General features: G+C 34.8%; 2 protein-coding genes across 3 annotated transcripts; one reads left to right on the top strand and one right to left on the bottom strand.

Moving 5' to 3' along the window:
• Positions 1–2,288: 2,288 nt before the first annotated feature.
• Positions 2,289–4,162, bottom strand: LOC108993482 (UDP-glycosyltransferase 89B2). The gene has a single exon (XM_018968416.2). It carries the CDS (start codon positions 3,895–3,897, stop codon positions 2,407–2,409), a length of 1,491 nt encoding a protein of 496 aa, XP_018823961.1. The 5' UTR covers positions 3,898–4,162; the 3' UTR covers positions 2,289–2,406.
• Positions 4,163–40,721: 36,559 nt separating this feature from the next.
• On the top strand, positions 40,722–49,503 carry LOC108993487. 2 transcript variants are annotated; one of them, XM_018968420.2, is made up of 4 exons: positions 40,722–41,164; positions 46,305–47,745; positions 48,549–48,797; positions 49,167–49,503. In XM_018968420.2, exons 1-3 carry the CDS (start codon positions 40,787–40,789, stop codon positions 48,794–48,796), a joined length of 2,067 nt encoding a protein of 688 aa, XP_018823965.2. In that variant the 5' UTR covers positions 40,722–40,786; the 3' UTR covers position 48,797; positions 49,167–49,503. The 2 variants fall into 2 exon arrangements, with proteins under 2 accessions (XP_018823965.2, XP_018823966.2); XM_018968421.2 differs by having other exon boundaries at positions 40,742–41,164; positions 49,060–49,176.
• Positions 49,504–72,089: the final 22,586 nt, after the last annotated feature.

Raw genomic sequence — 72,089 nt, 5'->3', positions numbered from 1 at the left:
TGCATGAATGTATGAATGCATGAACGCGCGAAAGCATGACTTTTGAAATAATGAAGGCACTGATGGAAGAAACGTTTTATGAAAAGAAAACCTTTTAAGAGAAAAATCTCATCTAGTGACGTTTTCAAATGAACGTACGTATGACACGTATGCATGCACGTATAGTATGTATGAATAATAAATGCATGAATGAAAATCTATATTGTTATATTTTAACCGTATAAAGTACATTTAAAATCTTTTATAAAATGTTTCACCATAAAAATGGACGTTACAGGTGGTATGTAACAGTAAACTTGAAATTTTAATTACTCCAATATAAAATACTTTAATAAAAAAATTAAGTCATTGACATTTGAGTGCTCCGGCAAAATGCCCGTGCTCTGATGTTGATGGTCGACTAGGCTGACAACCAATGCGGGTCTACTCCACACACGTAACCAGATTTTGTGTCACCGGGCCCATGAAAGCGATGACACGGCGTAAGAAAAAATTATTTCATAAAAAATAGAAGAAAATGCGATAAGTATTTTTCATTCGCAAAATCCACTATACAGTTTTATTATTATTATTTTGTATGTATTTTTTTAGAAAGAAATAATATTTACAATTTATCAAGTTGAGGCAATTTTTTTGAAAAAAATTGAATAAATCTAGCATCCATATGAAAATTTTAATTCTTTTAATAATAAATTTTACCTTTTTACAATTAAAATTTATAAAATTTATATACTTTAAAATTATATCTAATATTACTCTCTTTAAACTGTAATCTATACCTAACTCTATCGCATACTTTTTGCAACTAAAAGTGATAACGAAAGAAATTAAATAATACCCCCAGTACCTGTTACACAGGGTGGAGTCATTCCACCAAGTTATATCAAAGTTTAAAATGCAATTAGAGACGTGAAAATAATATTCTTATCTTTATTTTAATTAATGTCTTTTCATCATCTCTTTACGTTAACCACAATACAATTAATAATTACAGATGTGATGCAAAACTAAAACGTGTTAACTAATTTTTTCGAAAAAAATCTTTTGGTGACATTTCTTAAAGAATCACTTAAACTAATCTTATATCATTTCATAATTATAATTTTTTTAAATTTTTATATAAAATATAATAAATAATTCAACTTTTTCAAATTTTAAAATAATATTTTAATAATATTTTATTCAACTCATATAAAATCATCTCAATTTATCTCATCTCATTATCCAACCACACCATAGTAATTAAGTAAAAACAAAAACCGCCTAAAAATTGTTAAAGATACGATTATAAATGAGCTAGAAAATACTCTAGTCTTAAAAAGATTATATAAAGACAATCTTACAAACTGATATAATTTGTCAGATTCTAAATTTACTTTTGTTGTAAAATAGATCTAACGAATCAAATAAAATCACATCTATTTATGAGATTATTTTTGTGAATATAACTACTCAACAAGTAGCTCCAAATTGACTCCATTAAAATTTACTTAAGCTCGATTCATTTATTAAATGAGTAATTTATGAATACAAAATTATGATATATTATTAAACGGATACGATTTATATAAAATTCGATTCCATTTGTATAAAGTCGACTTACTTCAGTTTATTATTTCTTATAAGAAATGTCTATATTTATAATAAAAAAAGAACGCTACTTACTAGATTCTCAAATTGGTCTGGAAAATATCACAGCAAATCTTGGGTTTGGAAAATATCCAATGTATTCTCAAATTGGAATTCAAGAAGCCCACACAAAAAATATCAAAAAAATCATTGTAGAAGGTGACTCCCAAGTGGCTATTTCAACAATAAATAGAAACAACAATTTGGATTGGACTATAGAAGGAATTGCAAGAGACACGATTTCTATTCCAAACTTTTAAAAATTGGAAAGTAACGAAAATATATCGATCACAAAATCGATGCACGCATTTCATTCCACAATGGGTCGCTACCAACATTCAGTATGTTAGCATCCCGCTGATCAAGATCCCTCAATGCTTATTAGATTTTTACAATGAAAAGGATTCACCTGTTTGTAAAGCTTTTATTTCAGACTTTGGGCTGCATCCAATTGTATTATTTTTACTATAATGAAATTAGTTTGCGGAGAAAAAAAAAAAAAAATTGTACCACTTTTATCTCTCTTAGATTATTTTTTATTTTTTATTTTAAAAAATTGATGGTTGATAATATAACTCATTATATTGGGACGAGAACACGACAAAAGTATAACATACAAAAATTTTCTAGCGAAACTATTTTTAATATTTAAAAAGTATTAAATGAACTGTTTATAACAATAAAATTTAATTCGATAAAAGGTTGAAACTGATTCGAATAAAAATTAAATGAAAAAAAAAAAAAAAACTTGACCACCCGTTAGTCGATCAAACTTGGCTAATTTTCCTCGTTACCAGAGAATTTAAAGGTATTGCGAGGCGATACCAACGTGGCAAGTTTATTATGCATCGACTGCAACTCCACAATCGAACTCCCACCTTCTTTGATGGCCTCCATTGCAGCCCTGCCCAACTCAGCAACTCGTTCCCTTATCACCCGATTAGTAAGATTCTTACTAATCGAGTCAGCCAAAACTCGGGCCAGCTCATCCGAGTCCGGCACAACTCGTGAACCCTCACCCACCCTTGTTGCCACCTTCAACTCCTCCACCAAAAGGGTAGCATTCGAAAACTGGTCAGCACTCATTGGCCAAGCCAGCAATGGCACCCCGGCCACTATGCCCTCGAGAGTTGAGTTCCAACCACAGTGAGTCAGGAATGCACCGACAGCCCGATGACTCAGTATTGGGACTTGTGGGGCCCACCCTCGTATCACCAGACCTTTCCTGGCCACACGATCTTCAAATCCTGGTGGGACCGTGCTGTCCACGTGTCCATTTATAGGCTCCTTCACCACCCAAATAAAATGGACCCCACTCTTCTCTAATCCGAAAGCCAGCTTTTCCATGATATCGTTGGGCAACCTAGCTTGACTCCCAAAGCACACGTACACAACCTCGTGATCGTCACGGGTGTCAAGCCACGACGATATCTGTTCCACTTTCACAGAGCTGGACCCACCCCTCTGCTTGGACCCACGGATTTCTTCATCATCTTCAAATTGGTGTAAGGGTCCCACTGCCCACACCCGATCATGCCCCATCTCCCTTTTCAGATGTTCCAAATAAACTCGTTCCAACTTGTCGAACGAGTTGATAACGAGTCCCCAACTCTCCATGTCAGCAAGAAACCCATCTTTGATGAACTCAGAGTCCTGATCTCCTTTAGTTTCAACGAAACTCCGATAAACAGGAGAGAGCTGCCACCAATGGTATTTCGGTGAACCCGGGATATTGGGAAACGAGACGATCTCGTCTTGACCATCTTCTTCACGGGAATTCTGTTTCTGCCTCATCGGTAGGTACCGCCAGAGAGAGTAAATGACAGACAAGGCCATGGCACCGGACGGTGAGAAAACGAGGCGACGAATACCCAGCTCGCACGCGAGGCAGTGGGTCCAGCCCAAGAACAGGTCGGAGATGATAGCCACAGGTGGCGAAGGGTGGGACCTGAACCATCGGAGCAAGGGCTCGTGGAGCTGGGCCAACGAGAGCATCATGGCGCGGAAGGAGTTGGGGGGCAGGTCCTTGACGTTCTCTACGCCCGGCGGTATTGACGGGTGCGAAGGAAAGGGGAGGACGAGGGTGTTGATGGAAGGGTGGGCGGAGAGAAGAGGTTCAAGGAGAGGAAGGTTGCTTGGAGTGACGAGAATGGTGATGGTGACGCCTCGGATGGCGAGCTGGTGGGTAAGGTCGAGGAGAGGAATCATGTGGCCCTGTGCTGGGTATGGGAAGACTAGGAGATGAGCGTCGGTTCCCGACATTGTCATGGCGCTGTTTGTTTTTCGATTATTCCGACGTAGACACAAACATATATAGGATTGGAATATGGTTATTCAAAAGAAAAAGGATGTATTCAAAAAGTGATCAGACAGAGAATCGATGGTTGAGGAGGAACTTGCTTGAAGAGCAAATAAAGAAGAAGAAAGAAAGGTGAAGAACCTTAATTTAATGTGCGGTTCGTCAGCTGCCTCTTGGCAGACAATATAGCAAATGCATTTATGGCCTAACGTACGTATTCCTTTTTGGAGTTTGGTGAGGAATATTATGGAAATAAATATGGGGAAGATAAATATGGCTAGCTTGCGTGAATTTGTCAGCAAAATGTCAAAAGCTTTTATTGTGCATGCGGCTGAGAAAGGAAATAGATTCAATCAGCAGGTTTGTCAATGCAGTCGGTACTTGGATTAATGGTTTTGCTATTTTAAGAAGAGGAAATATTACTTAACAAATTAATATAAGGGAGAGGGAATGTATAGCCGTAGAATTCTTGCAGGTTTCGGGCATTGCATGAGGTTGAGGCCGGGGGCCAACATATATCATTCATGGATGGTTCCTGTGGAAGTGAAATACTGAATTCAAAAATGAAATTTAGAAGGATTTATGGACATTACACAGAAGAAAGACAAAGACTTTCTTTTACTTTAATCACATATTGATTGAAATATTTTATTAAAGATGTTCCCTAAAAGACAAAATTAAGATTCGTTGAAGTGATTGTCATGATCTATCTTTTCTTTTTTCACGAATAAGATACTCATATTAAAGAATCAAGATTACAAAAATAAAGCACATGAATTATATGTAGGTCGAAAACTTACTCCCATTTTACATAAAAGTTTGAAGTGATACTCAAACGTATTCGTATCAGCAACCCATTTTGCTAGCAAGTGTGCATGTCCTTGTTGATTAGCAAGTCTGGGGTCCAGCTGAAGCTATATTCCATGTGGTTACACAAATGTTCCTTGATGTCCTCTGGCTATCCTTTCAATCTCCAGTTGTTCTCTTCATCATTATATTCCACTGAGATAGCAGGAGGGGCGCCCACGTGAGCTGACCCCCTCCCTTCAGCTTGTAGTAACGTAAATACGTTACTTTACTGGCAATGGATGACTTTAATGCCATGCGTTATTGTTGCAGCAGCATGCAACGTCTGCAAATTGATTACAGTATACTGGCTGGCGTTCAACGTCTGTAAAGTGAAGGCCAGCCGTGTGCAGGCCCCCAGTTTGATTTTGGATCCATATGAATTATACAAAAGTTCTCTTTCTTTATTCTCTCTTGATAAATAATTTTGTTAAGTATTACTTTAATTTTATATTACGCAATACACTTCGTCATTAAAAGGAAACATTTGAGATTTGTTAATTTGAAAAATTTTGTGAAAAAATTTTATAAGCTGAGTTTAAAGTATTTTTTTACTGTACTTTCTTATATTGATATCAGAGTTTTTATAGTTTCTTCCAGTTTATAATATTTTATTTTCTCGCATATGTTTCATATTTATTTGGGTGTCATTTTTATACCATTTTTTTTCATCTGATCTTTAAAAAAGAAAAAGAAAAAACCTCCATTGGAGGTGCTGCGCGGATCCAGCCGGGGTGCCGCGTGCACCACCTTGGTGCCACACACACCAGGGGTGTCGTGCGCACCACAGGAGTCCGCGAGCACTACAAGGGTGCAGCAGCGACTCCGAGCTTCCTTCCTCCGACGATGGGTAGTTGCTTGAGCCACTACAAGTCATTGATGAAGAAGGGGCACTATTCATGTGAACAGTGACTGAGCTAGAGGTAGAAAATGACCTTAGGTCATCTATTTTTTCCATTGGGCCTGGGCCTCATGGCTCCATTTTTTTTTAAACAAGTGTTAGGCCGAAACGTCCAGCCCAAGTCCAGATTAAAAAAAATGGTCTGGGCCATTTACACAGCCCTTTTTTTTTTTTAAACACAAAAATAAAATGGTCTAGCAAATTTTTTTGCATGATTTAATATATGTTTAGATATATTGTTATATTACATGTGATTTTTTGTTTAATATTTTAGATTAAATGTGATTACATGTGAATATATGGTTATATTCATGCTAGTTTTTTTTTTTAATTCCATAATGTTATATTACATGTGATCTTTTATTTAATATTTGAGATTAAATGTGATTACATATATATATGAATTGAACATGTGGATATGTGATTATTTTATCATCTATGAATGTTAGGTTTGAATGTTTAGACATTAGTCTTCATTTTTTAGTGATAAAATAGGAAATTTCCACTAATTAGTCTTAACTAGAATTGTCAGTGTGAATGATAGGCTAAAAGAATTGCAGTGACCCCAGTAAGAACTGTAAATACACTGTATAGCCAAAAAACTACGGTGGCCCCAGTAAGAGTTGTAAATGCACTGATGGAACAAGAAAAATGGACCGTATTGGTCTTAAAAGAACCATTATATATTGGCTCAACATGTCGTTGTAGTCTGAGTAACTATCCTTGTAGACTGGCCTAATAAGTTGTTGTAGTCTAAGTAACTGTTCTTGTAAATTGGCCAAAAAGGTTACTGCGATTTTAGTAGGTTATGTATTTACATGTGACTAGGTCTAGATGACTACTTAAGATAGTGTGAGTATGGTTGAGATTTATAATGATTAATTCTCTCATATTTGTTTTTTTTTAAATTTGCGCGAGAATTAAATTAAAAATTTAATAATTGGATATTGTGGCGCAAAAGATGATTCTGGAACCTAGCAATTTTTCGATCTTGCGACATGTCTAAATTATTATTTTTTCTAGTTTGGATGGACGCGACAGATTTCTTAGGTGTGTGTATGTGTAATATCATTTTTTTGTGTATTCTAGTGAAATGTCATCCAAGAGTATAATTGCAGATTTAAACAAATGGGAGAACTACGACATTTGGCAATGCAAAATCCAATATGTCTTAGATGATCAAGAGTTATCTCACTCCCTTACTACGCCCGAGGAAGGAAACTCGAAACAACACAAGATAGATCAACTAGTTTATACTCAATGGGCTAAGAAAAGTCAGTGCGCGCATATAATAATGTTAAGCAACATGCACAATGATCTAATGTGTGAGTTCAAGATCTATGACACTGTCTAAAGCATGTGGGAGGCTTTGAAGTTGAAGTTTGGTGGAACTTCAGCCACTAGGGCTATGTCGATAAAGCAACATCTTAGGGCTATGTCGACCATGATTCATAAACTTAAGTCGGTAGGAAATAACCTGACTATAAACAACAATCCAGGCAGTGATAAGATCACTACCAAATTCTTGGGAGAATATGAGCCAGAACCTGATGCATAATGAGAATATCAAAGACTTTGATGATGTCTCGTGTCACTTGGAATTGGAGGTTGAGCGCCTAGAGGCTGCTAAGCCCAATCATACGGTCTATGTGGCTAATTCTGGTTCACGCAAGGCATCAAGGCCTAAGAACAATAAGTCCAAAATTGGGGTGGCTGATGGACAAATTAAGAAGGTGTTAGGAACTTCTCAACGCAGCAAGAGGGGCAAGCGCAGCAAGAACAAGTCAAAATTAGAGTGCTTCAACTATGTAAAGAATGACCACTTCGCTCGTGACTACACTAAGTCGAAGAAGGTACACTCTGACTTTTCTCGCATTGTTTTTGTAACCAGCCGTATGATGGTTGCTCACTCTTATCATGTGTGAACTATTGATTCAGGGGCGGCTGAACACATAGCGTGAGACAGAGTCGGATTTGTGGAGTATTGCCGGATTCCAGCTAAGAGCCGTGATATCAAGGTGGAGAATGGAGCTAGCGTGAAGGTACTTGGACTTAGTACCTATAAGCTAGACTTACAGGGTGGCTGCACTTTTTTCCTCCACAATGTACTATACGCTCTCGATATCCGACGAAACTTACTTTCTGTAGTTACTCTATTAAGATATAGTTTTCGGATTTTATTTGAAAACAATTATGTTTCCTTTTATTTGGGCCATATGTTTTATGGTAATATTTTTTTACAAGACGGTTATATGATATTGGATTTGGATTATTCAAATATGAATGAGTTTATTGCTTTTTTTTTCCTACATCTAATAATTTGGATTCATATACATGGCATGCTAGACAATGTTCACATGTGGGCAGATGACCTTAGCGAGATTGCTTATCAAGCCTTCTCGAGCTAACCGAGCCATTCTATCTTTGCCCTATATGGCTAAGCCTAGCATGCCATGTATATGAATCCAAATTATCAGATGCAGAAAGAAAAGCAATAGACTCATTTATATTTGAATAATCCAAATCCAATATTATAACACCGTCTTGTAGAAAAGCATTTCCATAAAAGGCTCTTGTGATGAAAAATGAATTAAAAGATTGTTGACGATGCCGAATACACCATAGCAAAATGGCTTGGCGGAAATGAGAAATCGAGCACTGCTTGAGATGGTTAGGTCAATAATGGCGCAAGCAAACCTACCAATTTCTTTTTGGGGGGATGCACTTTTGACTGCTGCCTACATTTTTAACCAAGTGCCCTCCAAATCAGTAACTTTCCACTCAGTTCTGCCGAACATCAAAATGGACTATCTGGATTTCTCTTTCTTAGGGCTTCAAGTGGGGCTTCACTTTCAAATAGGGTTCTTTCCCATTTCCGTGATTTCTTGTTTCCCTCTTCTTCTTCTTTTTTATAATATTGGTTGACGTGCCTTGCCACATGGCAAGGCCATGTTAGGGGGCAAATGTAGGGGGCTCCGTAGCAACGTCCTTTAACTTTATCTATTCCTTGTCATATCTCTTCCTTTTATTCCTAACAATGGGCTTCCAATGGGTTGAACTCTAGTTTAGTTTATATCCAACAGAACCCTGCGATTCAACAAGAAGTTAGATCTCTTGATAAATATCTTGGTTTTTCATCTTTTTTTGGTAGATCTAAATCCCATACCTTTCGAGACGTCAGGGAGAAGATCTTGGCAAAGCTCCAAGGGTGGAAGGAAAAGCTCCTGTCACAGGTAGGTCATGAAGTACTCATCAAAGCAGTTGTGCATGATATTCCAAATTATACTATGAGTTGTTTCAAACTAACTCTGGTGGGGCTAGCGACAAGAAGAAATAAAAGTTCATTGGGTAGGTTGGGATCAAGGGAGGAATGGATTTCAAGGATCTTGAGGTTTTTAACTTGGCTCTATTATCAAAACAAGGTTGGAGACTTCTTCATCATACTGATTCCTTGTTTTAAAAAGTTTTTAAAGCCAAGTATTTTTCAAAGTGTAATTTTCTGCATTTGAATTTGGGTTGTAATCCTTCTTTTGCTTGGAGAAGTATTTGTAAAGCCAAAATGTGTTACAATCATGTTGTTTATGGAGTATAGGACAAAGGGATCATATAAGGGTTTGAGAGGATAACTAGGTACCTAACTCTCATAACAGAAAGGTTCTCACCAAGTGTAATACATCATCTCCAAATGCGCAAGTTGCTGAGCTACTAGATCCTTCTTCCGGAGGGTGGAATCATGATTTGGAAAGACGTGCTTTTACTCTTATTGAGGTTGCTGATATTCTAAAAATCTCATTATTCTTATGTAGAGGTGAAGATCATTTAGTTTGGATGGTTCCTGTGAAAGTGAAATACTGAATTCAAAAATGAAATTTAGAAGGATTTATGGACATTACACAGAAGAAAGACAGAGACTTTCTTTTACTTTAATCACATATTGATTGAAATATTTTATTAAAGATGTTCCCTAAAAGACAAAATTAAGATTCGTTGAAGTGATTGTCATGATCTATCTTTTCTTTTTTCACGAATAAGATACTCATATTAAAGAATCAAGATTACAAAAATAAAGCACATGAATTATATGTAGGTCGAAAACTTACTCCCATTTTACATAAAAGTTTGAAGTGATACTCAAACGTATTCGTATCAGCAACCCATTTTGCTAGCAAGTGTGCATGTCCTTGTTGATTAGCAAGTCTGGGGTCCAGCTGAAGATCTATTACATGTGGTTACACAAATGTTCCTTGATGTCCTCTGGCTATCCTTTCAATCTCCGGTTGCTCTCTTCATCATTATATTCCACTGTGATAGCAGGAGGGCAGGAGGGGCGCCCACGTGAGCTGACCCCCTCCCTTCAGCTTGTAGTAACGTGAATACGTTACTTTACTGGCAACGGATGACTTAAATTAATGCCATGCGTTACTGATGCTGCTCTTTTGCGGCAGCATGCAACGTCTGCAAATTGATTACAGTGTAATGACTGGCCTTCAACGTCCGCAAAGTGAAGGCAAGCCGTGTGTAGCCCCCCAGTTTGATTTTGGATCCATCTGAACTATACAAAAGTTCTCATTTTCTATTCTCTCTTCATAAGATAAATTTAAGTGTTATTTTAATTTTATATTACTTAGTACACTTTGTCATTAAGAGAAAACTTTTGAGATTTGCTAATTTAAAAAATTTTGTGAAAAAATTTGATAAATTGAACTTGAGGTATTTTTTTACTATACTTTCTTACATTGGTATCAGAGTTTTTGTAACGCCCTAAACCTGGTTGGTCTAGAGAATTACTACATGTCACTTAAGAACATGTTTTCCAACACATCTAAAATAAAACTTCAAAACTTTAATAGCAAAACTCAATCTCATGTACTCGAAATAGCCACATTGAAAACTCCACGAAGTCATTATTGCAACAAAATAAACTAAAGAGTCCACAATTTCCTGGTACTCATAACAAACCAAACTAATAATTTTCATAAGTCTTACTAAAACCAAGTCCAAGATATAATTAAATCTAAAAGACATTAAAATTGAAGGCCATCAGAATTCCTTCTTCTAACATCTTCTCCTCAGCTTAATCATGCTCACCAATCTAATCCAGGTCCCCAGTTGGACTCTCTACATCATCTGAAAATATTATGAAGATAGGGGGTGAGTTATCAACAACTTAGTAAGCAGAGAACATATGCTAGCGTGCAAACATGAGGATTTACAAAGTATAACATGCAGAACAAAATATTTTCCAGAGTTATCGTGCAGAACATAACATATTTTTAAAAGTAACAGAATGATGGTTTTAAGACAAGTAAAAGCCAATAGTACTTTGGCATAACATAAACTGAGTATCATCATCAGATCAAAACAGAGCATCACACAGAGCAGAGACCATGTTTCACCCCTGTGGTAGGATTGTGCTAACCTCGGTGGCCAAACCAGGCAGAGACAGAGGTGAAATCTTTCCTTTATTCTTCTCGGAGCCCCGAGTGTGCACACAGGAAAAACCACAATAAAACCACTTTGTTTCCAAAGTGGGTGCACTCAGAGACAGAGAACTTGGTACCAACCCAAACAGAGCAGAGCAGAGCAAAGCAGAGACAGAGTCAGATACAAATACCAGTACACCATACCAAAGGTTTTCAGATGTTATATCAAAATAATACAGAGTACCAAAACAGAATCAGACAGTTTACACACACTGACAACAAAAGCCATAACATCTTTCTAAATAAATGCACAATTTTCCATATTCTCAATATCACTCCCTTTTTCAGATTTCAGAAAAACATATGATAGAATTTAGCTCATGTCTACACAATGCATGTCAAAACATATTTTTCCTTTTTCATAAAGATTTGATGAATAATGCAGATAAGCGACCGAGGTTGGTCTTTATTTTTTCCAAGTTCTCATTAACTCTCAAAATATGCAAGTTTTCATAAAGTCAACCTCAGTCTTATTAACTTGTATAAAACCTCGCATAGGAACCCCGCTTACCTGGACAACTTAGTTTTTCAGAATTTTCCTCAAAAATGCGGAGTCGAATATAAATCGTCACCTATAAAAATAATCACATAATTTCCGTAAGTTTTCAATCAAACACGGATTTCGATATTTAAGCCTAAACTTCTAAAATAACATATTTTAATATTTCAAAACTTAAAACCCTCATAATCCCAAAATATATCATCACTTCCTAAAAATCACAAATATTCACCATGACCAACGTCAAACTCAAAACACCAATATTTAAACCCGAAACAACCAACAAATTTCATAGCATAAACCAATCTCACACAAACAACTCCATCATCCAATCCAACCGACCCCCTTACTCCTCGGACTCAGTCCGGCACAACCAACAAATTCACAGTAAATATGAATTAGCACAGAAATAAATTTAAATCTCAAAAGTTCTTTGGGAAAAATACTTACAGTGCTATAATATAATTTTTGAAAGATCACGGAGGTGTTAGAAGGGCAACGCAGCAACAAAACAGTGTCAAATACACTGTGGTCGTGGGTTTCAAAAACTCACTTTTGAACGGGTGTAAACGAAGACCCGAGATTGATAGGGTAAGGCTTAGGGATGTCAGTGAAGCTAGTGGTGGTGGTGGTTGGCCGTGGGTGGCGGCATAGAGGGCGGTCGAAGGCTAAAATACCCAAAACGAAAATATTGATGGTGGGGCTTCACCAGTGACAGATCGGAGGTGAGGTTGGGTCCTTTAGGTTGCTAGGAGGTCGAGGATGATGTGGTGAAAAGATGGTGGCCGGAGGTGGCGTGATGGCAGCGCAGCGGCGCAAGGAGTGCCGCGGCTTGGTGTGGTGCGTGGGGGCTATCGCCGGCGAGTTAGGGGCTGAAATCACAGGGGGGTGATCCGAAGAAGTGAGAGGGGAGCGGTGTCGTCACTTGCCCCAGCGAGGCTGGGGAGCGACCTACGATCGAAGAGAGGGGAAGAAGATGTGTGAGGAGACAGGGGAGAAGAAGAAAAAAAAAAAAAAAGAAAAGAAAAGAAGAAAAGAAAAAGAGAGGAAAGAGAAAATGGAGGGAAAGAAATGAGATCTAATCCCCACATTTTGGGTCACAAAAAAATGATCCAACAGAAACGATTTCAAAACAACAAGTAAAATAAAATAATTCAAGCATAGTGATTAAAATGAAAATAAATAATTAAACCCAACAATAAGTTAATTAAATATGAAAAACAATTTAAATGTATTACAATAATCAATTATAAGAAAGCACTTTAAAATAATTTTCACAAAATTAAAATAATAAAAATAAATCCACTAAAAATCCAACCAATTTTAAAACAAGAGAATAAATTTTTAAATTAATAACAAATAATCTTCAATTAAAAAATACACTAAAAATACGGGGTGTTACAATTGTTATAGTTGCTTCTAGTTTATAATATTTTATTTTCTCGCATATGTTTCAGATTTATTTGGGTGTCATGTTTATACCATTTTTTTTCATCTGGATCTTTAAAAAAAAAAAAGAAAAAAAAAACCTCCATTGGGGGTGCCGCGTGCACCACGTTGGTGCCACACGCACCAGGGGTGTCATGCGCACCACAGGAGTCCGTGAGCACTACAAGGGTGCAGCGGCGACTCCGAGCTTCCTTCTTCTGACGATGGGTAGTTGCTCTAGCCGCTACAAGTCATTGATGAAGAATGGGCACTATTCACGTGAACAGTGACCGAGCTAGAGGTAGAAGATGACCTTAGGTCATCTGTTTTTTCCCCCGGGCCTGGGCCTCACGGCTCCAATTTTTTTTAAACAAGTGCTAGGCCGAAACGCCCAGCCCAAGGCCAGATTAAAAAAAATGGTATGGGCCATTTACACAGCCCATTTTTTTTTTAAATACAAAAATAAAATGGTTTGGCAAATTTTTTTGCATGATTTAATATATGCTTAGATATATTGTTATATTACATGTGATCTTTTATTTAATATTTTAGATTAAATGTGATTACATGTGAATATATGGTTATATTCATGCTAGTTTTTTTTAATTCCATAATGTTATATTACATGTGATCTTTTATTTAATATTTGAGATTAAATGTGATTACATGTATATTTAAATTGAACATGTAGATATGTGATTATTTTATCATCTATGAATGTTAGGCTTGAATGTTTAGACATTAGTCTTCATTTTTTTTAGTGATAAAATAGAAAAATCCCACTAAGTAGTCTTAACTAGAATTGTCAGTGTGAATGATAGGTTGAAAGAATTGCAATGGCCCCAGTAAGAACTGTAAATGCATTGTATAGCCAAAAGACTATGGTGGCCCAAGTAAGAACTGTAAATGCACTAATTGAACAAGAAAAATGGACCGTAATGGTCTTAAAATAACCATCTTTAAGATTGGCCCAACATCGTTGTAGTCTGAGTAGCTATCCTTGTAAACTGGCACAACAAGTTGTTGTAGTCTAAGTAACTGTTCTTGTAAATTGGCCCAAAAGGTTACTGCGATTTTAGTAGGTTATGTATTTACATGTGACTAGGTCTAAATGACTACTTAAGATAGTGTGAGTATGGTTGAGATTTATGATGATTAATTCTCCCATATTTGTTTTTTTTTTTAAATTTGCGCGGGAATTAAGTTAAAAATTTAATAATTGGATATTGTGGCGCAAGAGATGATTCTGAAACCTAACGATTTTTCGATCTTGCGACATGTCTAAATTATTGTTTTTTCTAATTTGGATGGACGCGGCAGATTTCTTAGGTGTGTGTGTAATATCTCTTCTTTGTGTATTGTAGTGAAATGTCATCCAAGAGTATAGTTGCAGATTTAAACAAAGGGGATAACTACGACATTTGGCATCGCAAGATCCAATATGTCTTAGATGAGCAAGAGTTATCTCACTCCCTGACTGAGCCTGAGGAAGGAAACTCGAAACAACAAAAGATAGATCAACTAGTCTATACTCAATGGGCTAAGAAAAGTCGGTGCGCACATATAATAATGTTAAGCAACATGCAGAATGATCTAATGTGTGAGTTCAAGATCTATGACACTGACCAAAACATGTGGAAGGCTTTGAAGTTGAAGTTTGGTGGAACTTCAGCCACTAAGGCTATGTCGATGAAGCAACATCTGAGGGCTTTGTCGACCATGATTCGCGAACTTAAGTCGGTAGGAAACAACCTGACTATGAACAACAATCCAGGCAGTGATATGATCACTACCGAATTCTTGAGAGAATATGAGCCAGAACCTGACGCATAATGAGAGTATCAAAGACTTTGATGATGTCTCGTGTCACTTGGAATTGAAGGTTGAGCGCCTAGAGGCTGCTAAGCCCAATCATACGGCCTATGTGGCTGATTCTGGTTCACGCAAGGCATCAAGTCCTAAGCGCAAGAAGTCCAAAAATGGGGTAGCTGATGGACAAATTAAGAATGTGTCAGGAATTTCTCCGCGCAGCAAGAGGGGCAAACGCAGCAAGAACAAGTCAAAATTAGAGTGTTTCAAATGCGTAAAGAATGGTCATTTCGCTCGTGACTGCATTGAACCGAAGAAGATACACTCTGACTTTTCTCACATTGTTTTTGTAACTAGCCATGTGATGGTTGCTCACTCCTATCTTGTGTGAACTGTTGATTCAGGAGCGGCTAAACACATAGAGCGAGACAGAGTCGGATTTGTGGAGTATCGCCGGATTCCAGCTAGGAGCCGTGATATTAAGGTAGGGAATGGAGCTAGTGTGGTGGTACTTGGACTTGGTACCTACAAGCTGGACTTACGGGGTGGCCGCACTTTTTTCCTCCACAATGTACTATACGCTCTCGATATCCGACGAAACTTATTTTTTGTAGTTACTCTATTAAGACATAGTTTTCGGATTTTATTTGAAAACAATTATGTTTCCTTTTATTTGGGCCATGTGTTTTATAGTAATGCTTTTTTATAAGACGGTTTTATGATATTGGATTTGGATTATTCAAATATGAATGAGTCTATTGCTTTTTTTTTCTGCATCTGATAATTTGGATTCATATACATGGCATGCTAGACAATGTTCACATGTGGGCAGATGACCTTAGCGAGATTGCCTATCAAGCCTTCTCTAGCTAACTGAGACATTCTTTGCCCTATATGGCCAAGCCTAGCATGCCATGTATATGAATCCAAATTATCAGATGCAGAAAGAAAAGCAATAGACTCATTCATATTTGAATAATCCAAATCCAATATCATAAAACCGTCTTGTAGAAAAGCATTACCATAAAAGGCTCTGTGATGAAAAATAAATCAAAAGATTGTTGACGATGCCGAGTACGCCGTAGCAAAATGGCGTGGCAGAAAGGAGAATTCGAACACTGCTTGAGATGGGTAGGTCAATGATGGCGCAAGCAAACCTACCAATTTCTTTTTGGGGGGATGCACTTTTGACTGTTGCCTACATTCTTAACTGAGTGCCCTCCAAATCAGTAACTTGCCACTCGATTCTGCCGAACGTCGAAATGGACTCTCTAGATTTCTCTTTCTTAGGGTTTCAAGTAGGGATTCACTTTCAAATAGGATTCTTTCCCATTTCCGTGATTTCTTGTTTCCCTCTTCTTCTTCTTTTTTATAATATTGGTTGACGTGCCTTGCCACATGGCAATGGCAAATGTAAGGGCACTGTAGCAATGTCCTTTCACTTTATCTATTCCTTGTCATATCTCTTCCTTTTATTCCTAACAATGGGCTTCTAGTCGGTTGAACTCTAGTTTAGTTTATATCCAATAGAACCCCACGATTCAACAAGAAGATCTTGAGTATCTTCAATATAAAATCCAACCAAGCTAGAGAAAGTCTATGAAAGTTGTAGAAAAAACAATTACGGGGACTTTCCTTCGGTTTTTCATTGTTTTGAGATGCAATGAAGACCTCTGAAGGTGGACCTTGAGGAGACTTGTAAAATTCCTTGTAAGGGCCTCTAAGGATGGGTCTTTATAAAGTTTGTTTGTGTAAGCATATGATTGATAATTGCCTATGAATGTTCATTGTTAGCAAAAAGCATCACAAATCAAGTATTTTGTATTTGGTGATCCATTTTATTTTCATCAATGCTAGTGGATTTATTTCCCTCTAAGTTGATTTCAAGTGAGCGTTGTTTCCTTGGTGTTAAAGTTAAAGTTTGTTAGCTGTAAGCTGCACTAAGTGGTCAGAGTGCTCGTCGACTATATGGGTCTATCTCAGGTAATTGCTAAGCCCATCGACTCATTCTCAAAGGCAACCCGCACAAGGAGGTTATGGAGCTTGGAGGCTCGATCTCGAAGATAACTCGCTAGCTGAAATTATGGCAAGAATGTTAGCACCAATCGCAGACACGTACGCTAACATAGCATGAGGATTGCTCAACCACTTTGTTGAGGCACAAGTATTAACCCTGATCGCATGTGCGTGCATTAACCTTGGTCGCCTGTATTGCAAGGAGTTTCACGGGGAAAAATCTCCCAAGTGTATCGCTTATTAATATTTGTGTTCCTGTTTATTCATTCCTCGGGAGTCTCATTGAGATCCTAGGATTTTAATGGGAAAAATCTCCAAAAACCAAGCTTGTTAAATAAAATTCAAAGAGTAGCTACTACTTTCGATTTTTGCTTCATAGAGACTATTTGCCGCCGAGTGATTTTTGCTAGGTAGATGTTGTTCATCTTTAGGTGATCTCTACTTGAGATTGTTCATCGTTGGCTTTGGGCAACTAGTAGTTCCAATCATGGTTTGTGAAAAAAACTTAGAAAGTGATTAGTATTACATATAAAGTCTCAAAAGAGGAAAGCAACTTGAATATAAGAGTGCCAAACTATGGGGCCAGCTATGTAGTGCATGGCAACATGTCCATGCATGGTGGCTTTGAATGTGGTTACCCTGCGTGTGCGAAAGTGATCTTGCCTGTAATGGTGATAAGGGACCCCAAGAGTCAAGTCAATAAGGGGGGGGAGGGGGGGGGGTACACGGTGGTTAACTTAACAACCCACAACAGGCAACTCACATGGCGAGAAAGCTTTATACAAAGACTCCTTGATGTGAACCATGCATGGGTCGAATTATGGCAATAGAATTGGTTGAGGAGCAAGTGGGTTTGTAGCTCACTTTACTCACAATTGTAACATCAATAGAGTGTGTGTCGAGGGGGTGTGCCTCACAACTATGGTAGGGAGCGACTTGGAGGGATGTCCCAAGCACGATGGGATGTGCATGGCGGTTAGGTGAGGTGGTTGATGTTGGTGAGAAACCCATCATGGCGAGTTCAAAATTGCTTCAGCCTGGTGACTACAGCCTTGTGTGAATGTGAGGCATGGCATGTGGCTCACCGAGTATGGCAAGCTTATCCCACCTATGCTAGAGGTGAGATATGGTGGATGGCGGGCTTTGTGCCAATCGTGTGTCATATAGTGTGTGAGCTCCAAAGCTCACCCACGGTGATGCTTTTCTCGCTTGCGCTGCAGGACGACGAGAAAACTCTCGTTGTCTTCTATTTTGAGCTCCATAAGTCAACTGATCCTAGTTCACACTGTGTGAGGTATGGCTGATGAGAAAGATTCTCGCCTAGCATGTGTCTACTTGCCCATCTTTTTGGCATGCCTGGGGATGTGTGATCGGAGAGAACAGTCCCACCATCTCTATTTGTGTACTAAGTTGAAACATGACACAGTGGTTCAGTGGGGGAGTTAACTCTCGCCCTCTATGGACTACTAGCGAGGTCCTCCCCGCCCGCTTTTGCCACTCTTGGATACGTGGGACCGGAGGGAAAACTCTTGCCATTGCTATTTGTCTACTCCAATGCGGCAAATGGGAGCTCGCCGCTGGTGAGAATATAGAGGGCATACGTGCTTCCCCTTGTAAGCCCTTGGGTGCATGGTGGTGTGTTACACCATGCATCAATACCGCGTGCATTGGTTCAGTGCATGTGATGCACGCACACTCTCTACAGATCCTCTCTCTTTATTTTTTCTTTTTCTTTTTAGTTTAGACAATCCCAGCCTAATTAAAATGTAGATTAAAGATAGAAATAATAGTGAAACTTATGTATTTGCATAGAGGTTATCTCATAAATCAAATGAACTTTTTATTTGGAGGGTGACAAATCCCGATCCCACAATTGGCATCATCTATGGGATACAATTTGTCACTCTCTGAATGAAAGGTCATCTTGCCCATCATAAGACCTCCATCATATATGTCCCCTACTTTTTCTTTTAATCTAAATTTTTATTCAATCACTGCACCTTGATCTAGTATTGGCAAGCAGGTACACCTTGCCAATCACACTCTAACTATTTAACTATTAGCTTTACGTCCCTAACAAGGCACTTGAGCATTCTCACTTGGTCACCCAAAACACATCTAGGTCCATGGCTTTGCTTAATATTGTAGGACCATATCGGTGCTTAGCAATACATCACTCCATTCACCCAGGAATTAACAACTGAAAGGTTGACGAGCATGAAGCTCGCCAATCCCTTGCTTGTGGCAACAATTGGGCGTGATGCCCTTCACCAGTGCACCCTGCCACCGTAATAGGCTCGCACCACTCATCTCACACCCATAACTCCTTTCATGAACCCACCTAGCCGCATCTTGCCACTACCAAGCTACCGTCCATGGGCACGACCAAAACCGAAGATGAACACACTCGTTTGGGGCAAGTTTAAGGCCAAAAATTGAGCTGGGCAAGTTCCAAGTCTAGGCTGAATTCACCCACCATGGATGAATTCAAGAACAAGGGCCCAAGTTTGACAGAACTCACCCACTTCCATAGACAAGCATCAGGCTTACCATGTAGGCTTGCCCACCCCAAGTAGCAGTAATTGTTGTCAAGTATCGGAGTTCGTCCACATTTCCCTAAGCTCGCCCGCCATGGGTGAGCTCACTATTCCATCTTCATGGCGAAGTGACCTACTGGCTAGAACCAACATGGTGGGCTTCATGTCTGCCATTATTAAGCACCCAGACATCAATGAGAATTAACTCGACTCTCACCTTAACCTGGGCACCTCGAGCCCTCATCGCACTCCAGCAAAAAGATAGAGGAAAAATTCCAACACCGAGGTTGAGCCACACTTGAGCACTAAGCCAACTAGTTTGATTTTTGGTGAAACCTTCTCGACAGAGTTGGGCCCCCTGCTAGGCCACCATAGAGTCAAGCACTCAGGCCCCCTCAAAATAGATGACCAAGGTGTTAGCTCATGCACATGCGATGGGCTAATACTCATGCAAGAAATTTAGATCGCCCTTGAGGGCGATCAAGGCTAACACATGTGCATACAAACAATGTTAGCACCCAGGCCACAACCAATCGAGGTTAATGCATGTGCATGTGATCGGAGCAACACTCACACAAAAAGTCGGGCTCCTCCGAATCAAGCACTCGGACGCCTCGAAAATAGGTGATCGTTAATATATGTGCATGTGACTGGGGTTAATACTTGCACTTCAGCAAAGCAGTCGAGCGACCCTCCTGCTAACTCAGCAAGAAATGTTAGCACACCTGCACGACCACGGTTAACTCTCTCCCATAGCTGCTACCAACGGGTTACCTCTGAGAATAAGCCTCCAAGCTCCATAACCAACTCGTGCAGGTTGCCTTTGGGAATGAGTCGATAGACTCGGCAACTACCTGAGATCACCCTGACCACTAAGCATAGGTTACAGGAAATAAACTCGAACTTTTTCTCCCAAACAACAACACCAACGTGAAATCACCTCATAAAGCGAAGAAATCCACTAGGATCGACAGAAACAAAAACAATCACCAAGTATGAAATACGTACTCTTTGCTAACAATGAATAATCACACGCAATTATCAGACATAAGCTTAATTATCAGACATGCTCAAGCAAATAAACTTCCCAAAGGCCCTTGCAAGAAATTTGAGTCTCCCTGAGGTCTGCCCTTTGAGATACATTGCATCGCACAACAAGAAATCATGGGCATGTCCCTAGAATTTATTTTTCTACATTTCTCGTAGACTTTTTCTATCATTGCTTACTTTTCTAAAAACTCTCAAGACCTTTCTTGTTAGACAAGTCAACCTTAAAAATCTCAAGATTTTGTTGGATATAAAATGAACTAGGATCCAGCTCATTGGAAGCCCATTTCCTGGAATAAAATGAAGAGATAAAGCCCAAAAAGGTTAACTAACATACAAAAAAGTGAAAGTGACATACAACAAGTTGGACTCAGCTACTCTGTAGAATGAAGAATACCTCTATAAAAGTAGGGGATCTTTACAAATCTAGACACTTTTCTACACACTCTTTCTCTCTCTCTTCTGATTTTTCTTCAACCTCTTTCAATCTTATTTTCTCCATTGTATTTAAAGTTACGGAAGGCCATGAGAGAATATAAAATCACCAAACATAGAAGAATTTACCATCAAATGACCCTTGGACGTAAGCTTTTAAGCTGAATAATGTAAATCTATGTGTCTCTTTATTTATTTATATTTATATTTATATGCTTTAGTTATTATTTACTTGATGGATAGGCACCATATTAACACCAAAGCTACCATAATGGACCATTCAACCTTATTGTTGAGCTCCATCCCCTCCAGAAAATGGTATCAACACAAGTGATTGCATTGGATTTTGTATTTCGCATATATTTAAGCATAAAAATTTAAATTATATAAAATAAGAATTAACATGAAGGACATACTTGTCAAAATGAATATAAAGCATAAACATGAAACAATCATTTAATAGCTCAAGAATATTCTTTCATCATGAGCATTTCTATCTTAAAAACCATTCATTTTTCCATTTATTTGTCTTTCTTACTTTTACATTAAACAATATTTCTATGGCCCCCCATACTGTACAAGTGTCCTAGTTGTTGTCTTATTCGCCCAAGGTCCATACATTCCTACCGAATATTATTTTTATATGGTTCTCAGCCTGAGGTTTGTACACCCTGTTTGAGAGCATTACTATAATCTTCACCAGGGAGATGCAAAGCCCATAGCTAGAGACTCATACGCCTCGCTCGAGGTTATTGATTATATGTCATCACATTAAGAGATACCACTAAACTTTTATTCACTACAAAGTAGTTAGGAGAGTTCAACTGAGAGTCTCCTTCTCCCAGCGTAGTGTCATGATAAAGCATCTATTAGTTCAGTTCCATAATCAATCATTCATTTCTCCAAAGTGTATATGCTCTTAATAAGTAAAATATTTCATATCTCAATATCACATTAAAAATCCCAATAGATGTATCGCCCATCCTTGTGGTGGGACGTTAGAAAATAATTTTAAAAAATGAGACTAGAATTACTGAACTTTTTTAAAACTTTTCATTTCCTTCTTAGGATACAAAAGATTCTATAATTAAAATCTAAAAGAGAGTTTTGCAGCGGTATTCATTAAATTAAAATACAAGTCTTTTTACAAAATATGATTTCATACATTTATTAAAAGCTTGCCAGGCTTCTGTCACCTCTTTATTGGATCATGTATGTCCTAATGCTTTATCCTCATTTCATTCTTGGGTGGGGCACACATAAAAACAAAATGAATCGAATATTCAGTAAGCATTACTTTATACTGTAAAAATATACGAACATAGGTTTCACTCACGCATTTCTCCTTTATATACATACTTCACATAAAACATTTTCTTTCTTTGAAAATATTACGATGTGGGGTTTTTCTTCAAAAATGTTTCTATTTCTCCATTTCCCACCTTGTACATTCCTTTAAAGAACTATAACGTTTCATACATCTAATTACTCTTATCACTTTTCATTTAGTAGGTATACACTATTACACCTTCTGTGTTGGGGTTAGCAGTCTTTTGGACTCGATTCTGCCTGTGGCCACAGATTGAGAATCCCTCAGTCAGGGGACAAACTGAGTGCACTACCAGTACTATTTACCCAATATTGCAATCTATCCAATCCATTGATACCATCATTTATTCAGTCATGGCCATTACATAGCTTCATACATTAAAACACTCATTTCCTTTCATTCTTTTTCATTCCATTCCTTTTCATTCTTTTCATTCATCAGTCCATTCCATCTCATAAAACATCATTTCATAACATAAAGCATAAACATCATCATTTCATTTCATAGAACATAAAGGGAATAAGTACTACATATAATATCAATTTGCATGCATACAACTATTCTTAGGGTGCATAAAAAAGGGCTGCCAAAAAATGTCATTACATACATACACTTTAAAATATTAATACCTTAGCATACCTTCATAAAACATCATTTTATTTCTAAAAACATATTTTCCTTTTCTTTCATTGATAAAAAGATCATTTTTCTTATAAAAGCATTTCATTTTCATTTTCATAACATTTAGAAAACTCTATAAGAATATAACATAATACTTACTTGGACTCCATGCCATTTTCATTTCATGCAGTCCATTCATGTGTGTGTTAGATGGCAACTTACATGCATACATAACCTTAATGTCATTTTTCGTTCCATTTACATAAGAACATTAAACTTAGAACTTGCATAATAAAACTACTCCTTATTCTTAGTGCATTCTCTTCCAAATGGCCTTAACCTACCATTGGTTCTTTACTTAAACTTCCTCCACTTAGACTAGTCCTTGTCCAAATAATCCCCATCAACTATTACTCGTATACTTCTTCATGACCTTCCTAATTGTACAAACTTACACCTCTTGGAATTCGTAATATCCATTTGATTTCACTTATACAAATCATCATTCAATCCTTGAAGTATAACCATTGTCATAAATCCTAAGCCTAGACTATGAACCTAAAAGCCTAACTTCATTTCCAACTAATAAAGTGAACTCCTATGCTTCACTTTAACATCCAAAATATCACTCAACAAACCTACAAATTAATCCCGCTTCACCATGAAATCCAAACTACAATATGATACCATTCTTTAAACAATACTCTTCCTCCATACATACACAATCCAACATCAACTTAAGTTCTCATTCACTTCTTCTCATACACATATATAACACAATCCAAAATAAGTGTATATATACAATCCACCAAACACACACATGTACCCTACCCATTTTATCACCTAAGATCAACATACAATCCATCTAAGTATCCACTTATTCTTACACGCTCCACGCATACATAACACATTCAAGGTACACAAATATGTCCAATACATGCACCCAATCAATTTACACATGAACCCTACCATCTTTATTATCTGAGATCAACATACAATCTATTCAAAATATTCAAAATATTCATTTGTTCTTACAAGCTTCATCCATACTCCATACATTTAATATACACAAATATGTCCATTTAGAAACCAACATCATCATCATGCTGTACAAATTCACTTCAACTCCATCATTTAATCTCAACACTTCCAAACAACCTATCTCCAACTCAACTCCATATATTCACATCAATCATCTCAATATAATTCAATTACGTAGCATAATCCAAACTCAAGCATAATTATGTAATTACAACTCATTCCATGCTCAAACATCAACATAAGTGAAGCTAAAGATTAAACATTAAATCTATCTAGATGCATACCATCCACTCCCTTGTAATCCAAACCAACACATCTAATACATGAAATCTGTCAATTTATACACCTACACCACACATTCACAAAGCTTTACAAGCTTCATACACATATCACGCATTCAATACAAGGTTATTTACTCAACCCAATACATCACTCTTTATAATTTATCATAGTCAACACATTAAATATACAAAATTTGTCCAGATAAAACCCAACATTACTATCATGCTTTTCAAACTTCAGTACAATTCCATTTAATCCCCACACTTCAAGACATGCTATTTAGTATTGTTGAAAAGTGGCTAGCTAAATTTATAAAAGTGAATTCTCTAGCTAAATTTTGGCCAAACTTTATTGAGTCCACTACTAATGCTCTTAATCTAACTTTCTTTTTTCATTCTGTTTGTCTTTGAGTTTATCTTCATCTTGAGTTTGAGTTGAGTCTATAAATTGAAATTCGATTTCTCTTTGGAGTATTCTTCCCCTTTATTTCTTATTCAATAGGTCAGATGGAAGGTCCTTCGAGAAGCTTCAATTGGGAGACTATGAGTGAGTGACTAACCTATGGGAAAGTATTTGAAGTTCTGTGCAACTTTGCTTTTGGTTTGGCTCAACTTGAGAACATAAACGAAGAACGCGTGGCAATCTTTGGGTGACACAAGAGAAGAACAGTTCATTGCATTGCAGGTCATGCTTGTCTTATGTGTCCAGTTGCATTTAGAACAGATTAGTCTATTTACAGAATATAATGAACCTTATTGTCAGGATTTTTATTTATATGAAAATTATGTTTTGTTGCTTGTATGACTTGATTTTAATTTATCTGGGCTATACTTCTTTAATAATATGATGCATTTAATGATGACCACCAAGGTGATAGCTCAGTTGGTATAAGCTGGTATTTCATTGCTTCAAGATCAAGAGTTCGAGTCACAACATAAGTTGAAACCATTTTTGGTAGTAAAGCCTGACCTTTAGGCTATGAGATGGGCTTTGCACCAGTTGGATACTTTGGAGGTGTTGTGGTGATGGGCTCGCCCTTGGGACAGTAGCTATGGATCAAACCAGACATTCCATAGCGGAGAGGAGCTCCTATGATCATACCCAAGAAGGGTTGCTATGCTGGTCACCCTGCCTCCCTTTTAATTCAGAAAAAAAAAATGCATTTAATGATGGTGGTTGTATTATATGACATTTTACTGTTTTCTTTGCTCATTTCTTTCCGGATTTTAAGAGGACATGAAACCTTGGACCTCATTGGGGATGTGGATGCGACAGTCTATGGCATGGTCGAGCATGTGAACAAGCTGGTATCTGTCTGTACAATGTGGGCCAAGCAGTAGTACACATTGCCTTGCATTTCGATTTTTATAGAATAGTACATTTTTTCCTAACAAATTTTCTAGTTAGTTTTGATTAGGATGTAGATCCTAGTTAGGTACAAGTACAAGGGGGAGATATCTAAGGGAATGTTTGGAAAAGTTTTTCATCTCATCACATCTCATTTTCTTTCCAAACATTATTCAAATACAAACACTTTCAAACTAATCATTACAACTTTTTCAAACTAATCATTACAACTTTCCCAAACTTTCAAATAAAAAATAAAAACCATTCCAACTTTTTCAAATCTCAAAACAAAAATTATATTAAGAAATTATATTATAACAATATTTTTTATTCAACTTTTTCACTCTCTTTTTCCAAAACCCAACAAATACTTAACTGAAACTATCTTACTATTATTCACAAAATTATAATCTCATCTCATTTTCCAAACATCTCCTAATTAGTTGGGCCTGTTAGAGAGGTAAAACACAAATCCCAAGCCTCATAGTTTTTGTTTTTTATTTGTGCTAATTAATTGGCTTCAATGAACGCATGATGCATGAACATTTCAAAATTTATTAGTTAGTTATGGGAGGAAGGATAGTGAGTGGTGTTATCATGCTGCGTTTGTCTCCATAAAATAATTGTTCTTTTTAATTTATAGATCAAGCCTTAAATGGCACACATCAAAGGATCAGGCGAATTTGTGTGCAATACTATTATGTAATTGGAAATGTATTTGATTGTTTTGAAATGGAAAAAAAAAAAAGGATACTCGAGGTTCTTACCATTTTAATCTCTCAGCAATATTAACGCATGAAACCTTTTTATATTTGAGTGTTCCTTCAAGAACTACATGCACCTTCAAGAGATGATAAGCAATTCAATCTTCATTTACATATTAATATTGATAACGAATGTCATATTTTTATGTAAATATGTCTATGGGCTCTTACAATCAAACACTCATATAGAACTAATGTGTTTCATATACAAAGGGGTGGAACCAGCGGCAACATACAAGAATTTGGGACTTCCTTCAGAGTGGTATATATGGAGCCCTGGAATGGGTATTTCCAACATGATCAAGGGCACATGCTCTTGTCTAGGTCAAGCAGTATGGATGATCCTATTATGTTGTCTTGATACTTCCAGTGATCAATGTGTTGCTCTGATTGTATGGTTTATAACATTAGTTATTGTGGATTACAATTGGAGATGTGGGTTGATGTTGGTGGAAACCTGGATGCTTACTGTTGTTGCGGCCGTTGCTGTCATTCTATTTCTTCAAGCTGTATATATATGCTGCTCTGATGCTTGTTGTTGTTCTTCTGTTTTCTGCTTGGATGTTTGTTGCTACTGCTGTTGCTAGCAATGTTATCATGTTGTTTCTTCAAGTTGGAGGCTCTTCACCACCACATCAACCCAACATGCAAGACCTTAAGTGATTCATTTATATGGAGTCGTGGAGTACTACTTCATTGTTATTAATAGAATATTTAGTATTTTGTAATGTATGTATAAATACCAAATAATGTTATAAGTAGTGGATTGCATTGTGTGTTGCATGCACTTTACATGATGGATATTGGATTTCTTTTCTTTTCTTTTACATGTATTTAGTTAACAAGGTAATTGGTTGTTTCTAGTTTTAGTTATTTTTTATATAAAATTTAGTTTTCCATTTTGATCTATTTTTATTGTTATGGACCATGTTCAATACTATCATTCTTTTCAACATTATTTTTTCTTAAAAAAAATTAATACATATAGGCATTTATTATAAATAAATAAAATAAAATAAAACTAGGTACAATTCGAGTTTCTGGGTTTCAAAATCCGATTTTATCTGGGTTTCGGCCTGGGTCATAATTGAAACTCGGGTCCGGTTCCGGGTATACCCGGGTACCCAATCCAGAACTCAGGTGAACAATCTTAATTGCAACCCCTAGACTTATACTATAATGTCTAATAACTATCATCTTATGTTTTGTCATTGTCTTCATTCAATTTCCCTGTTATCTATAGATTGAACCTTTAACACTTTATTTACTTATTTCATAATCTGGTTTTAAGAGTTAATTTATCTTCAAATCTCACAAATATTTGACTAATGTACATGTCACTTTACACTGACAAGGTTTACTTATAATTCAGCTTGCACAAAGTAGTGAAGTACGTGTAGATATCATATCTAACTCATAACTCCAAATGATTTCAAACTGGTTCTATTTTCTCCTTAACTAGCATATCTTTAACCATATTTGATATCATAAGAACTCTTTAGGATTTTATTAGCTTAAGCTTATAAAATCTCCACAAAAAAAAAAATTTCAAGTAAGTCCTTATTCTATCCTTGCCAATCCCTTAAAATTGTATAACCTTATTCTGCATAGAACTCCTTCAATAAAATCAACATATCATGTCGGTCGCAAACCCACTACAGTACAGAAACCCTAATTTTGATCATTTTAAACCCTATCATATTGATTCCAAAACTCATAAATTTGTCTAGAATAATCCCTTCATGTGTTAAATTCTAAATCCTAAAATTTCACACTTGGAATTAGTCCACAAGATTAAAAAAAATGACAACATCTTTTCAACTTAGCAAGCTTTTCAAACAGAGAATTGAATCCATGGGATTCTATTTTAATTTCCAGTACTTCCACTTCATTATCACTCATATTTATTATCAACATAACTTATCATCTCAATTAACTCAAAGATTAACGATGTACGCACGGATGTCCATGTTATAGACACTTTTGAGGCCAACAAACAAGATTTGGGTCTAATAGCTCAACACCTGTGGTTCGCTTCATATGTATGGAATATAGATTCCCCGATCATGGAAGAAGTGTTTTTTGAATCTATTTTACATTATGACAAATGATTAAAACTACAATTGTTGAGCCAAAAGGCGAGCATTATATCTATTTAGATTGTTGGATATGAAATGAACTAGGGTTCATCCCATTGCCAGAAATAAAAGAAAGGAATAAAGACAAGGAATGTTGACCAACAAAAGTGATATAAGGCAAGTAGGATTCAATTACTCCAAAAAAAGAAATAGACATCTATAATCTCTACAAATCAAGAGGGGTTATCGGCTCCCCCTCTCTAGATTTCTACAGGGACGACATATTTTGTAAACTCTCTCAAATCCTATTTCCCATTATATTGAGAGCTTTGAGATGCCATGAGAGATTATAAAATATCCAATGTAGTGAGTTCCGCCCCCAAACGACCGTGGGCATAGGCTTTTATACCAAAGCACGGAAGTCTTTGTGTCTCTCTCTTTATTTACATTTCATATGCTTTATTTACTATTTATTTCATGGATGAACATTTGAGCATCGTATCAATGCTCAAACCATCCTTGTGGCCCATTCAATCGTATTGTTTGGCTCCGAGCCCATCGGAAGAATGCATCAACAGTTTAGCGTCGTCTGTGGGACCTATATGTTTTACTTGCATCTACAAATGGTGGCTACAATAGCCAACTCCGAGACACGAGGAGACTTTGCAATTATAACAAAGGAACCACTGCAAATGGCACCCCGACGAACAACACTTATCCCTAGCAACAATGCTCTTTTGAGCTACAAGGATCTCCGAGCAAGAAAACTTCCCTAAGGAACAACACTCTTCCCAAACAAGAAGGTTCTCTTGAGCAACCAAGTAACTTGTCGAGCAACAACACTCTCCTGAGCAACAAAGGAACTAGTTGAGCAACAAAGCACCGCGTCAAGCAATAATTCTCTCCTAAGCAACAAGGGCTAACCTAGAGCACTAGCTAGAGGGTCAGCCTCAAGCAAAACTCGAGCACCTCAAGTCCCTTCACCTAGATAGGCCACTCTAGACACTCGCTCAACCACGCTAGATCTTCATTATCACCAAGGCAAGGCCGTCTTCAAATCTCAAATTCGTTATTTGGATTATTTATACTAAACAGTTTGATTTTTGGTGAAAACTTCTCAGAATGGTCGTGTCATCTTAGAGTCAAGGACCTCCCACCAAGCAAACAAGGGACACATACACCTTCGCCACAGTAGCATGATTGAGCACACCTCTTGACACAGTAGCGCAGTCAAGCACACCTCGCACCATGGCAAACCACATACGCTTTTGTCACAGCAATGCAGTTGAGCATGCCTCCTACCATAGTGGAGTGGTAGAGCAAGCCTCCCATCAAGCGAGAAATGTTAGTGTACACACATGCGACTAAGGCTAACACTCACACAAGAAAATCGAGTTTGCCTAGAGTTAAGCCCTCGGGCCCCCTGCAAAACTAGCGATCGAGGCAAATGCACACGCATGTGATCGGGCTTAGCACTCGCACTACCAAAAATAGAGGTAAACACTCACACAAAAACCCGAGCCACCCCAAAGAGTCAAGAACTAGGGGCCCCCACAAAAAAAGGCGACCAAGGTTAATCCATGCACATACGATTGAGGTTAACACTTGAGCCTCAGCAAAGCGATTGAGAAACCCTCCCGCTACCTCAGCAAAGCGATCAAGCAATCCTCCTACTACGTCAACTAGAGATGTTAGCACACGTGCATCCGATTAAGGTTAATACTCTCACTATAATTGCTGTCAGTGGGTTATCTCCAGGAACAAGCCTCCAAGATCCATGACCGCCTCGCATGATGCCTTCAAGAACGAGGTGACAGGCTCAGGAACTACTTGAGATGGACTTAGTGGGTCGATGAGTTCCTTGACTACTTACTGTAGGTTACAACAAATTAACCCAAACCTTAACACCAAAACAACTCCAACGTGAAATCGCCTCAAGGAGGAAAGAAACCCTCTAGTACCAATGAAAACAAGAACGATCACCAAGAAAGAAGTATGTGTTTTTCAATAACGACAAGCAGTCACACATGAGCATCAGTGTGATCAGTTATCATATATACGCTCACACAAACAAACATCCTAAAATCTCATCCTCAGGTACCCGTACAAGTATTTACATATCTCCTTGAGGTCTGCCCTCAGAGATCTTTATTGTATTACATGTAAATAGAAAATCAGGAAAAAGTTCCTAGAATTTATTTTTCTATAGTTTTCATAGACTATGTCTATCATCGTTGACTTGAAGATTCTCAAGGTCTTCTTGCTGGACAAGTTGACCTTAAGAATCGCAGGCATATCTTGAATATGAAATGAATTAGGGTCCAGCCCATTACCAAGAATAAAAGGAAGATATAAAGATATGAAAAGTTGACTGACAAAAGTGATATAAGATAAGTAGAACTCAATTACTCCAAAGAATGCAAAAGACTTCTATAAAAGGTGAAAATCTCTACAAATCAAGAGGGATTATCGGCTCTCCCTCTCGAGATTTCTACAAAGATGGCATCTTGTTCAAACTCCCTCAAATCCTATCTTCTCCATTGCATTGACAACTATGAAGGCCATGAGGGAATATAAAGTCATTCAATATAGTGGATTTCACCCCCAAACAATCTATGGAAAAAGACTTTTATGCCAGACCACGTAACTCTCTGTGTCTCTCTCTTTATTTTCATTCCACACTTTATTTACTATTTATGTCGCGCTTCATCCCTCGTGTAATAATTTAGTCAAGGTTCCATGGTGTCATGGGTGTCGGGTAAGGCGTGCCTCATCCAGATGAAAGTGCACATGTGGGTCATGGATATAAAATTGCAGCAAAAATGATAAAGGTTTAGTCGATAACTGGGCCTTCCAATACCAGAGTCTAAAACACATTTAAAATAACATTATTGTCATTCCTTATCATCTTCAATTCAAAATTACATACAATCGAAAATTGCCTAATAAGTGGCAGACCGAATATAGTGGTCGCCCCTTTCCTAAGTCTAAGTACAACTCAAAATAGTGCATGGCACCTATGACATAGACGGCCTTCGTCTTCAAGGTTCAGGTGGGTTTGGCTCCTCCTCCTCGGGCATTTCTCCTAATTCTAACTCTGCATCACAGTCTATGGTTTCAAAAGAGAAATCATAGATAGGTTAGATAGCCATGACAAGACTTCTAATGAGAGATAATACTCTTGAAGATGCAATGAGCAGTTCATGTAAATAGTGAGGGGCACATGCATACATGCCTTGGCGAGGAATCACCCTCATGGACATAGACACATGAGTTTGTAAAAAATGAAAAGGAATCACCCTTTTAGTTAAACCCATAGATATATATATATATATATGTATATAAGTATGGCAAGAAATCACCCTCTAAGGAATTACCCTTTAAACACAAAATACCTTAAAGCTTCAGATAATATTTAGGCAAATAATCACCCATCGCTCAGTAGGTTAAATCCATTGGTCATATCGATTTACTAGTACAATGGTCAACACATAAAGGCCCATCACATAAATATTCATCACACAGTTATTAATTTCATCGCCTGATGGGCAAACATAGGAGAGCTCCATCATTCGTCTTGGTGCAAGCCAACTCGCCTGTACCCCCAACGCAGGTCGACTTCTCACACAGAGACTACATGTTGCACTGGGGAACGTCTACCCGGTCAACCAACTCAAAGATGCCAACACATGATACAATGGGGGATTCTACATCTTGACTATCAAGTTTAGCCAAACAAGATATTGAACCACCCCCATCATTCACAGGGAATCCCTCTAACCGTTTGAAGCTCATGGCGACGTCTCGCCAAAATAGGCATGGGGAACTTCGTCCCGCCCCATGAAGGTTAAGGCACGGTACACAATACTCGTACAAAAATATAGATATTCACAATGAGATCATGATTCAATAAAAACATAAAACACATTCAAAGTCTCAGAAAGCAAGAAATATAAGATAAACATAATGTTTCAAAAACCTATTTAATTATGTTCGGAAAGGGGAAAGGTATTGGAACTACAAATGCTTCTTACCAACAACATTCAACCCCACATTCCCCATGCTTGTCGTAGAAGCTAAGCTACCTCACAACTTTGGTCGCGTCCCTCCCTTCCATGTTCCCTTGGTAGCTTTTGGCTACATGAGATTGTAGGTGTCTAAGATCTTTTAAGTGAGATTATGTCCCAATGTCCAAATCCCTTATATATATGGTATATATGGTGCGACTATCAGGCATCCTCCTGGCATATCTCTGATTCCAGATATGCTTGAATAGGAGTCCTTCCACCCCATCTGTCAAACTGCAGGATGACAGAAACAGGTGGTTAGGACATGGTCCGCCCTTCCCTACGGTCTGCCAACTCCTTAGCCTATCCTTGAGTGAGGATCTTCCACGTGGCTTCAAGCCATATCTCTGGGTTCAAATTATATGACTTGTCGTGCCTTCATCTTTCATTACAAACCCACTCTGGATGTGATCCTTCAGATAGAGTGTGGGCTTCTGTGCACTGCACTACCACTTGTCTAAGCCTCTTCCATGTTGTTCAGAAAAACTTTCATGTCTGATTGGTCTATCATAGACTGTACTCACCCTGGGTGAGTAGCTCTGGCCTATCAGTGCCATTGGCTTGTTCAGCTCCTCATTCTCGCCTTCATAGTAGGTGAATTTTCTAGCTCGCCTACCATGGTACGAGACTTTCATCTCCACCTCGCTCGAGGACATATCTACTAGGAAGTTCACAAGGTTCTTGCTCGCCCACATGTTGGACTAGCTGCACTTTGTGGCACCCACAGTCAATCTCCTCACTGCACCAATGGAGTGTCCCTCAATCTTTCTTTCTACTCAACTCCATTGGTGGTCTGTCATCTTGCCTTATTAGGGTACTCAAGATGTATTTCATGGATGAACATCCAAGCACCGTATCAACACCTAAGTCAACATCATAGGCCATGCAATCGTATTGTTGGGCCTGGACCCCAATGGAAAAAGACATCAACATAGATTACCATCAAAATGTAACTTGACAAAAGATCTACTTATTGCTAATAACTCGTGTATCGGATGGTTTAGATACTAAAACCCAAGTATGATTATCTTCCAAAGGTCGAAGTTCATCATGCATGATTCCAAAGCTCATATTCTGCTACTTGCTTGTATAGACAGTGCAAAGATGGATTTTAGAGTAGTAAAATAGGAAGTACAATGACTCTAAAGTGATTATCCATGCCTCTTAGGAGGAACAGAGTCAAGATCGGCTATGTTAAAAGGGGTGGTTACATTTTTAATTATTTGATCGGTATCTTTTGAGAAACAATAATTGAACAAGATGGGTGAAGCTATGATACTTTAAAAGAAGAAAATTGACAAGACAATGCTCCAATTTTCTATGCAAGTCCTTACTTTTAGCAAATGAATACTTTTTAAATCTAAGAGCTTCGAATAACAAAGAACATCGAAACCAATCTTCTAAAGGTAACTACTGCATTCTATATATACAAAGTACATCAAAGGACTAATTTGGTAAAAAGTGAAAATTACAAAAAAAAAAAAACATTAAAGTTGAAAGTTGGATAATCCTTATTTATCAAGGGCTAAAAAACCAATGTTAGCAAGTCCATCTGCAAGCTTGTTTCCTTATCTTTAAACATGACTAAGTTCAAAATGCATGTGATGATCAAAAACTAAGAACATCATTCTAGAGCCCAAAACAATTGATGCCAAGCATCGAAGGCTGTTATTGAGAAACTTCAGCACATTTTTGTGAATTTATGGGGTAGCTTCAGGGCAACAACTTATTATGGAGAAAACTGAGTTGTTTTTTAGTAAAAATATGGGGGTTGATGAGATGAATAGTATTAAAGAACTTTGGGGTGTGTAACCCATTAGATCTCCTGATAAATATCTTGGTTTTTCATCTTTTTTTGGTAGATCTAAATCTCATACCTTTCGAGACGTTAGGGAGAAGATCTTGGCAAAGCTCCAAGGGTGGAAGGAAAAGCTTCTGTCACAGGTAGGTCATGAAGTACTCATCAAAGCAGTTCTGCATGATATTCCAAATTATACTATGAGTTGTTTCAAGCTAACTCTAGTGGGGCTGGCGATGAGAAGAAAGAAGAGTTCATTGGGTATGTTGGGATCAAGGAAGGAATGGAGTTCAAGGATCTTGAGGTTTTTTAATTTGGCTCTATTATCAAAACAAGGTTGGAGACTTCTTCATCATACTGATTCCTTGTTTTAACAAGTTTTTAAAGCCAAGTATTTTTCAAAGTGTAATTTTCTGCATTTGAATTTGGGTTGTAATCCTTCTTTTGCTTGGAGATGTATTTGTAAAGCCAAAAAAGTGTTACAATCATGTTGTTTATGGAGTATAGGACAAAAGGATCAGATAAGGGTTTGAGAGGATAACTAGGTACCTAACTCTCATAACATAAAGGTTATCACCAAGTGTAATACATCATCTCAAAATGCACAAGTTGCTAAGCTACTAGATCCTTCTTCAGGAGGGTGGAATCACGATTTGGAAAGACGTGCTTTTACTCTTATTGAGGTTGCTGATATTCTAAAAATCTCATTATTCCTATGTAGAGGTGAAGATCATTTAGTTTGGGGTTGTAATAGGAATGTTTACTATAAAGTCAGCTTACCATGTTGCTTTACATATTAAGTGTGTGGTGGAAGAGGCTGCTAGTTCTGAGAGTCAAGTAAATAATCAATTCTAAAAAATTATTTGGCACCTTCAACTACCTAATAAGCTCAAGACCCTCATATGGAGAGCATGTGGTAATAGCTTACCTACCAAACAAAATCTATTTCATAGGCATATTATTAATAATGGTATATGTACTTTCTATAAGCAAGATGTGGAGGATAATTTCCATGCTTTATGTCTCTGTCCTACAGTTAGTCAAATATGGATGGATCAATTGGATTTGGGTAAGGTCTCTCTTAACCAAATGGTTAGTTTTGATTCGTAGGTATGGGAAATTATGCAGAAATCTAATCTGGTATTACTCTCTCGATTTTTTACTATTGCTTGGGGTATATGGAAAAGTAGCAATTTATGATTATTTTAGAATTTTGACATTTTTCCGAAAGATATAGTTTATGGTTGTCTTGCATATGTTAAGAGCTACCAATTTTGTTATAAATTATCAGATGGTGACAAAGAAGGCTCATTTGTTGTGTTGGCAACCCCACTTGGAAAATGGAAACTTAAATTTGATGGGTTTGTTTTTCAAACTTTGCATAAATCTAGTGTTAATGCCTTAATTTGCATAATAGACCGGAAGGGAGAAAAGAATTATCCCCGGCCCACGAGATGATTTGGGCTTCGAAATGGTGTTCTTCGCATTCATCTATATGATAAATAATAAATAAGCGAATAAAAGTAATAAAAAGAGACACATGGATTTACATGGTTCAACATAATGCCTACGTCCACGGGTTGTTTCGAGGCGAAATCCACTATTATGGGTGATTTTACAATCTCTCATGGCTCACATATCGCACAATACAATAGATAAATTTAGGAGAGAACCTTTGGAGTCGCTATGTGTGGTGAAGTTTGGCATAGGGAGCTTCTGTAGATAGAGCTTTTGGAGAATTCGTCCGTTTTGTGGAGGATCTCCTCATATATAGGGGGTCTATTTCCTTGGAGTGATTGCCTTGTGAAGCCTTTTTTTTTTAGGAGTCTGAGTCAACTTGTCCTATATCTTCTTGGTTTTATCTCTTAGCTTATTTTTGGCTTGATCTCAACACTAAATTATAGCCTGCTGATTTGACTCCTACAGATGCCCACGATTCTTAAGGGTGATTTGCTGAACAAGAAGGTCTTGAGAATCTTCAAGTCAATAATCTGCAGAATGAATTTTAAATATTGATTCCTGGTTTCCTATTTGGTCTCCAATTTTCTGTTTATTTCCTAGTTTTCTGTTTGGTCCCGATTTTCTGTTTGTTTTCTGATTTTCTATTTGTTTTGTGCTAAACAGTGAGGAGCTCAGATTGGGGAGATAAGTGGGAGGTGTACTCGATCGCAATAAGTGTGAGTGTGGAGTTATGCTTTGACGAGAGATATACTCAACCATGGTAGTGGCGAACGCGGGGCTCAACTTTGAGTTTTTTTATTTGTGTAGATGTTTGCCTAAGAGATTGTTTATTTTTTCATGATTGGTTTTTGTGTGTATTTTTGTGATCGTTTTTGTTTTTGTTGGTAGTAGGGATTTCTACCCCCTTGGTGTAAATTGTTGTTGTCTTCTCGTTTTGTTGTTTGCTTGTAGAAACCCGCGTTTAAGCGGTCATGGTACTCATCAACCCCCAGATCCATCTTAGGTGGTTATTGAGCCCGTCGACTCATTCCCGAAGGACACCCACGCAAGGTGGTTGTAGAGCTCGGTGCCTCGTTCCCAAAGGTAACCCGTTGGCGGCGGTTGTGGCTCGAGCATAAACACTCGGTGTTTGCTGGAGAAGATCTTGTGCTTGTATTGCTATCCATATGAGAGAGGTCAGGTAGTTCAGAGAGTTGCCTGCCTTTTAAGCGTTTGGGAGGTCGGGCGGTCCTTGACCTTTCCCGCCTGTTGACTGCATCGCGAGTCGTTAGACTTGATTTTGGTGGCTAAGTAAGGGAGTCATGAGGTCTTCTGACCTCCACACCCGTTGAGTGCAGTGAGTCTTTGGACTCGACACTGGTGGCTAGCTGTAGAGGTCATGAGGTCTTCTGACCTCCATGCTCGTTGAGTGCATCGCAAGTCTTTGGACTCGAGACTAGTGACTGACTGTAGAGATCATAGGGTCTTGTGGCCTTCACGCCCATCTGTTGCATCGCGAGTCTTTGGACTCGACACTGGTAGCTGACTATAGAGGTCGTGGGGTCTTTCGACCTCCACGCTCATGCATTGCACCGCGAGTCTTTGGACTTGACGCTCTTGGCTAACTGTAGAGGTCGTGGGATCTTCTGAACTCCACACTCGTTGAGTGCACCACAAGTCTTTGGACTTAATACTAGTGGAAAACTGTAGAGGTCGTGAGGTCTTCTGACCTCCACGCACATGCGTTGCACCACAAGTCTTTGGACTCGACACTTGTGGCTAATTGTAAAGGTCGTACTTTGGTGGGGATGTTGTTCACCACTAGTCTAGGGACTCAACTTTGATGTTTGAGGCTCATTGGTCACCGCGAGTCTAAGGACTCGACTTTGGTGTTTGAGGGGATACTCGACCGCATTGTTGTGGAGAGGCTGAGTTTGACTGTCCTGAGAAGTTTCAGCTAAAACCAAATAGGTTAGCATGATACAAATTACAAGTTTGAGATTTGTAGACTTGAGCCATTCTGGTAGAGTGTGGTGAAGGCCGATGACACACAGGCGATGCCTGCGGGCAGCCATGCTTTGGCATTGATGAAGGTTCGGGATGCCAGCAATACCAAACTTTCTATTCTAATGAAGACAGATTAAGATGCTTGAAAGGGGCTTTGTAAGCGGTGTAACACCGCACCGCGAGAGTGATTTCCAACAAAGTATGTTCCAGAGTAATTTTGCTACTGCTTCCCATTTTTCCCGGCTGTGTTTGTTGCTAGAGGAGTTGGTCTGGTTGCTCGCCCAAGGCCTTGTTGTTGCACGGTGGATTACTGAATTTTTGTTTGCTGCTAGAGACGTTGGTCTTGTTGCTCGCCTAGAGGAGTTGGTTTTGTTTGGCAGTAATGAAACTGCTTTCATTGCCCGCCAAGAGGCACCGCCCGTCATCTACACAGCTAATAACCGAAAAATATTATCTGCACTTATGTGAATCTGGCAAGGTGTTGCTCGCCATAGGGTGGCGAGATGCACTACAATTGCATTGGCTTCTATGGCGATGAGCTTCCTTGGCGAGCACTGGTGAAGGTGACGAAAGAGGTTTTCGAGCTGAGCTGCGGCGAGGGGCTCCCATGGAGAGCAGTTTCTTGACCTGTGGTGAGTAGGGCTGAAAAATGAATCGGTCAATTCGGTTTTGGTCCAAAATCGAGACCGACCGACCAATCAGTTTTATCACTAAAAATTGGCTAAAACCGATCGATGCAGAGGGGTGAAACCGGCGGTTTGGCTGGTTTGGGCCCTTTTTTAGGCCTTTGTTCTTGCCCAATTCAACATTTTTTTTTGGGCTTTTTTTTCTCAATTCATTATCCAAGATCTTTTTTAGCTTTTTTTTAGTTGATTTCAAATTCAAATTTACTGAATTTTTAAAACCCATTTTAAATAGTCAATTTCATTTTAATTTTAATGACATTTGTAATTTTCCACTATTACTAACTAGTAACTATGTTACTTACTACTTACTACATAATTAAAAAAAATAAAAATAACTTCACTAGATGTTTAGTATTACATAATACATATTACAAAAAAAAATAAAAAACAAATTGTCTTAAGCATAGCAAAACGAAAGTAAAAAACATAAAATAAATAAATCAAAACAAATTGCCTTAAACATAGCAACAATGCAAATATATATATATATATATATATATATATATATATATTATAGATAAATGACAACAAATTGGGAGTGATCTTCATATTTGTTGCTTCAACCTTCAATCTTCAGTAGTTGTCACATTTGATTGTGCGCCCAACTCTATATACAAACATTAATAAATATTAATAATAAGAATAAAACATCAAATGTTAGTGAATTTGGACTATAAAAATATTAAAATCAAATTACAATAAAAACAAAGAAAACATTACTCGATTCTACTATGAAACTTTCCGCATTATCCATAGCCTCCCGAATATCAATAGTTGTTGACGAATGCCTTAACCAATTTTGAATACAAATAAGTGCCTCAACGGTTCTCGGAGCCAACGAACTCTGAAAATGATCAAGCACATGACCTCCCATACTAAATGTTGATTCGGATGCAACCGTGGAAACAGACATGGCCAATAAGTGTCGCGAGTATAGGATAGTTAGATTCATTAATTTTCGACCAAGTTAACAAGTCAAACGATTGGTTAAGTGCCTCACAATCATCTGATAAATATCAATCAATTTTTGTTTTGGCAATAGTAGATCCCATGATGAAAGATGTTTTATACCACTCATAGAACTATTTGGTCTCATGTTTGCCATTACCATCATTCATGGTTCTAGATGTCGAAGGAGGTTCATGTTCTTCACCCCTACATCTGGTGTGGAGCAATTTTACGTAATCAAATGGGTGATATGATTATGGTTATGTGTAGAAAGAGGACTGATGTTATGAACCGGAAGATATTGAGTCTCTTGCTACATTATTAGGCTTACAAATGGTTCATCTTGGAGTTCCGAATTTGATTATTAAGGGTAACTCTCGAATTGTTGTGGACTCTATTCATTCTAATCCAGAGTTGTATTCTAGTCGTAGTCTGGTGATTAAGGAGATTAAATCTTTGTAATCACATTTCAATTTCTTCAAGTTTCTCCTTATTGGAAGACAATGCAATGAGGCAGCATATCTCTTGACACGTCATGCTAGAGTTGTGAATGATACTATCTAATGGTGGCAGCAACCTCCTACTTTTCTTGCAAGTAGAGTGGCTGTAGATGCTGCAAACAATTCTTGTGTTTAATTTTTCTTGTTTGTAATGTTGTTTTTGAAGACTATGTATTTAGAGTAATGGTAAGTACAAGCCTCAAATAGACAAATATCATACAAGCCATTTGTAAAAAAGTAAATCCCACTAATAAAGAATAGGTTCTTGTACACTCTTTCTAAGTTGGATCCACTTTTTTACAAGGGTTTATATGTAGCTTGTCTATTTAAAACTTGTACAACTCATTTCTCATGTATTTTATATGTGAGTGTGTGTGAGTAATGTTATACACCATACCACCATCACACTTTCATTCTACTATGTTAGATGTAACATATTTATCATCATTAGATGATAAAAAATCATCCAATAAAGGATCATCCAAAGATAATAAATGTATCATATCTTATATAGTGGGATGAAAGTAAGATGGTGGTGTGGTGTATAGAATTTTCCTATATATATATATATATATTGGAAAACTGAAGACTATGATTTTTTTTTTATATACAAGGGGTGGGGGTTTTCGAACCCAGATTTTCCTTTATTAAAACTGTGTCATATGTCATCAGGTCATCAACTCTTTGCCAATAAGACTATGTATTTGATTTGCTTATGAATGTTGTTTTGTCAAAATCAAAAAACAAAAACAAAAGATTGGGTCAGAACCTATTGTAACAAGTCCGATGATTCAACGTACGTTGGGCCACATTAGAAAAAGAACAGTTAAGCCCAATTTCTTTGGTTAAATAACGAAGGCAAGGCCTCAAACTTGCCATTCATTCATTCTCTTCCTTCTTTATCATTTTACTTTTATTTTCTATCTGAAACAAACACCAAAATTACGGATGCGATACATTATGGCGACTGACTCGGATGACTCGTCCTTCCCGTTCCCAAACAAGCGTCGCAAAACCCTATCCTCGACCTCCAAGTCGAAAATCCAAGACAACCCCAGTCACTCTCACTTCGAAGCTCAAGAACAGCTACAATGGCCTGCCAATTCCAATTCCCCTTGCATGATCTGCTTATCCGACAGTGCCAAATCGATCAGAGGCATAATCGATTGCTGCGACCATCACTTCTGCTTTCTTTGCATCATGGAGTGGGCCAAGATCGAATCCCGTTGCCCCATATGCAAGCGTAGGTTCAGCACCATTCATAGGCCGTTCAAGGACGGTGTCTTTTACCGTGAACGCGTTGTCAAGGTCCCAGTCCGCTACCAGGTGAGGGAAATTTCGGTATTTCATTATATGCTTCTGTCATGGGTTTTGAGTTTTGTGATGGGTTCTCTTTGCTTTTGTGTCTCTTGGATGCGAACGTATCAATTTTAGTGTATTTGTTGTGTTTTGTTTGTTGGGGTTTTTTACGCCTCTCTCTTTAATACGTTAGAAAATGTTTTTATTTGCACTTAATATGGATTTTTCTTAGAGCTTGAGCTGGTAAGGTATCGAATAGAGCGATTTGGAATGACTTGAGTTAAATTAATTGTGGTTTGCATACGTCTGCTATCTGTTTGTGAGTTATCTTCTGGGACAATATTCGTCTGATTATTTATTTGTATGTAATTGAATGTTTACTAATTATAGCTTATCCCAAAAGACATTCGTGGGGCGAGAGAGACCAAAGGAAGATGCTCTATCTGATTTTGGTTCCGGGTGAGCCTTAATAGAATTACAACATTAAAGAAATTAGGGCATGGTTATGGAATAAGAAACCAAATGAAGAATATTAAACTAGTGTTAAGATTGTTACCACTGTTATTTTAGCTTATGAGTTAATACTTGAAACTAATCAAGGTAGTATTTTCTTTGCTCAATTATTGGTTACTTTTTTATTAATAAGCGATAAAATTAACTATTTTGCCCATACAAATTATTCGAATTAGTCTTATTACTGTATGAACCACATCGCTGATATTTATCTCCTAAAAAGAAATGACAGTTAGCAAAAGTAAAAGAAGACATGTACATAAACTCAATGTAAAGTGCTCTAAGAGATGGGCTTTACTTTGTTCCCTTTTGGAGAGTTGTTAGTATTTATCAATTTGGCTCTGGTGAGCCTTAGTAGAACTCCAGTTTATGACCTGGCATCAGGGCATAGTTGTTAGGTTTTATATGAGGACAGATAATTAATTTTCCGCAATTCTTTGTGAATCAAAGATATTTCACTGATTTATTTAGGATTTTGGAATGTAAAGGAATGTTTGGGAAATGAGATAAGATGACATGTAACACCCCCTTCCCGTAGGCTAGGAGTGTCACGTGTTTTTCATAAAATAAACCCGGTAAGAGATCTCATTTTCAATAAATGAACTTAGACTTTATTTTGTAGAAAAATTGTCTAATAAAAATGTTTTCCAAAAACATTAAATGAACAAACTGAATAAAATCTTATGTCGTAAAATCAATTTTACTCTAGAAGGTCTGAAACTAAAACAACTGCTCTTTCAAATCCTGGTCTGTCTGCTCATATTCATCATCCTCACCTGGGTGGTTAAAAACATGAAAACAAACTAAAATGAGTTGAAGACTCAGCAAGAAATCCATCACAACGCAAACATAATAAACATAAAGTTTTCATAAAAGTTTTTATACTGAGAGTTTAAATTCATGACTGTTCATACTGATGCTTATGCTATGTATAACTGATTTAACTGAATTAACTGACTGATTTGATTGGCCAACACACTTAACCCTGTGTGCGAGATTGTGCACCTACTCCACATCCCCCTACAGCAAGAGGAACCGCTGATAGTATTTTGGCATACTATGGTGGACCACGACTGAGTTCGTGGCTTGCACATCCACCCTGAAACTGAATTGCATTGGTACCATGCATCTGAATGGTCATCTTATTAACTGATTTGATCTTATCTTATCTTGCACTTGAATTTAAGATGGCTTATGTGTCTTGTACACATGAGATGCATAATATATTACATACATAATTATAATTTCTAAATTTGAACATGATGCGGAATGACATGATCGTATGCTATGCTGGATGACATATTTGCATATGACATGAGTGGTACATAAATAATGGTTGTCAATAAAACTGGCTTGAATAATACTTGTATATAAGCTGAACTGTGATTATCCTAATTTATGATCAAATTACTTACCTCGTTACGCTTCTTCTTGAATAACACTTCTTAACTTGAGATCTATATGCAATAATAACTATCATTAAAATTTGTTTGGAAACAAATAAGTACTAATATTTTACTTAATTAAATTCACAATCTAAAAGATAGTCAAATAAATATTTTGTTTAACACCATAATCAATAAATCTTGGTATTTAAAATAACATACTATAATTTAGTAGAATACTTGGGATATTTTAAAATAAGTTATAAAACTTCAATTCTTAAACTAAGTTTCATTTCTTAACATAATTATTAAATCTTATAAGAAACTTAATAAATACTAATAATATTCTTAACATAATAATTTTATTAAATTCAACTAAATAGACAAAGGAATATTAACAAAATATTAGCAAAATATCCTTATAACATAGCCTTTGACTAATATATTTATTTAATTAAAAATTGACCTTTAAAATATTAAGCCCAATAAAATTACTAAAATTGTTGTTGAAATAAAATAAGATCAAGCCTAATTTAAAATACAAGTCCATTTCAACATAACTAAAATAGTTTATGTAAAAGTGTAATCTGGCCCATATTACCTTTTAAAACATAAAATCCATTTGAAAATAAGCCCAGCATACTTGTCTTAGGAAAAGCATTGGCCGAATGGGCTTAGGGCCTAAAGGCCCGTTATGAAACAGAGATTTAGAACCCACGGAAACCAAACAAAAGAAACAGGCCGTGCGATAATGGAGGAACTCACCGAGAGAGAGAGAAGGCCACTGCGATGGTGGTTTGGGTGGCTAGCGGCGTGACTGGGTTCCTAGGTAGGGGTGGTGCGACGCCATGAGAGAGAGAGAGAGAGAGAGAGAGAGAGAGAGAGAGAGAGAGAGAGGAGGCAGGCTGGCTGGCTGGCGAAAACAAAGGAGGCTGGCGGTGGTCGTGGGCTTACCGGAAGGGAGTGGGTGCGACAGGACAAGGATGGCCGGCAGTTTCTGGCACCGTGGGTGGTGCTCCGATGTCTTATGTGGTGGACTCCGGCAAAGCAAGTGGTTCGGTTGCTCTGTTTCGGGAGTGCAAAACAGAGGTGCGTTTCGTGCATGATTGTGGTACTGTGTTGTCCGAAGAGTGGGTTCGTCTTCCTGGAGGTTGTCGACGGTGGCGTCGGTGTGTTCTGGGCAGCGTGGAGTCGCCGCAAAAGAAAGTGGGTGATGGCGGTTTGCGGCGCGATAGGTTGTGGGGGAGTTTCAGCAGTCCCGGTTTGTGGCTTGGAGTTTTTCCTAGACGCGTGTTGCGGGTTAGAGGGGAAGAGGTTTGTGAAAGGGTGTTGTGTGCATGTGTTTTCCTTCTCTGCCGATTTGTGTTGTGTTTATTACTAGAGGGTCTCAGGTAGTTTTAGAGGTAGGGGAAAGCGAGGTATCGTGGTTCACAGGAGGGTGGATAGAGTTTGGAGTTGAGAGGCGTACATGCATGTGCATGTGCATGTAAGTGGATAAATAAGTTAGAGACGTGCATGGCTGAAATTCATAAAAGGAATTTTTGGTAGTTAGGAGTTTTATCTAGAATGTCAATAGTGTTTGGAGTTTAGGATGAGTTTGAGGCTAGGATTATAAAATCAAGAGATGGGATTCGGTGGAGATAGGGAGAAATAAACTTTAAATTCAAACCAAAACTCAATCTGATAAAATCTAGTAATAATTATTAAAATTAATAATTGTAAAATCTGATAAAATAATAATAATAATAATAATATCTATAGACTATATCTATATAAAAAAAATTTACATAAAACTTATATTATAGCCTAAATTTAGGATCGGGTTGTTACATGACAATTCTATGAATAGTAGTGAAATGGTTTGTTAATAGTACTGAAATGGTTTGAGTGAATATGTTTTATTGGGTTTTGAAAAATGAGAGAAAAAATTAAATAAAAATATTATAAACTTAAAAAGTTATTTGAATATTATTTTTATTTTGAAATTTGAAAAAATTGTATTGTTTTTTTGTATTTTATTTGGAAGTTTGGGAAAGTTGTAATGCTTACGTAATAATTAGATGAAAAAATTGAAGATTTGAAATTGATAAGTATTTTTGTGTTTGAGTGATGTTTGGAAAAGAAATTTTGAAAAGTTTTGATATAACTCATCTCACTTCCCAAACATGGCCTAAGTCTTTATTTGGGCCATTTAGGTTCTTTGGTTTTTTTATTGGCACTAGGTATCCGGGAACAGCGTCCCAACTAATCTCGAGGGTGCACAGGCCCTCGAGAAGGAGTTTCCTTCAAGTGCACTTTGGGTAATTCAAGAAAAAAAAATCTCAGTCCGATGGCCCCTAGAGATTGTTTGCACCTAAGGAGATTTGAACCTTTGACCTGTGGGGAGCATACCCCTAAGCCCAAGGTCTTTATCACTTGAGCCAATCCCTAGGGGTTATTTAGGATTTTATCTTTATTTTGGCATTCTAATGTTTGTGGTGAATGTTCTCAATGAATTTTAGCAATTTTGATTAATGAATCATTGAGTGATTTGCGTTTTGAGGCAAGAGTATTGTAGCTCCTCGCAAGCACAATGTAACTAGCGTTAAGATTATTACCACTAAGTACCCCGTTTGGATTTGAGTTTGAAAGTTTGAAAAGTACTTTTAACAAGTTAAAAGCTCTTTTGAAGAAGAAACGGTATGTTTGGTAAATTTATAAAAGAAATTTTAAGCACATAAAAAAAGTTGAAAACCCTGTTTTTTAAAAAGCTCCAAATTAAAGCTTTGATTGAAAAGCTTGTGCAAAGATTATGCGAGATGCTAATAACAATCGTAACAACTTCAAAGAAAATTTATTCAAATTAAGTTTATTATTGTATGAACCGCATCTTTCATATTGACCCCAAGAAGGAAATGGCAGTTAGCGAGAGTAAAAGAAAATAGGTGCAAAGACTCAATGAGAAGTACAGAACAGACGGCATGACTTTGTTCCTTTATTCAGAGTTCTCATTATTTGTCAAATGTGTTTGTATCTAATTCCAGTTTATATATGTCAATATAATTGTATCACATTTCCTAAAACTTAGATATTGGTTTGCACTTGATTGAAATGTAATCAGGTCACAAAAGGTATCACAAAGTTAAACCTGTTTTCTTTTACCTTGAGTGAGGTTATCCTGACTATTATGTGTAGTGAAAGTTCAATTATCTTATCTATCATATGCCATCTTTCCATATACAACTTAGCTTGAGTCAAATCTCCCATACCAATTTATGCTTGTTTTGTAGATTTACACTCCTTATGGAAACACAACAGCTGGGCCTTCTGATCCTTTTTCACAAGTTTTATGTAGCATATGCCATCAAATGACTGATGACAGTCTTCTATTACTTTGTGATCTTTGTGATTCAGCTTCTCATACGTACTGTGTAGGCTTGGGTTTTACCGTTCCTGAAGGTGATTGGTTTTGCCATGACTGTACTGTCTGTAGAACGCAACTTGTCAATAGGGAAATGCATGCTGATAGTCACAATGAAAAAGTAATACCAACTCTTGAGGAGCATGTTACTATCTTTAATATCGTAAGAGAACCAAATAGCCCAGCAGTTGCCAGAGAGGCCACAAAATCTTCAAATCTAAACCTGCTGTCACCTCCTGTTGCCCCAGATAGGGGAAACAGCATTGTAGTGGAAGTAAATGGCCCTGCTGCAAGAACACTTCAGAATGTTGCTGATGGAGCAACCCAGTCAGGTGCAAGAACATTGCAACGTTGTCGTGACGTGCACAGTCATATCCAGGCACTTCGTGAAAATTGGCATGCCTTCCGTAATGGGTCATTGAGCTTCTCTTCCCTTTCATCTAAACCTGGCTGCGGAAGTGGCCAAAAATTGAACATCAGGACAGTATCGCATGAAAGATCAGATCAACAAAATTCATCATCCTCCACAAGTTGTCAGCAATTGACGACTGAGGCTAGTTTTCCTGGAAGTTCTGGGCACAACAGAAGCTCGCATGACATTGATAAGGCATGGAAAATGTTGTTTAAAGCAAAGTCCATACAGCATACTCTTGAAAAACCCAGTTGTACTAATCAGGTTTCAAAACTTCATTCCAGCACAGGAAAAGCTGCAAACGATGCACCCAGTATTAGTTCAACTTTTCATTCATTGAAAAATAAACAATTTGGAGCCGAGGATGTTGGAAGAATTGCTATGAAGAAGCATTATGATTGTTATTCTCTTGAAAAAGATATTGGAAATTGTCAATCTGGTAAGGTAAAAAAGCAGAAGCAGAGTAGTGTCACTACTAAAGAAACTGTAGAATCTAGTGAGAGTGAGGGTGTCGCAGCAACGCATTCCCTAGCATCTTTCAAATCTTCGTTCTCTAGAAATAAATGGTCGGGTATTCAAGGTAATGTCTGTGGTAAAAATGGGTCAAGACTGTTACAGGGATATGTAAATGGAGCCTCATTAAATTTCTCCGACAAGGACAATGAATCTACTTGTTCAATGAGTTTGGTTGGATCGATGCCAAGAGTTGCTGATTCACTATATGCCAAAACAGACCTCAGTACATCTGTGCCTGGTGAGGTAGATTTTTCGAATGAGAGAGTTAGATCTGGAAAGGATCTTACTGAAAGCAATGCAGTTAAAGATGATGAAGCCAAAAGTGAGATTAGATCTCTTGTCAAGCTTAACTTGAAGCTCCTAAGCAAAGACAAAAAGTTGGGTATGATTATCTTCGAACTTAGTTTTCTATCTATATGTTTTACTGTTACTGTATATTCATTTATGGTAGAGTTGGTAGGTGATTATGGGGTTAGTCAATGCAAATTGATTTAAATTTTATCAGGAAAAGTACACTTTTCACCTTCAAACTATCAGGGCTTTTGCATTTTGCATCACAAACCTACCAAAACCTTTACAACATCATCACACTACCAAAAACTGCCGCCTTGCATCCTCATTGACATAGTAATATCTTGACAATCGGATCTTAAAGGAGGGTGCTAAGTGTCAGTTTTTGGTAATTTAAGGGTGCAAATGTGTCGATTTTGGTAGTTTGTGGTGCAAAGGTTGTAATTATCTCATTTTATTATCATTCAAGGGCGTAGGTCCTATTGAAGTGCAGGTTTCTTTTTATAATATCTTAAATCTTTTAGTAATTGTGAAACATATTGGATTGGTGATTTGGATACACTTGATCTTCTTCCTAGGGTTGTCCTTGTAAACCCGATGCAAGGTTCTTGTATTGGGAGCTTAGTTAATGATCTTCAACCTCTTTCATAATACTAATGTTTAGGATATGACATCGTTTTCTTGTGCTAAATTTTGTACACCTTATCATAGTTGAACAACTGACCAACCCTATGAGCACTCCCCCTTGACCAACGCCTTGTTATCACATGTATGTGACTTTCTCTTGTTTAATAGTTTGGTTTGGATGGATTTGAAGCACTTTTTAGTACATTAGACAAAAAGATTTTGTGACTTGAATGCCGGATATTTACTTTGAAATTATTTTTTATGCAGGAATTCATGCTTTTAAGGAAATTGCAAGGCTTGCCACTCATACTATCTTGGCTGCATGTGGTTTAGAGCACCGTATGTCTGGGGTTCACCCCTTCCCGAGCTCAGTGTGCCGCCACACTGAACATATTCAGCAGCTCCACAAGTCCACTCTAATGCCTAATTCTTGCCGAGAATGCTTTTGTATCTTTGTAAGGGATGTTGTTAACTCCGTTATGTTTCAGAAAGTGAGTTGTATTGAATCAAACTGAGGTATGTTCTAAAAGGGTTAATGCCGCCTACCTGTTCCATTCTTTTTTTCTTTCTTATTTACCCTTTTTTCTGGGCCATTCTTCTTAAGTTATAAATTGTTTTTCTCTCATGAAAGCAGTATATATTGTTGATTTATTATTCAGTTCATTTTGCGAGCAAGTATATAAATTGACTTGGCAGAATTTGTGTTCTGCCTGTTTGTTCTTAAATTGGTCTTGTATTGATGTTCTTTTTTCTTTAGCTATGTTCTTCTTCATTTCAGATTTTGTTAATGTGGCACTGTTGAAAGGACTTCATATGTCTACAACTTACAAACTTTTCATATCAGCGAGTGTGACTGAGGATAACAAAATATGTTTGTCATGGCAGTTATTCAGCATGTGGAAAGCAAGACTACCCTATCCTTTTAATACCCAATTACAGAAATATGCATCATATACTTCAGCAGTTTCCTCCCATTTTAGAGATTATGCTACTTGTCATGTACTGATTCAAGGAACTCTCGAGCCTATCAATTCAAGGAATACTCAAGTCACACCTGTGCCTATATGTTAAAAGAACTTGTTATTGATCTTTCATTCTATTATTGGTGGCATGGCTTATGTCACATTTCTAATTGGGTTTGGTGTATATACCATTTGTAAAAACTCATAATACTCATGCCATGTCTGAGCCTATAGTATAAAAGAGAAGTATTGGATCTGCACATAAATTTTACAAGAGGAACTTTACAAATTGGCATAGTTAAATGTAGTACATCATATTACAAAACTCTTTTTATTATGAAGTAGATATGATATATGATATCAAGCAACATCAGTTTTTAAACTTACTTTTTGTAAAATTTATATGTAGATTTCTCTTTAATTAAAAAAAAGTAGTTAAGTTTACAATTGAAGTCCATTAGAATTATTGTAAAGGATATATTTTTGGATAGAGATCCCCTAGAGTCTATTACGATCTCTTAAGGCTTAGATTGGGAGAGAGATAAGATGCTGAAGTAGGCTCCACAATATTTATTGAGCATTTAATGTTGTCCAAACAATTTATTCGAGCAACTTTAAATGTTGTAGAGTCTACTTTATATATCTATCTCTCTTCCACTTAAGTCATAGAATTTGGTCAAGAAAGGTAGGATAATCCAGATTTTTTTTCTTCTTAAAATAACATTGAATTTCATCGCTACTTTTTTTAATTAAGATAAGGAATACTATACATCAGTTACTATTCGCTCTCACACTTTATATCTATAGCTTTTTCATATGATGTTAGTGTTTTTTTATAATGTGAGTATTTTTTATAGGATATAGAATAGTAAATAGTGACTGATGAAAGAATTTTTCTAATCGAGATATTACATGTTAACCTATAGGCTATCAACAAAAACAAACCCAGGTCCAAAACAAAAGCAAACATCAAGTTCGTACCCACAATGGAAAGAGCCCAAGCTCATAGAAGACACAAAGTCCAAACCAAAAAACATATGCTCATTGAAATGGACGAGGACCAGGTGGTCTTTCATTTGTGCTTAAAATGGTCTCTCTCTCTCTCTCTCTCAAAAAGTCGAAAGCTATCCATACGGGAAACGGAGAAGGTAGCCTTCCGAATCTGAGCTGCTGCCACAGTCGATTGAGACACTTGTCCCCTCTTAAGTGGGGCCACGTTTCCACTTCTAGGACCAACCAAAAAGCAAACAACTCTCTGGACAGCACGTGAGTCCGCCTCGTCAGCAGAAGATTTCCCCCAATAGAGACCCATGAGCGACAGGTCAGTTTGGAAAGGACAGCACATGCCCCTCCACTCCACTAACCCTTTTTTTTTTTTTTAGTTTTTAATTAATTAATTGGAGGTGGGGTGGAGGGTAATTAGTGGGTCCCACTGCCCACGTCTCCACGTGACAGCGTCACGAGAAAGCAAGAGGCCGCACGCCATAACCTAGCACCACGTGCTCTCACGTACTGTTGGTCCTATGAAACTAAACTCCCATGACCCATCCAATCCTTACCCCATTCTCTCTCTCTTTTTTTCTTTTCTTTTCTTTTTTTTTTCCTTTTTATCCAATTCCCCAAACAACCCCCAATAACATAAAATTTCATATTTATATAAACATATAAAATAAATTAAAATAATAAAGGAGGGCTATCCAGTAGGTAGGTAGCTACCAATCACGAAAGCTTCCCAATAGGCCAATGAGGCCCTGATCCAGTTAAATCCATTTTTATGAATTTTATATTGAAAAGAATTTAAAGACTATAAAAAGAGCTAAGAAATCATTAAAATTTTAAATATATATATAATATTTAAATTATTTAAATAAAGATTAAAGAGGTTATTGTGGACCGTATATAAATAAAAAAATAAAAAACTAATTATATATATAAATTCTAAATATACAAAATCTGGTGCATGTCTTTTTTTTAAAAAAGTGTGTAACTCTTTTTTATTTTTGGTGAGTTACTTTTTTATAAAAAGTTTATACGAAACTTATATATTTAAAAATTGTCTCAAGCATTATTCTCGCCTATATTGTTTTAGACTGCGTTAAGTTTCTTGACCGAACTCAGTTCCAATCAGTTCAGATTTATACCTCTTCTAACATCCAAATATCCAATTGTCAAATCACTAAATTCAACTCAACACCTCTTTACACGTGAGACCTATAATTTTTTTTAACTTCTCATTACTATATTAACTCACTACTATTCATAAAAAATTTAACTCAACCTAACTCAACATCCAAACCCTACCTTAAGACAAGTAGATTTTTTTATAGTCAAGCTCATTTGGTTAAATAGAGTCAAGTCTATAGTTATTTTAAAGAGTTATACTTGCAAATCAGTGTAGATAATACACACCATCCATGTTATTAATATGCAAATATATGATTTAAAAATTAAACTTTTTTAAATTTTGTTTACAAATCAAATTCTTCCATGATAGAGGTGTAAAAGGTTTATCCTCGGTACAGCTTCTGAATAATATTATTTTAAGTAGTAGGACCAGTTGTATTAAAGCAGGAATTAAAAATCACAAAAAATGAGCTACCTCCAACTAAAAGATAAGAGCAACTTTAGTTTTTCAATGGTTGCAATAGTAGCAAAAGTTAAGCGATATTTTTTATTTTTTTAATTCTGAATTTTTTTAAAAAAAAACTGATATTTTTGTTTTAAGTTATTCCCTTTTTTTTCTTCCAAACTAATAAAACAAGGAAAATGCTAGAGCTCCCGCTGGGGGCTCCCGCTGGGAGCTCCCGCTGGAGCTCTAGTGTATTTTTTTATGTGTATTTTTTAATTCTTTTTTTTATATAGATGTTTTTAATGATTTTAAATATTTTTAAAAAATAAAAAAATTTATAATATTATTAAATAATACTTGCTTAATCACGAAGTAAAATATAAAATATTTTTATATGATTTTTTATTTTACTTCTTGATTAAAGAAATATTTTTTAATAATTTTTTTTTACTTCTTGATTAAGAAAGTGTTTTTAATAATGTTCTAAATTTATTTTATTTTTTAAAAAATATTAAAAAATATTAAAAAAAATTATATAAAAAACAATTTAAAAAAAAACACATACAAAAATACACTACAGCCCCAGCGGGAGCTCCCAGCGGGAGCCCCCAGCGGGGGCTGTAGCACGATCCATAAAACAAACTAGATTTATAACCACCACACTCGAATTGTCATGTTTTTGTTAAGCAAAATACTCTCGGAGCTGCTCAAAGTTACCGCTTATTTATTTTTATTTTTTTATTTAATAATTAAAAAAGTGACTATTAGTAAAATTATGTATTTTCTTTAATAATTAAAGATATTAAAAATTTGTTGAAAAAAATAAAAAATAAACTAACAATATGCCCAGCGGCTACCGCTTGGCGGCCACTAGCATTGTCCTTTCGTTGATGTGGGGGCAGCACAAATATGATAAATAATGCTAAATACATGTAAGCTTGTTTTGTACAAATTCTTAAAAAAATATGATTTATTATATAATAAAGTGAATTTCTTAGCAAATATTTTTGTCAAGAAGTTTGACCTAAACTTACACGTTTTTAATTTATACAAATCATCTCATTTTGACATTATTCCTACGAAATTATGCTTTGAAGGGGTTTGGTTTTGAAATTATTCATTTCCAATAGATCAAAGAAAAAAGATTTTCTTATATTAAAGTTTTGAATATTTCTTTCGAATGATATTATACACCACACTCTCATCCTATTTTATTTATATTAAGTGATATGTAATACATTTATCGTTATTAAATAATAAAAAAATATGTAATAAATGATCGTTTAATAATTATAAATGTAACACATCATACTTAGTAGGATAACTGAAATGATAATATGATGTGTAAAATTTTAATTTCTTTCACGTGATGAATAAATTGGCCTCGACAATTCATAACCACAACGCGGAGGAAGCTTATATTGTAAGGTTGTTCGTGTCATCTCTCACTTCATTGTCATAATCAATCGCTTTCAAGCGGTTTGAATCTTTTATTTTTATTGCTTTACGGGTTTGCTTTTATATAAATTATTCATAAATAAAACTACAAGCTGAGAAATATTGCCGTGACCAACAATAAAGAATAATTCATCTTTTGTTAGAATCCCTTGGGATCATCGGTTTTACATTGCCTAAATATGTATATATATATATATATATATTATATAATATATTCTTTCAAGCAAGCTTGATTGGTGTTTGAAGTTATTTCTCCTAACTTAGAATAATGTTACAGTTTTAAAATGTATAAATATGACGCACTGTTATTGAAAAAATTAAAATTTATTATTTTAAAAATAAATTTTTTCATATAAATTTTAAATTTATTCATTTTTGTAAACATGTGCGCGATGCTAATTGTACTGTTTATTGTCCAAATCATAAACGGTACTAATTGTACAAATACTTATTTTTTTTTCAATAAAAATATGTACTATTTGCCCCTAAGAGAGAGAGAGATTGATTTTTATTCATATATCACGAGGGCCTAGTTCCACACCATATTTTCATTAATCAATCTAATCAATAAATTGACGTTCCATGTCACCTATCTAGAAGTTAGGCGTGTGGCATGTTGCATGACTTAATAAAATAAATTAAAAAAAAATAAAATTCATTTAAAATTAGCAAAACAAAACACATCAAGTCATTTTCAAAATATTGGTGAATATGTATGTGTATATATATATATATAAACTACAATCTCATATTATTTAGAAAGTTGTAAAAAATGTTGGAAAAATATAAATAAAAAATCTTCACAACCTTCTAATACTCTACACTCTATATTTTTTTTAATTTTTATTATTTTTTTCTTTTATCAAATATTTATTATATAAATAATGAATAAATAATTTGAAATAATTTTAAAAAATAAACTAAAAAAAATTTAAAAAATTAAAAAAAATATATAGAATATGGAGTGTGGTAGAAGTTGTGTAACAAAACTCTAAAAACTCAAAAAAAAAAAGAATCTAAACGATAATTTTAGATACAGTATGGGATTTGCAAACCTAACCTAAAAAAAATAAAGAAAAAAACGACCCATCATTAAAAGGTAAGTTTTTTTATATATAAGTTTTGGAATTGGCTACTTTTTTTAAGAAAATGCGTTAGACAGCTTGTATACTATAATAAGATTGTATAAATTATTTAAAGTGTATTTTGTTTTTTACTTGTTTAACGATATTTTAGTTTGTAAATTATGTTGACGTGTTATTTCTTTTATCATCATGAGGCATGACACATGCCCGATTATTTGTGTTTTAAATAAAAACATGGCATGCCACGTGTGTATTCTCCTTAGGTTAGCTAGTTAATGAATATTTAACGAGGGAATAATTATTATTTTTTATTTTTAAATAAAAAATATGAACACAAAAATAGTAGAGAAAATTTATGATTTCAGTATTTTATTATTATTATTATTTTTTTTTGTGTTTTGTATTTTTTTTTTTTTTGGTTTCAAATATATTTTTATAATTGTTTTTAACAAAACACTAACATAATGCCACGTCAATATCTTATGAGTGATAAACTTCAAATAGACAAATAACAATACTGTTAACCAAAAATATTTGTATAAAATTTAAGAGAAAAAATATTTATAATTGTGAATTGTACACTGTCGTGTAATCGTTTAAAAATAAATAAATAAAACATGAGACTCACATAAAAAAAAATAATAGTGGTTCATATTCTTTTTCAAAGTAATTATATGATTTTTACGCATTTCATAATTGTATATAGAATTATTTAAAATTTAATTATCTTTCTACATGTCCTTAAGAACTGATTTGGTTACACAAAATTAAACTATCTCATCTCATATAATCATTATAATTTTTTTAAATATTTAAATAAAATATAATAAATTTTTTAATTTTAATATAAAAATTATATAAAAATATTATTTTATAATAATATTTTATTTAATTTTTAATAAAATATCTCATCTTATAATATATAAGACGATGATGTTAAGCTCGTGTGTCTTTTCTATTCATTTCGAAAAATTTATAAAAATTATAAAGACAAAAATGAAGTGTAAAAGACATTCAAATCCCAATAAATGTTGATTGCGAAATTATTATCAGTTCCCTGGATGCTGTAATTATTTGGATAGACCGAAGCAGTGGCCTTTCGCACCCACAAAACGACACCAAATAAAAAACCGAGGAGAGTTTAGGCATTTCAAATTCAGGTGGAGTGTCATTCAACGGCGCCGGAACGCCTCGCCAACGGCAACAGCCGTTAAAAGAAACACTAACGATGTTAATATGAAACGGAACAGACACAGACACAGAGGGTGTGGGGGAGGGGGTCCCCACCGCACGCGAGCCGGCAGCCTGATTAACGGTGGGGGATGGGCGCAGGTTAGTGCTGCTCCCCTCACGTGCGCTTGCATACAATAAAAATTAAAAATTTAAAGAAAATGAAAAAAGAAACAAAAACCTCTTACCTCTTTCTCTCTTTCTCTTTGTCTGTCTCTCACATTCATGGGAAGGGGGAAAGGGGTCCCGTCACGTCAATTATGTCACGGACGTATGCATATCACATGGCTCACTCTCCTCCTCTTCTTCCCACGAACTAATTTTATTTATTTATTTTATTTTCTAATTTTCAGATTTAATAACCATCCCATGTTCCACAGAAAACGACTTTGCTTTTTTTTTTTTTTTTTAAATCTTTTATTTCTCACATGTTCACAAACCATTCAGGATTGAACTTCAAGAATCTTTTGCACCAAATTTAGTGGAAAAGTTAAAAAGAATATTTATTTTCATTCATTTCTCAATTGCACATTTTTCAAATAAAAGTATTATTGGATTCTAAATAAAATAAAATAAAGCAATTGAAAAACTATTAATATTCTATCAATTATAAAAAATAACTAAAATACTTTAACTATCCAGTAAGATGAGATATAGATCAAAGTAAAATTAAGCTTAAAAACTTGTGAAGACTTAAATTGATAAAAAAAAAAAAAATTCATCAGCCACTGCTCACAAGTCATGGTTATATATTCTACACTTTATGAAAAATACTTGTACATCTTGTATAAAATTATAAATATAATGTGTGAGAATGAACAGTGATTGATACATATCATTTATCTAAATTGATATATGTTTTGAGATAGAATTATAGTGAAAATGAGATTGAATTGATAGTCAAAAGTTAAAAAAAAATAAGAAAAATAATTTAAAATGCAAGTCACACGCAATTGGATCATCTTTTTCAAATAGAACGCGCATGATTTTAAGAGTTTTGCTACACAACTTTTACCACATTCCACATTCTATAATTTTTTAAATTTTTTAAATTTTTAATATTTTAAATTTTTTTTAATTTATTGTTTTTAAATTATTTTAAATTTTCTATTCATTATTCATATAATAAATATTTCATAAAAGAAAAAAATAATAATAATTAAAAATAATATAAAGTGTGGAGTGTTAGGAGGTTGTGAAGATTTTTGATAATTTTAATATTTTAAAATTATACTTACTATTACTCAAATAATAATAATATTAAATGAAATAAAATAATAATATATTTTCCAGAATTTTATACATAGAAATATAACCAAGATGGATAATCTATTTGTCAGTTGTTTAGAAATAAAATATAATATTTTTAAACTAAAGGAACTCCATGCTGTGAAATTAGCATCCATATCCATGAATAATTCCTATTCCTACTGGTTTCAATGGAGTACATAAAAATTTGTATCATTAAAAAAAAGAAAAAGAGAGAGAGAGGCGTAGTACTGGTGGGGGCCACCAACATCGCGACGTGAGTTGGCCACGTGATTCGGGAGAGCTTAGCTGACGATGTTGGTAGGCGGCGGGTTCTTTTTTTTTTAATCACGTGATGCGGTGCGGATTCCGCGGATTGACTGCCACGTCTCCTTTTTTAATGTTATTTAAAAAAAAAAAAAGTAACAGACCTAAGGACAATAATTAGTGCTTATAATTAATTGAGTCTATTAGAATATTTATTTATTTTAAATAAATAAATAAAAAGTAGATTAGTTAACTGATCCCTAAACGGATTCCTTAGGAGGAGAGAATGTCCACTGTTACAGCGTATATTAATATTAAAAAAAAACAAAACAGACAGACACACACGCTGTTTTTTTTAACAGAACCCTAATCTTTGAAAAAGACATAAAGGCGCTGTTTGGTTCCGCTATTTCCGCGATTGCTTTTCCTTTTACCACGTAACTTTTACATTATCCCGCTTAACATTTTCATTTTAAATTTGAATAATTTTATTTATATTTAGAATTTAATTTTAAATAATATAACATATCATATAAAATTTATTAATTTGTAAAGATAAATAATATTTATAATCATAGAATATATAAATGTTGTATAATTTATTTAAAAAAATTAATCTTTTAATAATAAATCACATTTTTTTAAAAAAACAAATATATTATATTTCCGTACTTTACGTAACTTTAAAATTTATTTGTACGATATCTTTCTAGAAATATATAATATTTTTCACGTGTAACACTGTAATAATCCGTTGAACTGGAAAAAGTTGGTACTTTTTCGTGTAAGATCTTTGAAAAACAGACCTCATGAGTCATGAGCCATAAATCAATGGGCAGAAAACTCTGCTGGGTGTAAGAAAAAACCGCGAGACTTTTTTTTTTTTTCTCTTTTGTTACCTAGGAAAAAACTCAAGACTTTAGGATGTTTTTAATCCCAAAAGTGAATTTGCTTTTATAGGCTTCAGGTGAGGTAGTGAGACTTGCACAATATTGACATCGCGTCTTCAAGACTTCAATTTAAACAAGTTTAGTTGTGATTAAAATTTTGTGGACGACAATTCATGTTATTTTTACTTGCTACGAACTAACGCATCTTTCCTTTAGGGTTATCTTAACTGGTGAATGTGTGTATGTTATTCGGTTTGCTGAGTCTAGTTTGTTGGTGTGTCTGCTCGATTTGATAATCTGATCTGACAATTTATGTGTTATGAGGCTTCCTTGTGGAGCTCGTTGCCCCCGAAAAATTTTGCTGGCACTGTTTGCAATCCGAAAAAAGTCAGCAAAAAGTTTGCGTGACAGGTAAAAGTTTAGACAGAGAGCTTACTTGAAAGATAGCTTGAGCGAACATCAAACAAAGATTTCGCACGAAGCGCACTCGACATTCCATTCGAGTGAATAATGTAGAAAAATGAAAATTAAGATTTTCACCGTGTGCCACTATAAATATATATTTAATAAATAATTTAGTATGTTCTAAGCATTCTGAATTGTAAGATTTCGAACCTTAGTATATTTTGTGATTCTTCAATATAATAAAATCATATGTAGTTTGTTGACGTAGGCACATTGACTAACAATGTTAATTTATGTCTTGTAATTGATTTGTTTGTATTTAATTTTGCTTGTTTGTGAAATTTACATGTGTTACGATATGACGGTATCTAATTATCTATATATCAATCTACCAATTTAGTGGCGAAAGCCGATTATAATGTTGCCGATGTTAACATTTGCAAAATAAAAGAAATTGCCAATCCTGAATAAATTTCTAATAATAATCTTGATGCTTATCCAATGTTAAGATTTTCTTTGTCTAATCTAGTCGTATCTGACACAGCTGATCTTCGAGTCATACTTTATGGGTTGACTCGACTAGCCTTATATTTTTTACATTTTTCTCTTATACAAAAAAGTTAATAAAAAAAAAAAGAAAAGAAAATAAGGAATATGAGAAATTATAGGTCCATAATTTTAATAGCATAATTTCTTTTAGAACAATTTTAATAGCATTGTAAAGAGACTTCTCCCTCACTCATAAGTCCACTAAACGCTTGGCCAAGAATAATGAGTTTTAGGTTGTGTTTGGATGTTGAAGTGAGTTGAGTTGAGTTGAGTTGAGATGATAAAATATTGTTAGAATATTATTTTTTAATATTATTATTATTTTAGAATTTGAAAAAATTGAATTGTTTATTATATTTTATATTGAGATTTGAAAAAGTTGTAATGATGAGTTAAGATGAGTTGAGATGAGTTTGGTAACATTACTCAGATACCTAGTCTCAATGCTCAAACTTGCCCCTAAAGCAACTCGTTTGTAAGGAAAAATTAGCAATGATGGCTGATGGGACAGACAAGCTTGACGCCTCTTGTTCGTATCTCGCTCATGGGGACTCGTACAAGACAGAACGGGAAAAATAGAGAATCTTTAATCTTCTAATAAGAAAACATCGACGGACAGCCAACATGACTAGCATAACAAGGTAAATCGAGGAACCACGTCATACCAATGGCACCACTATCCGTGCAACACGCTACAATAATGATGTCGTCATAGAAGTATTCCGCATTAAAAGACTCTGACAAAATGAACAATAGTAAAGACATGGGCACCACGGGGGCAGGCACGATCTATCTCCCAGACTCCCAGTATAAATAGTAATTTTCATGTACGAAAAAAAGTACTCTAGACTCTTTCATTATTTACAAATGTCTAAAATACTCTATTAATTTTAGCATCAGAGACTTCCAGCCCTAAGGCCGCCCTCTTCCAGTTTCTTTCTTTTTCGTTTTCATAGGCCCAACTTTAAATATCTGAATTGCTGAAACTTGATCCAAAGGCATAAAAAAGACGACGTTAACAAGTATAATTATTAATTGGAGCCTCTCTATAATCCAAATAGAAAAATTATAAACCTCAATTATTTGAAGGGGGTAATCATAAACCACGCTCCACAATGCCACATGACTAACCTTCCTCTTATTTAAAGATAAAAAGTGCGTATTTTATATGCTAACAAAAGTATCAACAATCCGACACGAATAACTTTAGTCCGATTGTTTATTCCATATATGCTATTATTTAGACAAAAAGAAAAACTAAATTTGTAAAAGCAACACCACCTTTTGTACATGAACCTAGTGTGTTGTCTCAATGTATTTGAATCTTTCCATATTATTTTATTGTATTTTTTTTTTAATTGTAGTTTTTAATTTATCACAAGTTATCTCTACGTTTTTGTTTCCTTATAAATCATGATCAACTAAAATATCATACAATAACACATGAATTCCTATGAAATTTTTTTTCCTTTTGCCTACCATTATTTTCATATTTATCAGAGTCATTATATTCACAAGTCAGTGTAGAAAACACATCTGCATCCACATTATTGACATAACATAATTTAATTTTTAAGATTTAAATTTATAAATTTTTTATATATTAAAAAATGAATATTAAAATTCTATTATTTGAATAATATGTTAATATAAAGAAATATAAATTTTGAGAAATTGATTTAAAATACATGTGAGAAATAAAAGGAATAAAAAAATAAAAAAGAATATTTGAATGGAGTAAAGAGAAAAGTAAAATTATTAGGGGTGTGTTAACTAAAATATAGTAAAACTTGAAGGACTCTATGCTAATATTGTGTCAATTCAGTGTCACTTTATTAAATTTTCACCGGGTTGGGTTGGTTGGGACCCAGTAAAGCGGTGGTAGAATCTGATTGGTTGTTGGCACATCAAAGAGTAGTGTCAATTTTTATGTTTACGCACCGCGCACGTACTTTTCGTTTTTATATTAATATTTCAGCACGTGAGTTGGGGTTGGGGTGTCAACTCACTTTGCCCAACCCCCTTTGGATCTCCGAAGACAAACAAGCATCAAAATGAATGCCCATCACTTCTCTCACACTCTTGTTTATATTTGAGTAATGAATAAATATAGACAAAAATTATTATTAAAAATATATATTTTATATATATGTGATATCATTTAGATTATATATCTTATTAAATAAATATTAAGAATAATTAATTAGAAGTAGTCACATAATAAGTGTAAAGTGTGCACTGTTATAATGACTTCTCTATAGTATTACTCTTGAATAATATACTAGAGTCTATTATTAAATAATTAATTTTTTTTATATAAATTTTGTATTTATTTATATTTTTTTTAAAATTATGTAGAATTTGAACCCTTCATGATTATAAATATTATGTAGAATTTTGTAATACTCTTATGTTATAGAAAATGACTTATATATAATATTTTTTATATGATCTTATTTTAAATAAGAAGCATTTTTATAAAATAATTTATAAAACAACATAATTTTATATAAATATTTTCAATTTAAAACATGGCTATATAAATAATTATAAAAAAAAAAGTTGCATGTATATTATATATTACTCCTATTTTGTTACAACGGATAGTGTAATTAAGCTTTTTTTATTCAAGTATTAATTTTAATTGACTTGATATTTTAAGATAAGATAATGCTGTTGTATACTAACTGAATAATGTTAGATATGAATTTCAACAATAATAACAATAAGATTTATGCATTTATTTAATTATTCATTTTTTTCAAAAGAACTATACTGTATTTACGCACTCTATAACTGTAAATATCATTTCTCGTTCTAAAACTATCTAATAATTAGTCTAGACACTTGCAATGAATAGCTTTTCGTCTTAGTTCAACGACTTAAAAATTAAGATTTGAAAAAAGACATATACAATACGTTAATTTAATAGGTTTAGACGGTATGAATTTCAACAATAATAACAATAAGATTTACATATCATATTTACATGTCGAGTAATGTTAATTGTCATTATTTTATTTATCATTTTCTCATAATTCTTTAATGTATTATTAAATGATATGAAAAATTATTTATTATGTTTCACATATCTATCAATAATTAAAAGGATAATGGATAATATTTATTAAAAAAAATTGTAAAAGAATCTTTAAGAAAGAATTAGGCATGACTGTCTTGTAGCTCGAAGCACTTAATTACTTTTCAACGCACGTGGCTACTATTTACTGTCATCAAATGTCTGATGGAGTTCTCACCAACCTTAACCACAAATCCTCAAAATCTCCAACACTTTACCCCAAAAGATCATTTAGAAATTGTTTAACATGACACTTTAGTGAGTCACGAGAAGTAATTAAATAATCTTGTTGTAAGGTCGAGCCATTTCAGAAAACTTAGTCCTTTTCCTTTATCCCACGTATATATATAAAATAGAAAACAAGCTTATGACATGTGAAATTACATGAAATATTAAATATCGAAAATTTGGGTTTATGCAAAGTAATTATAAAGAAAAAATTTTCTTATCAGTCATTATTTATTATCCACATCATATGAAAAATACCTTCATACCCTATAAAAAGCTGTATGTGTGATATGTAGAAGTGAATAATGACTAATGCATAGAATTTCTTAATAATAAATGATGATTTTTCAAGTATGGAACTTGGGAAAGGGTTTGAAAGAGTATTTCTCATCATGATCTCTACTAGGGTTGAAAGTTGGCCAGTCCGGATTGAGAAAACCGATCGGATTGAAAAAAGCCTTGGTCGGTTTTGATCCTAGGAAACTTAGGATTTCAGTCTTCAGTCTGGACCCGGGATGGGAGGTTTTCGGACCGGACTGAACCGGACCGACCGAAAAAATAAAATAAAATTTTAATTTTTTTATATACATTTTTTATATAATAATTGTATAATAAATTATGTAATTTTCATCTAACCTACCCCATGCACAATATAAAATTTTAAATATGTAATTATAAGTTTACAAATTAATATTTTATTAATTGTATATTATCAATTAAACTATCATCAATTCACCATTAACTAATTACTAACATCTACATCTATCTAAGTTATTAGATAACTTTTTTTTAAGATATCTAAATTGTAAGTAAATATAAAACAATGAAAAATAACTAATGTAAATTGTAATTAACTAATGAATAACATGAATATCAATTAACTAACCATCACTAATTCACCATTAACTAATTACTAACATCTATATCTATGACCTAAGTTGCAAGTAAATATAAAGCATGTATGGATGTATGGATAATTAAATTATCTATGCTTATTGCTTCATATACAAAATGTAAAAAGTTGTATATAACTCATTATGCATTAACTTAGAACTATCATAAATTATAATACATTGACATGCTCTAAGTTAGTAATAAAGTAACAATTATCATCATCAATATAATTATAACTAAACTAAATCACTATAACTATAATTATAAATTTATAACTAAATCAATGTAAGTCTATAACTATAAGTCCATATATAGTATTAATATTACTATGACTAATGAGTATTACAAATGACTATATCACTATGACTCTATGAGTCTATGACCATATATTACTATTAGTATAGTATAGTCCATAATTTAGTATAAATGTATTATTATATAATACATAATATATATTCCATAACATATCTAACTTACCCCATTTACAATATAAAATTTTAAATATGTAATTACAAATTTACAAATTAATATTCTCTTAATTGTATATTATCAATTTACAAATCAATTCACCATTAACTAATTACTAACATTTACATCTATCATCTAATTAAAGTTATTAAATAACAAAGTAACTATATAATTATAAATAAACTAGTTATAATACATTGACATATTTTAATTAGTTATTTTAAAGTGTTTAATCTCTACCGTTGAATCTAGATGATGAAGGGCTTAGATTAAATACCCAAGAAAACCCTAGAATCCTAGATTTAATATCATTTTCCCTTCTTTCCCCTCTCTCTCCTCTCCCCTCTAGACGCACCCCCTTCCTCCACGATTTCCCTCTCCACTTCCCCACGTCACCACCGCACCCCAGACCACGTCACAGCTGCATCATCAGCTCCTCCTCGCCGACCAAATCTCCTCCCCCAGATCACGATGCAACCCTCTCTCTCTATCTCTCGTGGCTTCCCCCACGTCACTGCCGCATCCTAGACCACGAGAGTCATTCATCGCCGACGACATCATCAGCTCCTCCTCGCTGGCCAGATCTTCTCCTCCAAATCTCGATGTAGCCTCCTCTCTCTCCCTAGCACGCTCTCTCTTGCGTGTCTCCACCGTCCACCGCGCCACACGTCCCCATCTGCAAATCCCCTCCACCGTTGCATGCACCACCCCTCTAATTTGGTTTTGTTTTCTAGTTGTTAATGGGCAAAAGGGGTTTGGTTTTGTTCATTGGGATGTGAGGGACTTGTGGGAGGAGATCTGTGAGGTGCAGCTTAATGTGCATTTAAGGATTTCAAATTTTGGTTATGAGGATATCAAATTTTAATTTTGTCTTAACGAAGATTAGATAAGCATGTAGCGATGATACCACCAGAGCAACTCACCATGTAAAGAAAGAACCTTTTTGTAATTCACTTAACTTCATCTTTTCAAATTTTGTTGCTTCATTTCCCAGCTCAAGTGAAGATAAAACTCGAGGCCAACTCACCAGACTGAATGGGACCAACCAAACCAAACCGTCCCGAATGGGATCAGACTGACTCGATTCTTATGCATTTCAGTCCGGTCCAGTTCAGGGTAGGAAAACCCTTGACTGAATAGGTTCAGTCCGGTCCATAAAATCTCTTTAAGACTGACTGGACCGGACTGGACCGATTCACCCCTAATCTCTACCTACAAAATTCATAGAAATACCAAGGCTAGTAAGCAGTTAGGGTTGTAATTATTATTGTTTTTTTCTTTGGCCATGTTTGATTAGGTGGGGTTAAAAATTAGAGGTGGAAATATATTACACTACTCATGAACCTAATACGAACATGATCTAGCATGACACTAAATAAGCTGGTTTGAGTTTGATATAAATAGACTTAGGTCAAAACGGATTATCCCGATTTTACACGATTAATAAATATGTCAATTGTAGGTCAATCTAAACATCCGCAATCAACCCATATAATACAAGTACATTTTATTTTTAAATTCTCTGTGTTCAGAGTTATATGCCCTTTTTGTTGTTTGGATGTAATATTAATATTAGTATTTGACTACTTAATTATTTTATGAAAATATTAATTTTCTTACATATTATTAGTTTAGATATTAATCATAAAATATTTTGTCATAAATCCAGTTGTAATTATGAATGATTTATGTAGTTATCTATGTATTATATATGCAATTATATAGAAGTGTTAAAAAAAAATAAAAAAACCGGTTGAAGTGGACCTAACTGGTGGGTTTGGTTCAGTTTGTAAGTAATCCGATGCGGTACTGGTTCTTAAAAATAAAAACTGGTCCTAAATCGATTTATGTAGTTATCTATGTATTATATATGAAATTATATAAAAGTGTTAAACAAAATAAAAAAACCGGTTGAACTAGACCTAATCGGTGGGTTTGGTTTAGTTTGTAAGTAATCTAATGCGATACTGGTTCTTAAAAATAAAAACCGGTATTAAATCGGTATAATGCCGGTTTTCATATTTTGAAAATCGATTTAAACCGAACCGGACCGGTATATATATTTATAATTTTTTTATTATATTATATATATATTATACGTTAAATTGTAAATTAATATAATATAAAATTCTAATCTTATTATTCAAATATATTAATCTTATAACATAAAATTAATATAACATATGATATGTCATAACATGTAATATTAAAAAATACTTCCTTAATCATTAAGTAAAAACAAAAAAATGGGTACAAAAAATTGATGACATGACAAAAAAATGGGTACAAAAATTGATGACATGACATTAAGTAAAAACAAAAAAAATGGGTACAAAAAAGTCTAAAAATTATATAGACTATACTAGTATGTATAAATTATTATAAAGTAATGTACTTATATTATAATATAAATAGACTAATAGTTTAGTATATATAAATACCATATTATTACTAATATAGATAATATGTAAAACTGAAAAAATCAGACTATATCTGACCGTAATAAAAAAAACTAGAAGTTCTGGCTTTGATAGTGATTAGTCCGGTATCAACTTTTAAAATTTTAAAATTGGTGTATAGCGGTTTGGTTCTAAAAAATGTACAAAAGTACCGGACCGGTTATACCCTTAAAACTATATTAATTGGGCCAAAATAAATATACCGGTCAATTTAACCCATTTATATGAAACGAACTAAATGGGTCATGTTCAGGTTATCTAATAAAAGTTAATTAAAATAGGATATGTGGGTCGTGTCATGCCACCTGTTATATATATAGGTCGTGTTTGAGTTTTAGAGTCTAACACATTTAATTAAATGGGTCATGTTGAGTTGATTCATATAGTCTAATAATTATAAATTGACATAGTACGAATATGACCTTGCAAATATGAATTGTCATACCTATAAAACAATATGGGTCAAAAGAAAAGCTAAAAATCAATCAACTAAAAATAAGCGGGTTGAGATGTAAATTAACCTATCTTTTTTAAGAGAATAATTAAATAAGTTCATTGTTTTTCTAAACTTACGTGAGTGAAACTGATGATCTACACCATTTTTGTTTTTTCACAAAGAAGAACCCTAGGCTCTCTCAACACCTTCTTTTGTCATGAAGTCAATCAAGGAGAAAGGCTTCGGTTGGAAAAACCTAGAAGGCATTTTTCTTCTTTTTGTTTATTGATTTGTTTTTTCGCTTTACAAAATCAGAAAATTTTTACACTCTTCCAGTCGTCTTCTCATAGTACTACTGTAAAAGTCTTGTATAAAAGAGAAATGATTTGTATAAGTCATAAAAAGACAAGCTCGACACAAACATTTATAAAAAAGTAGACATCACCTTAAAAAAATCTAAGAAAACTATTTTTTATTAGTAGGACCTATTATTTTACAATGACTTACGCGAGACTTATCTATTTAAAACTTATACTTAACATTACTCCCCATCAAAATATTCCATCAATCTCTCAATTTCTTAAATGAAGTTACATAAAACTATTCATGGCTAGCTTTTGATCATCATGTGAGATCGATAAACAAACTAACACATTATTATTATTTTTTTATCATTTTCAGGTTGTTAGTCAAATACTTAATAATGTTTTTAGAATCATTTTCAGTACTATGCCAGCCAAACATAGAAAATTAATAATTTTCTGAAAAAACTACTTTAAGATTTAAATATTTTATGATTTTTCTATTTTACACCGAAACAAACGTAGTCTCATAATATTCACTTGATCATGTGTATGTCACATGATCCTTTTATTTTAAATTTTGGACACAACATGATTTCATCCCCTTATTCCTTAAAAAAAACACAAAAATATAAAAAAATAATAAGCATCTGATTAATACACCTAATGCTTGATGCATGTCCCCCCAACATTTGTATGATCAGAATATTGAAAATTAAGTATTCATAAAAACAACACAAGGATGATGAAAAGTAGCTTAGAATTATATGCTTATGAATGGAGAGCCATATGCATCATGTTCTCCCTATTTTTAATACTATATATCCTAAGAGATGTATGTAAGGAAAGGAAACGGGAGAGGAGAAAAATAATATATAATAATAACATGAGTACTCACGCCACCTTGTTCATGAGTGTTGTGTATCAATGGACCACTGTGTGAATGCTAGCCGGCCATGATTGTAGGTGCCAATTAATATCAATTTCTTTTTTAAAAAAGAAATTAATATAAAGATTCTCCAATTAAAATTAATGAACAGGAAATTAAAACTTGCTTACCTAAATTAGATGTACATGTGAAACTAAAGGCCTACCTAAATAATAATATTGAAAAAAAGAAAAGAAAAAAGGGAGAACATATAGGACTAAAATTCCGTATTTTAGAACAATAAAGTAATAAAAGTAATTTTATAAAAATAAACTCATAAACTGGCACAGTTTAATATATCATATTAGATTGTAACGCTATTTTTATTATAAAATAGATTTAACGTATCACATAAAATCATGTCAGTTAAAATAGGTAGACATATGAACCGACTTTTATAATATATATATATATATATATATATATATATATAAACACTTTTTAATACTACCCAAGAAAATCAATTATTTTATGAAATTAGGTAAAGAAAATGACAAATGTCGTACTTTTACATTTAGTTAGGTTAAAGTCTCATTCCTCTTTGACTAGCAAATCTTGCTATAATAGTTATATTTAGCCTGAAGCTCATTTACGAGACAACCCTCTAGTTTCTTAAATAGTTTTAAATAAATGACGGATCATTTTTCTTTATTTCTTAGGAAGTGGACAAGTACTATGGGTAGGGGTACTTGGGGGTCATAATATTTGGGTACCTCTCAAATTATCTCTCAAGTTTGTGATTAGTTCCTTTGAATCAATATCAATGAGAGTTGCTGAAGAATCCATCTAACATGTGAAGACAAAAATAATTACAAAACATGAAAACAAAATAGAAAACAAAACAAAAAAGCCCCAAACACGAAAATAAAAACCACAATTACACAATAGCTAGTTTGCAATGTGGCAAACGTCACAAGTCTAACTCTAAAATCTCAATTCTAGTTTACTCATTTCTACAATTCACATTGAAATAAAGTTACCACAAAATATTCAATGAACAATAATCTAATTTTAAAAGTTTTCATGCAAAAAAATATACTAAACCAAACAAGTAGCTCACTCACAATGGAAAATAGCTCTCGATTATTGTTCACACTCCCGAAAATTTGTTCCAAGAATTTTGAAATGCCTATACATACACAAATAAACAAGTTAGACTTCAAATGATAGGAAAAATATAGATCAAAATTAAGGGAAATCGAGTTTGGCACTTATGGTTATGAGGACACCAACAAGCGATGGGTGATGTTGGGTCATTGATGAAGGGACGTTTGCGAGAGAGACTACATTGGGGCAGATGATGACTAGTGGATAGTCAAACTGAACGGAGAGAGAGAGAGAGAGAGAGAGAGAGAGAGAGAGATCATCATCATCATTGGACAACGGGACCGAATGGAGGGAGAGCCGAGAGCGAGAGGTTTGAGAGATGAAAGAGAGATGACGTCGCTAAGGAGGAGAAATGAAGAAGATGAAAGGGAGGGGACTTAGTTCAGCCCTAACCAAAATAGCTCAATCTGGTTTGTTAAACCAAACGACGTTATTTTTATTATTATTTTCTAATGCATACTAATAAAATGATGTTGCTTAACTTAACATTGTTTTATATAAGAATAAAATGAAAAATATAAATATATATATAATCGGTTGATTCACAGGTCAAAACACAGTTCAAACCAGAATAAAATCGACCAACTTTAGTTTCCACCACTTTGAACGGTTGACAGACAGGCTCTCCATCAATTTCGATCGATTCTGGCATTCGCCGATCAGTTTTGGTCGGTTTTGGCTGGTTCCACATGTTACTGTTCACTATTAGAAAATGCATTTACAATTTAATTAACATGATTCACATTTACACATGGGTAGCAAGAAAAGTATCTCCTAAGACTTTTAAGAGATTCTTTCTTCAAATCTCAATTACTGCTTTCAAATTAAATTGAGATTGTACTATACTGATTTTACAACTTCTAAAACATGTTAATATAAAAAATGACTTATTCTATATATGGTGGTAGAAATAATAAATGTGAATGTAACAAAGTACGTCTATTTAATATGAAATAGTGGTTGAAAGAGTCCGTTAAAAATTCTAAAAGATCTTCACACCCCCCACAACATTGACTCCATTAACTTGGCTGTAATTATTAGTTTAAGCTACTAAGCCCACAGTCAACTTCGTTCTTTGAACCTTTTAATCAGTATTATTTTAATACGGGCAAGAAAAGGAAAGGGGAAAAGTTAATTTGTTGCACTAAATGGTGTAAATTAATTTGTGTGGAAGATTCGCAGTATATATGCACGTGATAAAGGTTATATCTCCAGATCTTTTGTAAATAAATTTATAAATTCACGTGTGTTTGATTTGATATTTGATATTTATTTTATAATAAAAATAATTTTATAATCAAATGTATAATAATAATTTACGTTAATTTATGAATTTATTTTTATGAAATTTTTTTATAATTAAAATCTGTTATGAGATCTTATAAAAAAAATATTTATAAATTAACATAACTTAATGTCATATATTAGATTTACTTTATAAAAAAATAACTTCATAATTTAACGTATTATATTAAATTATATCGATGTATATATTATAATAAAAACAAGTTTACAATATTATATTTTCAGATTTTAAAATTATCTAATATTTATTTTGTGGGGAGACACACGGCACGTGACTTTACCTCCACCACCAACGACATCCTCCCTCTGCTGAACCAGTTCACTCTCCCTTAATCAAATTTTTAATACTCATCACCACCATCACCAATAATTAAAAAACATTTTCAAATTATTTAAAACCACATAATTGGGATCTGTGCACTAATCATCAGTTCTTTTGTGTTAATATTAAAAAATAAAAATAAGAGTATTGCAGATACAAAAAATTATATAAAAGTAATTTTAAATTATATAATTTCATATGATTTGTAAGATTTATTTTATAATAAAAATAATTTTATAGTCTATTAAACTACATCAAATTATATTAATTTATGAGATTATTTTTATGTAATCTATTTATGAATAACGTATTTTTTTATTAAAAAAATATCATTCACATGTTATGTCAAATTTGAAATAATTCAACTTAGAATATTAATTTGTAATGATTAAAACGCGAAGTCACAAACAACAGAGGTGAGTATAAACTTGCCCACTGTAAAGGAGTTTTTTCCACTATTTTAAATATCGTACCATATCGGATGGTATTTATCGTACTGGCCATTGGTCTGGTACAAGTATTCTCTTCATTTTGTACTTATCCAAAGATCGATCATACTGGCCGATATTTTGTCTCGTATCGGCCGATATGTTGACTTTTAAATTTTTTTTTTAAACTACAAGTTTATTTTTTGATCTCCAATTCAGACTAGGCTATTTATAATTTATATATATGTATTTATATATAATTTATTCATATATAGACTATTATTTTAGAATATAATTTATATATATGTTTATATATATAATTTATTCATATATTGACTATCTTGAAACGGTACACGAAACGGTACCGGTATCGAAATATTTTATTCCAGTGTCTTGATTGGTACAACGATCGGTACGGTATTCAAAACATTGGATTTTCCCCCTATCGACCCATACATCCAACTCACGGGAGATCACAGAGGAAGCAAGTTAGAGAGATCGGCCAAATCCAGTCAAGCCCAATGACCGCTCACCTAAGATGAGTCAATAAGCCTCTATGGAGTACTCGGCTACGAGCAAAACCCATCACCAAAACAACCCATACATGGGACAAGCATACAGCATGGGGAGATGGGACTTGCCGTCCTGACACCACCTCACTGACACCCTATCATCGGGAACCTGCGCTGGCAGGCTGGGGGGACATACGGAGAACTCTTGATCTCCTAATAGCAAGCATAAAAGGAGCTCAACGAGGAACACCCTTTGGATAAAGTGAGTTAATGAGTCACGCCACATTAATGGTGCCACCCCGAGACTCTACACTGCATTTAATGACACTGCCCCAAAAGCCATACCGCATTAAAGGATTTTGACAAAGGAACAATGGAAATGACATAAGTTACTCTGAGTTAGAGACAGGTGATCCCCACTAGAAACTTAGTATAAAAGCCGATCCCCAGGTCTGAAAAACTTTATCTGATTCCTCTAAACATATGTACAAACTACTAAAGAGATATATTGACTTTAGTATCAGAGACTTCCAGGTCACCACCAAAGCCCCCTATTCTCCGTGGTTGCAGGAGAGGTTTGGATTCAAAACCCATCTCAACTCATCTCATCTCATCATTACAACTTTTTTAAATTCCTACACAAAATATAGTAAACAATTCAACTTTTTCAAATCCCA

This window comes from Juglans regia, chromosome 6 (assembly GCF_001411555.2).
Source record: "Juglans regia cultivar Chandler chromosome 6, Walnut 2.0, whole genome shotgun sequence".
In the NCBI taxonomy this organism is placed as follows: domain Eukaryota; kingdom Viridiplantae; phylum Streptophyta; class Magnoliopsida; order Fagales; family Juglandaceae; genus Juglans; species Juglans regia.
The sequence above is the reverse complement of the archived record's forward strand: the minus strand, read 5'-3'. Positions and strand labels throughout refer to the sequence as shown.

What these genes read in the sequence shown, in the direction of transcription:
- LOC108993487 (XM_018968420.2), top strand. Translation starts at nt 40,787, where the DNA reads ATGCGATACATTATGGCGACTGACTCGGATGACTCGTCCTTCCCGTTC. An exon ending in AGGTCCCAGTCCGCTACCAG is followed by an intron (nt 41,165 to 46,304) that starts GTGAGGGAAATT and finishes CTTGTTTTGTAG; the next exon opens with ATTTACACTCCTTATGGAAA. An exon ending in AAGCAAAGACAAAAAGTTGG is followed by an intron (nt 47,746 to 48,548) that starts GTATGATTATCT and finishes TTTTTTATGCAG; the next exon opens with GAATTCATGCTTTTAAGGAA.
- LOC108993482 (XM_018968416.2), bottom strand. Translation starts at nt 3,897, where the DNA reads ATGACAATGTCGGGAACCGACGCTCATCTCCTAGTCTTCCCATACCCA.